This window comes from Cnephaeus nilssonii (assembly GCF_951640355.1).
Source record: "Cnephaeus nilssonii genome assembly, chromosome: 19".
In the NCBI taxonomy this organism is placed as follows: Eukaryota; Metazoa; Chordata; class Mammalia; order Chiroptera; family Vespertilionidae; genus Cnephaeus; species Cnephaeus nilssonii.
The window spans coordinates 10,996,356-11,067,251 of record NC_137090.1 but is presented as its reverse complement, the minus strand read 5'-3'; the positions used below and the strand labels follow the sequence as shown (position 1 = coordinate 11,067,251).

Here is a 70,896-nt window from a genome sequence, read left to right as displayed (position 1 = left end):
CCAGCCAAGCATTCGTTGATGAAGCTTTTATTAAGCAGCTACTACATGCAAGGCAGTCTGCTGGGAGCTGTGGGTGTAGACGCATAAGACATGGTCTCTGGACCTAACCGGTTTGGCTCAGTGGATAGAGCGTCGGCCTGCGGACTCAAGGGTCCCAGGTTCGATTCCGGTCAAGGGCATGTACCTTGGTTGCGGGCACATCCCCAGTAGGGAGTGTGCAAGAGGCAGCTGAATCGATGTTTCTAACTCTCTATCCCTCTCCTTTCCTCTCTGTAAAAAATCAATAAAATATATATATTTTTAAAAAGAAGACGAAGACATGGTCTCTGCCCTCAGGAGGCACTCTCTGGAGAAAAACAACCTTTCCTTTTTGGTTTCACCCTGGCCCCACACAGCATACCACCAGAACCACGAGGCATCTCTTCCTCCCTGGACATGTCCGGCCATGACTGGACTGGCCCCTGCTTCTGTTCCCGCCGCCAGCTCTCTGAATTCACCCAGAAGCAACACTCACTAGAATTCCTGCTGCTTTCTTGACATTCAGCCCCAAAAGTCATCTCTCAGGCTCACCACTGAGATTAGGTCACGCCAAGGCGCACTGGTCTTCGGTGACTCGGCCCGTTGGCCTTCTCTTACTGGTGACCCCGAGAACCTGCCAGGGCTCCCTGTTGCTTAGCAGATACCATTTGAGCTTTTGGCCTATTTTCCAGGGCCCTCCCGCCACGTTTCTAGCTCTGATTATTATGACTACCCCACAGTGTCCCTTCCCATCCCTAGGATACCGACATTTTTTTTTTTTTAATTTTTAAATATATATTTTATTGGTTTTTACAGAGAGGAAGGGAGAGGGAGAGAGAGCTAGAAACATCGATGAGAGAGAAACATCGATCAGCTGCCTCCAGCACACCCCCCACTGGGAATGTGTCCACAACCAAGGTACATGCCCTTGACCGGAATCAAACCTGGGACCCTTCCGTCCGCAGGCCGACGCGCTATCCACTGAGCCAAACCGGTCAGGGCTAGGATACCGACATTTATAATGTAACTGAACACCTGGCCAAGGGTAAGAGCCCTTTAAAGGGGAACACTTCCACATTTGTAGTTGATTTATTCCACCAACATTTCACGAACAGCTGCTGTGTGCCGGGCGCCGTGACAGGTGCTAAGGCAGCTCTGATGGTGACGAGAATAGACGTGCCGCCTGCCCTGGGGGAGCCCCTGAGCTAGCAGGCAGGACAGATACTAACAATGAAAACAGAATGGGGTGCGTGGTCAGACTGGATGGCCATCGGGGCTGCTGAAAGCCAGTGGACCTCTTTCACTTCCTGCCTGCGTGCTTCACCGGGCCAAGCGTGCCTCGCCGGGAGGAACAGAGAATGTTCCAACAGGATGTCCACCCAAAAGGCACCAGCCCCCGCTCTGTTCTCCCGGGGTGAGCCTCCCCCGCCCCCCATCCCACACTCAGCCTCCTAGGGAAGTGACACAGGGAGCCGGCACGGAATGGAGAGCCCCCGAATTCCACCCAGCCGGGCCGGCCTGGCCCAGCGGTGGAGCGTGGACCCAGGAGCCAGGAGGTCACGGTTTGGTTCCCGGGCAGGGCACACGCTCCCGTTGTGGGCTCCACCCCCAGTAGGGGGCGTGCAGGAGGCAGCCAAGGGATGCTTCTCTCTCATCAGTGTTTCTCTCTCTCTATCCTTCTCCATTCCTCTCTCTCTAAAATTTAAAAAAAAAAATTTTTTTTTAAGCGTATTTAAAGGAGCCTCAGAATTCCACATGCACACAAACCCTTTGGGCAATGACACGGAGAGCAGGCACGTCCCCGTGTCGCCGCGTTGGAAATGACAGGGCTCCAACCTCGCCAGCAGCAGCCGCCCTGCTGGGCGTGAAGTCCACTCCTCTGTTCTCTGACGACATCGCCCAGGGCAGGTCCCGTGGCCTCCCGTGTCTGTCTCCCTTGGAAACCTGTCCGTGGATGAAGGCTCCAACACCTCAGGCCGCCGCTGGGTGTTGAGTCAGCGTTTAACCACTGTAATTGGTAGAAACGTCTCCCAACTGTCTGACGAGGCGAGATGGGATCTGCACATCCCACCCTCCTGCCCGGCCGCCGCCCTCCGCGGGAAGCCACCAAGTATTCCCTGCCCCGAATGCTCCCGAAAGACTTCCCTAAAACGGAAAGGAAAAGGCCTTTGGCTCGGATGCCCCCTCATTCTCTCTAAATGTCGACATCCCGGAGGGAAGTATTTTAGAGAATGTGACACAAGGGCGAGGAAGAGAGCGCTCCAGCGGGCTGGAACGCAGCCTCCTGGGCCCTCTCCTGGGCGGGCTTCTCTCCCCACGGGGCCTCTGTCACCTGGGGTGGCATCCATAGTCCTGGGCCTGGAATGGGGGGCTGTGCTCCCGAAGTGCAGCGGGGAAATGTTCCTTCCTTCGTAGGTGCCTTTTTAGGTAAAAGTGAAAGTGGCTTGAGCTGTAAAATGAGAGCAGCATTAGAGAGGAAAAATTTTCAAAGGCTGCTGCCCTAAGTTTGCGGGAGTTTCCTAAATCAAGGGACAAATCATTACGTCACACAGAAAGAATTTCTCTCTCTCTTTTTCTTTCTCTCTGTCTCTCTCTCTTCCCCTCTCCAACCTCCTTTCTTCCTTTCCTTCCTTCCTCCCTCTCCACACACCCACCCCCCGCCCAGTCTCTCTCTCCAGAATCTAAACAGCAAGTCCCTACAGAAGGATGCCTTTGTCCCTGCCCTAAAGCCACCTCCTGAACACCGTTCTCTTCTCTTTTCCAGCCTCAGTTCTACCATCTTTTCCAAGCTGAGCTAACGTCTTAACGCCGTTCGTGCGGCCCTCCCCGTCTAGTCAATCCCTGAATTCCATTAAACTCCGGGGCTTGGTCCGATTACACAATGTCTCGTGCTCCCCAGCGGTTTCATGTGCATGCCTGTTGTCTCCTCAGCCAGGTTGTAAACTGTCAGAGGCCAAGGCCCGAGTCCCTCCGCACGCTGGACACAGAGCTGGGGACATGAGGCCTTTATGGAGACCTTCGTTGCCTTTCACTTCTCGTTAAACATCAGAGAATTCACACGGAAAAAAAAAATTCATAAGTGTAATAAACGTGAACAAGCCTCCCTTTGGGTGGAGTCACCATCTTATAGGACATCAGATAATTCCTACTGGAAAGAACCGTGTGCCGGTACCGGAGGAGTCCATGGGAGAGCCCTCGGGGTGAGTTGGAAGCTGGGAAGGTACACCTGACTCAGTACCATGGAACTCGATTACGTGAGTGCTGTGACTGTGGGGAAACCTCCCGTCCAGATGATCTCCACCTTGGGGTGCACAGGAGAGAGAACCCCCGAGTCTGAAGAATGTGGGAAAGCCTCCCCCAAGATCTTCATCAACACCACCAGAGAATTCATCCTGAAAAGCAGTGTAGACGGGGGGAGGTGGGGGGAGGTATAACAGGGTGTGAGGCGGACATGGCGCCTGCCTTTGTGGAGCACATGAAATGCATTCCCAGGTGAAGAACTGAGACTTGGAGAGGAAGCATGAAGTACCGTGGGTACAACTGGAACATTACCAAACTCTGACTGGCGCCTTTTCCTTTTTTTGGCCTTGAAACACTTCCATGTCGGATTTCCTTTGTCATCATCTCCCACTGGGGAAGGGAAGGGATGGCGTCCCCAATGCTGGTTACGAGTGGAGAACTGGGCTGGAGGGGGGGTGTCACTGGTCCAGGGCCCACTGGCAGTCGGGATAAGAGCTGTGGTCTCTGGGGACCGTTATTTGATGAGCCAGGCACCATGCTAGTGCTAAGGGAGACCCAAGGTCTAAAGAGAGGCTCCACGTCCTCAAATGGCGTATCGTCGGGGGGGGGGGGGGCGCTTATAATACGGAGCTGCTTTAACAGGAGTGCAGGTGAAGTGCAGCAGAGGAGCGGGAAAGAGCCTAAGTCCCTCGAGGGAAAAGCAAGGAAGACCTCACAGAGGAGGTATTATTTGAGCTGAGCCGCAGAAAGGATGAGGAATTTGCCAGACAAACAAGTGAGCAGAGGGTGTTCAGGTGGAAGAAACAGCACATGCAAACGCATGGGAATAAGAGAGGGCATGACCTGTCGAGGATCCTGGAGAAGTTCCGTGGGTAAAGCATGCGGGTGTGTGTGTGTGTGTGTGTGTGTGTGTGTGTGTGTGTGTGCAGTTAGGCAGATAACAGAAGGCCCTTGAATGCCTTGCAAAGCAGTTCAGATTTCCCTTTAGGCAACAGGGGATTTAGTTTCCTGATGCTGCTGTGACAAATTACCACTAATTTAGTGGCTTAAAACAACACAGGTTTCTTCCCTAGCCGTTCTGGAGGTCAGGCGTTTCCAATGAAGGCCAAATCAAGGTGTGGGCAGGTTGTGTTCTCCCTGGAGGCTCTGAAGCAACTCTTCAGCCTGACAGGGAGCCAGTTAAAGACGTGGTGGCCCACGCACCCAGGGTGGGGATGAGTGTGCCTACCAGAGTCGGTGGGCACCTGGGTCTGGGTCTCTTGCGTCCCTAGTACATCTTTGGCCATCTTCTCTGTCTCCAGTTCCCGGTACCAATGAACTCGAAGCAATCAAAGTATTTCTCTCCTTCCTATGGCATTGTTATCTAAAAAATTCCACAGGAGTTAGTGTGAATCTCCTCCTGGTGGTTTTACCTGCAAGTAGTGTTGCCAGATAAAATACAGGACATCCAGTTCAATTAGCATTTCAGATAAACCACGAATCACTTGAGTATGTCTCAAATGTTACGATATTTTTAGTACTACTTTGTTAACCAGATTACTCTTTGACGCAATCTGCAAGGCGGACTGGTATGCAAGCCCTGAACATTCCAGTACCTTCTTACAGGTAACTTCCTTGGTACAGTAGTAACACCGGGAAGGCAGGCAGGCTGTGGCTCTAGAGAGATGGCGGGGGTCAGAACAATGAGGCCTGGTCCCTCTTATTTCACTGTCATGAATGGTGATGGCTGGTCAGCCGTGACAGAGATCTTTCTGCTGCCCAACTCGAAGATTCAGACAAGCTCAGTTCCTGCTCTGGACCTCACCTGCCCCCCTCCCTCCCCCCCCCCAACCGTCCCCTTCATTAATGGGGAGCAGCATTCCTGCTACTCCATGACCTAAGGACCTCGAGGGTACCCCTCTGTTTTAAATCTTTTTTTGAAATCTTTTTTTTTAAGGTGCTATACAATGTTGTCTTTGATCTTGACTAGGACAATGATGAAGACTTTGATCATCTTTGAGATGCAAATGACAGTGTGCTTTTGAATTGAATGTGTAAAATGTGTAGTAACCACTGTTACAGGAAACCCAAAGGAAAGAACAGTTGAAATCTGCGAGGCTAGTCACTGTTGGCACTGGGGTTCGCTCAAGACTTTGGCTCCCAGGCTCCATCCCATGTGACTCCCATTCTAGAATGACCCTCCTCTTTTTACTTCCCTGAACCCCTCCTTCTAAATTTCCCTCCTTGGTGTGTGTGTGTGGAGGGGGGCGGGGGGTAGGGGGTAGGAGGATGGGGATGGATACCTGAGGTCCTTCAGTTTACCCTGTTTTCAGGCCAGGGCTCAATCCTTCCAGCTAGCGCTTTACGGAGATGGTCACTTCATGGTCATCTCCAGGCCACTCTCCGATGCAACACGTTGCTCCGTGTGTTGCTCTCAGGTAGGACTTGAGTTTTCACATCAAAGTTGTGGAGATACTTGTGGTGGCCGATTGCCGCATTTCTGAACTTATCCCTTTTAAGCACTATTTTCTAAATGCAAAAGATTGTACCAGTTTACGAAGCCCTAAAGAACCCCTGGGTTTTATGGCTCTCTGTAAGTGAACTCACCCGCCCAGCCAATGGCAGCCGCCCGAACTACACCAGGCCTGCCTGTATCCTCTCACACCTCCATGACTTCTAGAAAAAAGGTGGCCCTCAGGGGCCTGGGGAATTAATGACTTAATGCCTACAAAGCCCTAGAAACAACTTACTGCAGATAAGGTCTCATTATGGTTAATTGTTATTATTGTTGTTGTGATTGTTCTTAACCCAGCTCCTATGAAAGGCTGCCACAGCTCCGCTAAAGACCTCAGGTCCGGGGTTTAATTAATACCTGCACGGAATGCCAGAGGCCCCAGGCACCATGTTGCCGCCCCCACATCCACCTCCTATCTCCCCTGAGCTCCGCCCACAGGGTCCTTTCCACCCTGGAATCTTCCCAGGTTCTACCCAGTGGCTCCATCATTCTTTCCTCCTGCTAACAGCTCCCCCTCAACCCCCCCCCTCCCCCGCACCTTTCTCCTCCCTTGCTGCCCCTCGCCCACAATCTCACCTCCCTCCTTTGATTTTGCCTTCCCTTTTCTGCAGTCTCCTAGTGCGCCCCCCTCCCCGCAACACGTCTTATGGTGGTGCCCAAACAGCTCTCAAGAGCCAAAGCCTTCTGGGGGTCATGAAAACTCAGAGAGGGTTCCCTGAGCCCCACCTTTCTCCCTTTCGGTCCCCACTTCCTGCTCTGCATCCCAGGTCTCCCACTCCACCTACGTGAACTTGGGGATTGTTCCTCAGGTGGTGAGGCCGGTTGGGTGGGTTGGCTGGTTTAGGGTTACAAAGTCTGGCACTAACTCACAGCCCCGTGCAACTGCCTTCTTTAATTAATTAACACCAATTTTTACAAAACTATCTCTTCCATTGGACCTCAGTACATGCCTCTGGGGCATATGTCACCTCAATTACAGACAACAATTAAGTGTGCTGCTTTAAAGAATCGGTGAGCCTCTTGAAAGACTCAAACACAATTCGGGCCTGACTACCTTCGAGCAGGCAGTCTGCTGTAGACAGAGCCTGAGGCAGGACCTACCCCCGCTTCTACCCCCTCACACCGCCCCCCCTCCGCCCCCCAGGAGCTGGGCTGCAGGTACACTTAGAGAGGATGTTCTGCTAGGTCCCTGCCCTCAGCCGCCCACACCCTAACCCAGGGTTTCTCTGTGTCTTTGCTTAGATACCCAGAGAGCTAAGCTGTTGCAGGTGGGGTGGTGGCCTCACTTCACTAGTACCAAAGTCCCTCAGATTCCAAAGCCCACCTCCCCACTGTCCTAACTGGCCATCTTGTATGGATAAAGACGAATCCAGGCCCTGTAACAGTAAGACAGGGATTGAGCTGATCTTTCCTTCCATCAGTAAAGATAGTACATGCAGGGTTAACTGATGGTTTCACAGTGGTTTGGATTAGGAAAATGGTTGAAGATGCTTCTTTCTTTCTTTTCTTTTCTTTTTTAAATCCTCACCCAAGGATTTTTTTTCCCATTGATTTCTGGAGAGAGTAGAAGGGAGGGAGGAGGGGGAGAGAGAGATGGAAGACAGAGAGGAGTGAGGAGGGAGAAAAACATCAATGTGAGAGAGACACATCAACTGGTAGCCCTAGCCCTAACCCTAACCCTAACCCTGACCTGGGGTGGGGAACCTGCAACCTGGAGACCCAGGTTTTAGTTCTGGTCATGTGACCCTTCAAATCCAGACCTCATCTGTTGAAAAAAAAAATAGTGGGAACAACATTTTTCTGCCCTTCCTACTTCCTGTTGAGGGAAGGATTAAATGGGGGTAATGCAAAAGAAAGATTTGTAGAAATCCTATATAATAATTCTATATAATAAAGAGGTAATATGCAAATTGACCATCGCTCCAACACACAAGATGGCCACCCCCATGTGGTCAAAGATGGCCGCCACAAGATGGCCAGCAGGGGAGGGCAGTAGGGAGGGACCAGGCCTGCAGGGGAGGGCAGTTAGGGGTGACCAGGCTGGCAAGGGAGGGAAGTTAGGGGTGACCCAGGCCAGCAGGGGAGGGCAGTTGGGGGCAACCAGGCCTACAGGGGAGGACAGTTGTGGAGGACCAGGCCTGCAGGGGAGGGCAGTTAAGGGTGACCAGGCCTGCAAGGGAGGACAGTTAGGGGTGACCAGGCTGGCAGGGGAGGGCAGTTAGGAGGTGATCAGGCCGGCAGGCAGAAGTTGTTAGGGGCAATCAGGCAGGCAGGCAGGCGAGCGGTTGGGAGCCAGGAGTCCTGGATTGTGAGAGGGCAGTCGGACATCCCTCGAGGGGTCCCAGATTGGAGAGGGTGCAGGCTGGGCTGAGGGACACACACACACACACACACACACACACACACACACCCGTGCACAAATTTCATGCACCGGGCCTCTAGTTGTCACATAAATACGGTTTTTAAAAAATTATAAAATGCATTTTGAGGGACATTTGAGATCTTGTTCCCTAGCACATGTTGTCAGTTTGGCTCAAATAAACTCATAAAATTTTTCTCTTTTTTTTAAAAAAAAAGCATTTTGATGATAAGTACACCAGAGTAATCAAAACCCAAACTCGGAGATGCTTCCAACGAGAAGCTGATATAAAGAAACCCTAGCTGTGAACCACATGACAGCCCAGGCCAGGCACATTGCGGCTGAAACAAGCTTGAGGCCCAAGTGACACTGGCTGTCCCAATAGCCTCGCTCATATCTGTCCCCAAGGCGGAACAGCTGCGTCACACAGCGGCCTTTTAGTGCATCCTCTTTTTTTCTTCTAGGGCATTCTGGCATTTGTTTTAACTTTTCACTAGCATTCAAGTGGGGGTGGTGGGAGGTGAGAGGCACAGAGTGAGGTGAGAGGGACACATCAAATGATAGCCCTAACCCTAACCCTAACCCTGACCCCAGGTGGGGAACCTACAACCTGAAGACCCAGGTTGTATAGTTCTGGTCATGTGACCCTTCAAATCCAGACCTCATCTGTTCAAAACAAATAGTGGGAACAACACAGAGGCCCAGGGCCCATAGCCCTCTAATTTACATGCATATGCGTGCATGCGTGCATGTATGCATCCCAAACCCATGATAGAAAAGCCCAAAGCCCAGCTTGCTGAGCTGTCTCTAAACACTGTCCCTTAGAGCTCTGAGAAAAGGTGAATAAAGAGGCGGAGTCCAGGACAGCTTTATCCATTGTGTAAGAGGAGCAGTTCCCTGTAAGAAAGGCTTAGAGATGAGAACTGAGTAGTAATTCTTAGGAAAGGAATGGGATTACAAGGTATTAATGAACACGGTCAGCTTTCTAGGGTAGAACCCTAGGTATCCAATCTGGAAGACTCTAAGAACCATGCAATCCCCTCTTTTCACAAGCTTAAAAGTAAAGTGATTGAGCAAAGGTCACAACACTCAAGTATGAGAGCCGAGGAGACTGTGGCCAGGGCGCTGGTCCGGCTCCAAATCTGGTGCGGGGATGGGGCTCTGTCAGTTAATGCGTGGACAGGATCCACTCGGCCCCTCTGTAATTACAGGGGTTAAGAACTATAACTGACAAGGGGAACATCCTGGAAACTTGGGGAGCAAAGAAATACAGTGAACAGGGGCTTGTACCAAGCCATCCAGTTCATGTTACAGAAGCCAGATAGCTCTGTTGCTCTTTATTTTATGTTTAAATATATTTTTATTGATTTCAGAGAGGAAGGGAGAGAGAGAGAGAGATAGAAACATCAACGACGAGACAGAATCATTGATCGGCTGCCTCCTGCACACTCCACACTGTGGATCGAGCCCGAAACCTGGGCATGTGCCCTGACCGGGAATAGAACTGTGACCTCCTGGTTCGTAGGTCGACGCTCAACTACTGAGCCACACTGGCCAGGCAGCTCTGTTGTGCTTTAAATGAAATCTTCGAAGGTTTTCAGAACTGTCGAAGTGTACAGAACTTTTTCCTAAAAACTTTTTAATTAAAAACATAAAGGGGCGGAGGGTTCTGCTGGTTTCTGACCACTGCCTTAATGAGAATGTCAGTGAAGAATTCTACCCATGGCCAGGAAACCAGGTGACAGAAGTTTGATCTTCCCACAATGCCAGGTGTGGGTGCTAAATGTTGTCTGCCTTGACTGCTGAGCGGCAGTGCCAGCAGCCGAAGAAGGGAGACACTGAAATTAGTAGTCTGACTAAGAGCCAATGCCCTCTTCTTGTGACACGTCAAGTGGTGACACAGGTTGGCAGCCCCCTTCTTCTGGTAGGTGTGTGAAGGAGAGGAGTTAAGAGAGGGCAGAGGAAATAGAATCTCCTTGCTAGCCCTGAGGTCCAAGGCCTTCCAAAGCACCAATCACCAAGGTTTCAGATACACAGAGGCAAGTCCCAGGGTCCTAGAGAGAGAAAGAAGGGCGGGGGGCGGTGGGCAGGGGGCACTGAATAAGGGAGATATGGATGTAGAACGGAATATTAGGATTACTCTCCATCAGATGCCAAGGCTGCCTGTTTTTACTCCACAGGAATACGTAGCTGTTTTTCAGAACGGGCCTGTCAAGCCCTCTGAAAGAACAACCCCCTGAAAGTGATGAACCTGGGTCTTGTTCTGGCTCCATTGTTTACTGGGCTGGGTGGCTTTGGCTGAGCTATTAAACATTCCTTGGCTTGAATTTCCTTCATTGGGAACAATACCTGTCCTGCCTGCCTCACAGGGTTTCTGGAAGATCTGATGAGATAATGAACCCAACCTCAAAAAAAAACAAAAAAAACAAAAAAACAAAAAACACCATAAAGCACTCCTCAAACAGAAGGTAAGAATATTACTGTTCTAATTACTAGGAGCCCTTCAGAGCGTTGGCCTGTGGGTGGAGAGTTAGAGAGAATGGAAGGTCACCTTGTCTCTTTAGCCGTCACTCTGCACCCCATCTCTTGCAAGCAGGATAGCCCTGACAGGGAGAGGGTGGGGAAGGGATCAAGTGTCCCAGAAGGCAAAGCTAGACACCTCAGTCAGATGTTCTGGGCTCACCAGCCCCCACAAATGCCAAGTTCTTTCTTGGATCTACGTCTTTCCTTTTACTATTCATGCTTATTTCTTCCTGATCTACCTACAGATTTCTCTACCTGCTGGAACATGACATCATCTTTAGTGTTTATCCACTATTGAAGAACATGACCCAAAGTTGCCAAATTACCATTCCTGGGGTCTGGAGTCAAAGTGTAGTAAAAACCAAGCATCTGCTTTTGGAAGGGCCCTTGAGGAACCCCTTTATTTATAAAGTTTCAACGTCTTCCCTAACCTTATCCCAGACTCAGGTCATTTTACATCCTACAATAATTTTTTTTTTGGGGGGGTGGTGGTAGGAAATGCTATTTTGGGAAGAAGTGGCTGCATCTGTATTAAAACTGTGTGGAGAGGTCAGCCTTAGTGCAAGAAAATTTATTAAGTGTTCTTTTAATAACAGGAGGCCCCGCCAGAGCGGCTTAGTTGGTTGAGCGTTGTCCTGTGCACCGAAAGGTTGCCGGTTCAATTCCCGGTCAGGGCACATGCCTGGGTTGCAGGTTCCATCCCTGGTTGAGGCACATATGGAAGGCCCTCACCCTTCTCCCTCCAAAATGAAAAAAATATATATATATTTAAAATAATAGGAGAATAATGTAATTAGGATAAGATTTGAACAACATCAAGCCCCAGCCGGTTTGGCTCAGTGGATAGAGGGTTGGCCTGAGGACTGAAGGGTCCCGGGTTCAATTCCAGTCAAGGGCACATGCCCGGGTTGCAGGCTGGATCCCCAGTAGGGGGTGTGCAGGAGGCAGCCGATCAATGATTCTCTCTCATCATTGATGATGTTTCTATCTCTCTCTCCCTCTTCCTTCTTCTCTGAAATCAATAAAAATAAATAAAAAGTATTTTAAAAAGAAAAAAATTAAAATATCAAGGAAGTTTGGATTATAGTGAGTAAAGGTCAAGATCTTTCGAGTTGCTGTCTTAGGTCTTCTCTACCCTTGCCTCCTTCATTTCCCCTCTCTGTACGCCAAGCACCTTCAATTATGGATACCCTCTCCTGGCTCTGAACTTGGATAAATGCTAACTTGTTAGCTAATAGTAGCATTAATTATATTAATGATTAATAGCTAATTAGTCATAATGCTGTAATGCTTACCATGGAGGCTTCCTTTCTTGCAGCAGCTCTATGTCTCAAGCCCACACACATCTCCTTCCCTGTTTCTGGCCACGGAACAAGCGCAGTTCTCAAACTGTTTTCCACACCATTCTGGAAATCTCTCGATTTCTCCACTTTTTATTAGTTTTTCTCCTTCACCTGGCCAGTGATCACACTGCTGATGAGCTTGCCTCCTTCATTTCTGTCCTCTGTCACCCACACTGCCCTTCCTGTAACAAGGAGGCCACAGGCAAGATTTTTTTTCTTTTTTTTTTACTTTATTTCATCAGCCAAAGGCTCTTTTGCTTCTAAATCGCATTTGGGCCCACTCTTCAACTTGGGCCCCCCTATCTCTTCACTTTGCCTTGGCCTGATCCTCACGCGCCCCCTCTCTCGGGCAGTCCCACACCCCGAGCCCAGAGCTCCCTCCCACTCCACGCCGGGGCTTCCTTTCGGCAACCACGCCCCCAGACCCCGGGAGGGCGGTGCGCACGCGCAGTCCACGCCTTTACCTGGGCGCTCGGGAGTGGGCGGGCTGGGGGAGGGCGGGGGTGGAGCGGGAGCCGGCGGTTCTCTGGGCGGCGGAGCGCTCACGCTGTGGCAGGAGGGAGAAAAGGTGCACTCGGGCCAGCCCCAGGGCTGCGCATGCGCATGCGCGCCGCCGCGCCCAGCGGCCGGGATGCCAGGGGACGGGCGGAGGGAGGTGTCGGGATCCCTGTTGGGCGGGGGGTGGGGGGGGGCCGGCGAGGGAAGGGGCCGCGGGCGCGCGCGCGCTCTCGCCGCCGCTCTCCCTCCCTCCCTCCCTCCCCGCCCCCCGCTCCGCACACACATCCACACGCGCACACCCCCTCCCCTGCCTCCCTCCCCGCGCGCCGCCCGCCCCGCCGGCCCCGCTCGCCCTCGCGCGCTCGGAAGGGAGTCGCGAGACGTCGGAGCGGCGGCCACGTAGCGCTGCGGCGACGGCGGCGGCGGCGGCGGCGGCGGCCGAGGCCGGGTTTGCGGAGCGGCCCTGAGGACGGACGTTGGGCAGGGGGGAGGGGCCGGCCCGGCCGGCGGTTGTTACTCGAGCACCGCGGCGACAGGGCCCCCGCCGCAGGATGGACCGCCGAGGCGGCGGTCGGGGCGGCGGAGGCGGAGGCGGCCGGCCCGGGTGAGTAGGGGCCCCAGCCCCCCCCCCCCCCCCACACACACACACGCACACGCCACAGATGCGGCTGCGCCCCTTGCAGCCGTCCGCCCGGCCGGCCGGGGCTCTGGGCGCCGGGCTAACCCTTCACCGAGGCAGCTGCGTGCACTAGGCCGGAGCAGCCCCCATCCGGCTGGGAGGCCCCGGGCGCTGTGCTCTCCTGGCCCCGCGCTCGGGCCGGGGGCGCCCGCTTCAGCTCCCGGATCCGGGCTGGGCTTCAGGTTTGCAGAGTCTGCCGGCCCCGAGGCTGAGGGGGCCGGGTCTGCACGGGGTCGCGGGCCGAGGGGAGGTTTGCATCCGTCCTCCGACAAACGCTCTCCTGCCCTGCAGCTGGTGGCTGGCACCCACTGCCTCCCCCGCCCAGCGGTTGCGCCCAAACCTCCAACCCCCGGAGTATTGTGCCGCCTGAGATCAGATGCACCCAGGGCACAGCCTCCCAGCATTCGCCCCAGGGGGTAATGCCGACCTTTCCCCGCCTCCCCTCTTCCTCCCCTCCAGGCAAGCTCTACTCAGGATTCTTAGGTGGGAGACCCTGGAGGTGGTGACACCCCTGTTACATGGGCACATAACATGTGCATTGTCGAAGGATGTCTCCTGTAGGAAAAGATAAATGCCCCTGCCTCACCCTCCAAGTCTTCCTTCACAATTTAAGATCCCATATGCTCCTCTTTGAAGAGGGCCAATCTTTGATCACATCGAGTTCCTCCCTCCCCCACAAAACACACACACACACACTTCCTGATTGCTGAGCAGCCACTGTCATCGCGATCCATTGTCAGGAATGGCTTGTACCAATCAAAGGAATGTGCTTTTGCCTTTGGAGAAGGGTGCTTTCCGTCACCACCTTCTCAGGATGTTCCTCCGTGAGTCTGTCTTTGATGGTCCCCAGGCCCACGCACCGTTATTCCGGTGTTTCCCTCCTGTGCATCTCCAGCGGACCCTCAGCGATCCCTGAGGGATGCTTTTGCCCGGTTATTAGGACACCTATGGTGTAGGGGAAATGTCTTCTGATTTTGTTGTCATGTTTACCATCTGTCCTCAAGGCATAGTAAATAAATAAGGCAACATTTATTTAAGGGAAGATGGTGTGTGTGTTTTCCCCCCCAAGAGATGGTCAGGCCGGTATTGTTCTGGAAATGGCCACAAGCACACACATGCTTTGTTGACAACATGTGTATGCTGAGGGAATGAAGAGCTGCTGAGGCTGGCGTGTGTGTGCGCACAGCATGCAGGTGATGTTCCCGTGGAAAGCTGAGTTGAGAGCGGTGAGCTGCACTGTGTGATTCCTGGAGCCAGCAGGCCAAGCTTGGTTGTTGGTATCAGGACTGTGCACATGTGTTGAGATAGATGCTGCCGTTGGTATAATTTTGTTTAAAATGTTCCCTGCTGAGTTCCCGTGGATCTGGAAATGCCTACTTCAGAGGTTCTTCGCCTTTCTCTGAGGTCCCTGAACCCTTTTGGGTCCTCTGAGTGAAATCGACACAGGATTTTGCGTGTCATTACAGTCATCTTGAAGCTGGTCCTGGGACCTCAGGAAAAGATCTAGATGATGAAAAAGTGAAAGGAACTTGCCGGGGGTTGGGGGGGTGGGGTGCAAGGGGGGAATGGATTTGTTTTTCTTAAGGATTGACATTACTTTGCTCCTGAGCAATAAGCAACAAAGCAGATTGTGTATGTATTCTTCCTTGTGTTTTGTTGTTTTATTACCGTGAGTTAGATATTTGTAAGGTATCATTTCCCTGCCTTCCTGTAAAAAGGATGTGTGTGAGAGTTTCACAAAGTTGAAACTGGAGTCAAAATACTTTGTCCAAATTTGACCCGTTGGTAATGTACGTTCCTTGCGCTGTATTCTAATTCCAGCAGCAAAGTCAGTGGTCTGTTTTATGATGCCTATCCAGGACCTTTGTATGTTGGTTGAGGTTGGCCTGATCTCTTATAAGACTTGATCGTTCCCAGAGGAGAACACCTGCTCCATGAGGAAGGTTTTTTCAACTTTATTAAATATGGCTGCATATCTTTATTCTGGGTGACACATTGCCATCAGAAGCATCCATGTTTAAATTTTGTTATAATGGAAGGATTTTCATTGTAGTTAGGGAGTTTAATCTCCGTGTTTTAAAATCTAGAAGTAGGGATGAACATTGCACCAGTCTATCGATAAGCAGGGGACGGCCGTCAGCTAGTCTTGTTTAAATCACTCTGCATTTCGATCATATTTCAATCAAAAAACATTCATTCCAGCTTCGTGAAAGTGTCGTGATGGGCAGTGACATTAAAGAGGCACAGTCTCCAGCTCTCCGGGAGCTTACAGTTCTGACAATATTTTGCCCTTAAAGAATCCTTTGAGACCTTTTGCATTTGGGGGGTTTGAGAGGCTAAGGAATTCATTGTATTAACAGCTTTGGGGGAGGCCCGGGAGCTTTGGAATCTTGCATAGAACCTGTTCCACATACCTGAAGAGTAGCATTTATTCTAATAAATTATGCAGTGTACCCTAAGAAGTTTGGGAGAATGCTGAGATTGCACATATCACATTTTTTATTGTCTAATAAACATGCTTGAAGTGGTTTATATTACAGGTTATGTTTTTGGTTCGTGTCATGCCTGAAATTTTACTGTCGGAAATTATTTGCCTGTCCTGAACCCAAACCATTTCAAAGTTGCAAATCTGTCACTTTTCTTTGTCAGCATAGTATAGTGACAGATGATTAAAATCTTGGGACAGGGTGCTTCCTTGGTTTTTAATATTGCAGAACCTCTTCTAGCCAGTCACTTACCTAGTTAAACACCCACATGCCACAGAGCAGCTGATCATATAACACACATGGCTGTGAGAACAGCACGCTCTCTGCCAGATTCAGAGCTTGGAAGCTGGGAAACAATTGCAGAGCAGTGAACCACCAGGAGCAGTGGTGCCAGCAGCTCCCTCGGTAATACAGACGGCTCGCTGTAGTTTCTTCAACACCCTTCTTCAGACACCCTGCCCGTAGGAGGTTTCAGATCAGCAGCTCCTACTCAAGGGAGACGGCACCTACTTTCTGCAACTGTGGCCTCAAGATCTGAATCGTGACACCCCGAGCTGTTTTCATTTCTGCTCTAAGTATGGGAAGTAACCTTGCAGTGTGGTAAGAAAATACTTTTCAAGTCTGCAGAGAAAAAGTTGATGCGTAATGCTCCTGTTGTGATTTTGTCCTTGCATGTCTGAAGCCTAGTGAAGTAAACTGTAAAAGTGAACTGTTAAAAAAAAGCCCTTTTCTAAAGGGTTTTAGATAATTTGACCAAAAATACTCTCGAGTTTCATTTCCCTTGTTCCAAAAAGTCAGTTGAGAGACAGCCAACAGCACCATTTAAAAGGCCTGTGGATTCTCTTGCATTTTGAACCGCAGCCTTTGGAACTAGTGATCCTCAAGGAGGCGGCTGCATTTCCTTGCTGGGAACTCTCGGGTCTTGTGCTTTCGGTTGTAGGGGTGATGTTTTTCTCCGCTGTTTGTCCTCGTTTCCCACAGTTGGCACGTGAATTTACTTCGATAGAGGCGCACCGGTTTTGCAGTGAGTGACTCCAGCTGGAGGAGGAGCAGGGAGGTGCTTCTTTGGAGCCAGGCAGTACTGGGTTTGAGTCCCAGCCCCACCACTTATGGCTTCATGGCCTTGGGCAAGTCACCCTGACCTCTCTGGTCTCAGTTTCCTCATCAGCAGAATGGAATTTGCTATGAGGATTAGAGGTAATACATACAAACCTCTAGCACAGTTCCTAGCACTTGTGTTGAGGGAGTATTAAGGACTCAATAAATGGTAAGACACTATTGATGTGGAGTGTAACTACAGATTGTTTTGGCTCCCAAGATGTAGAAGTCTGGTGCTGCAATCTGCATACTTTCATTTGTGCAGATTTGGGATGAAAAAATTGCAAATATTTGTCTTGGAGCATACCTAAGTCTTGCAGGTGCAGTGTGCTTATTGGAACTTGGATATGTTGCTGTGTGGCTGGCTGAACTTGGTGGAGACAATAAAACTTGGCTCCAAGTTCTGGTGTTCCCCACAGGCTGTGCTTGTTTTAAGCCTATTCAGAGCTTCTATGGTAAAAGGGGTGTTTTAAGACATTAATGGATCTCAGTGAGTTCTGTGTCCACAGCTGAATCATGTGCAAAGCCTTGTGTAAATTTTCATGGTTAATGAAAGCCACAGAGTGCTTGCTAGAATCAGTGACGGCATCAGATGCTTATTTTAGTTAATCTGTTTATTTACATAGCAGGTATCTTTGATTTTTACAAACATTTATGAACATTTTCTCTTACAGATTCCTCTTGCTCTTCCGAGGTTCAGTTGTAAACTGTTATTAGAGCTAGCTAGAGGTTGGAGTGCCTTCGGCATTTTGGCTTTGGTGGGAGAAGGGAACAAAAGCACGTCCTTTTACCTATCAGATTTGACCAGCACTCCACTTCAGGCCTGCTCCTACAGGTTGCGTGTAGTTCCAGCCTTGTTTTTAACCAAAAAGGCAGTTTTATGGTAAACCATGACTTTTTTTTTAACAGTTTAAGAGATTGATTACTTTGAAAAGTAGATTCAAGGGCTTGATTCGAGTTTTATTCAATGCAGAGAGCTTTTAAAATAGGATTTCTTAGTCTGTCACTTTTGCAGGATATTATTGTGATAAGTCTGTGAGCCCACGAGTTACCTAGAGACTTTTCACATAAGATAAACACATCAGGATTACCTCAAGGGAATCTGCTCATCTTTATTTTCATTTATTTTTGAGCCAGCTCTAGGGGCTTGCCCATCAGTGGAATCAGTCACTAGTATTGGATGGCTGATAAAGACGGATTGGCAAACAATGATCTTAGCCTCTCCCACCTTTGATTGTGCAGAACACTTGAAAAAACTTAATCTTGGCCAGAATGTTTAATAATAGCACTTACGCTATGTGAATCCAGACTGACTAAACAAATACAATTTAGATGATTGAGTTATGTATTTTTTTCTCAATTATAATACTTTTTTTTGTTGTTAATTCTTACCTGAAGATATTTTTCCATTGATTTTTAGAGAGACTAGAAGTGAGGGGGAGCGGCACAAAGAACTGTCGATGTGAGAGAGACACATCAATTGGTGTCTTCCTCACACACCTGACCAGAGCCTGGGATCGATCGAGCCTGCAACAGGGGTGCATGCCCTTGACTGGAATCGAACCCCAGACCTTTCAGTCCGTGGGTGGAGGCTCTATCCACTGAGCCAAACCAGCTAGGGCTATACTATATTTTTTAAGTATATTTTCTTGGGAAGGAGGGGTGCTATTTTTTTAACTATTATTTTTTCCGGTTTGCCTAGAGTAAAATGGCCTAGTAGATAACTGGATGTTTCTGTCAGTTTCTAGGTAAACCAGTCAGTGTGTGGTGAGAAGGGATTGTTGGAAGAAGACAAATAGGAATGATGCAAAGAATGACACTGTAGCTGAATGTTTTGGTCTTTACTATGCATGTGGCATCAGAGGGTTATGACTCTTACCTGGATTTCACAGAGGTACCAGCATTGGATAGCTCCGTTTGTCTTTGATGCTAGGGAAGAAGAATATATTTATATTCTTTATTATATTTCTATTTTTCAGCTTTGAATTTTTTATTCCATTTGGGGGATTCAGTGGGACATAACTTCTGAATTACACTCGGTGACTTACAAAATGAGATTTATAACTAGACCCTTATGAATTGTTTTCACCCTTTTGAATGTGTCATTTTCATATATCTAGAGTAATATCAGTGGCCCGTGAACATTGAAACACATTGTAAAGTGCGTTTGTTTGTTTGAGGAGGTGGCAAGTAGAGTGTTGGTGACCTCAGTTATATGGATAAATCTTTATTCTTTTCAGTTCCTCATAAGACTGTAACCCAGATGCCCAGGGACTTTCCTGTGTTAATGTACTATTAGAAAGCCGTACAGTTTTCTCTTCCTTCCTTCTTTCCTTCCTTTTCTCCTTCCTTCCTTTCTTCCTTTTTTTCTTTTCTTCCTTCCTTTGTTCCTTCCTTCCTTTGCATATAAAGTCAGTTAAATTAACTCAGCAAAAGTTTAGAAAAAACTAAATGCCCATCAGTGTAGAACTGGTTAAATAAATTAAGGTATATTCATGAAATAGAACAGGTTTTGTATAGCTGCAAAAAGAATGAAGAAACTATATATATTGCTGTGGAAATCTCTAAACTGTATTGTTAATGAAAACAAGGCATATAACAGTGCATAGAATGTGTTACTGTTTGTAAAAAAGTTGGGTGGGGATTTTCCTACATATTACAAAATAACTCTAAGAAATGAATAATCTGTTTTATCAGAAACTTGTATTGGTTGTCAGTTGGGGGAGTGAACTGGATGACGAGGCAACTGGGTTGGAGGGAGATGCTTCGCTGTATTTTTTTAAAGTAAAATTTTAATTAAAGTAGACAGTAACATAGAAAAGGAGGGAATTCAGAGGTTTACACAGAAGAATCCCAGAGTCGTCTGTGTGATCAGCAGATTGCATAGATTATTTCAGGAACCAGACATAGATTAGCATCCCAGAAGCTGCCTCTCCTGTCCCTCCAAGTCACTGCTCTCCCAAAGGTTGCCCCTATTCTGAGTTCTATCATCATAGATTAGTTTTGCTTGTTTTTGTTGTTTTTAAGCTTCTTATAAATGGAATACAATATGTACTCAGTTGTACTGTGTACTGAAGGAAGGAAATGAGAATAACCTTCCTTAGCTCAAAATTATGTTTATAAAATCTACCTATATTGCATATAACAATAGTTTATTCTCATGTAATACTCCATTATATGCTATCTATAATAATAAAAGTGCAGTATGCTAATTAGACTGGACGTCCTTCGGGACGACCTTCCGGACGAAGCCACGATGGCGGGAGCCGAGCCCCTTGCACGAATTCGTGCATTGGGCCTCTAGTATATTATAATGTATTTGTTCATACTATCACTGATGAACATTCGGATTGTTTCTGGCATGAGTAATGATGCTCAATTTACTACATGTTCTTCTGTTCTTAAGACTTTTGATTCATGTGAATGTATACCTATTAAATATATATGTATATATTTTTAATCCTCACCCAAGGATATTTTTTCCATTGATTTTTTGAGAGAGTGGAAGGGAGGGGGAGAGACAGAGAGAGAAACATCGATGTGAAAGAGATACATTGATTGGTTGCCTCCTACATGCCCCCCGTATGTGCCCTTGACCAGAATCGAACCCAGGACCCTTCAGCCCGCAGGCCAATGCTCTAGCCACTGAGCCAAACCAGCTAGGGCTTTTTTTTTTTTTTAAGTGTCCCCTCCCTAGCCAGGTAGCTCAGTTGGTTGGAGCATCATCCCCTACACCAAAAGGTTGCCTGTTTATTCCTGGTCAGGACACATACTTAGGTTGTGGTTTAGTCCCTGTCCAGGCACGTGTGGGAGGCAGCCAATCAGTGTTTCTCTCTCACATCTATGTTTTTCTCTCTCTCACTCTCTAAACATTAGTTAACATGTCCTCAGATGAAGATTTAAAAAAAATAAAAGTGTCCCCTAATTGATCCATAGGAAAATTGTAATGTCCTATTTAAAATTAAATATTAAGATACTTAGTGGGGCCGAAACCGGTTTGGCTCAGTGGATAGAGCGTCGGTCTGCAGACTGAAAGGTCCCAGGTTCGATTCCGGTCAAAGGCATGTACATTGGTTGCGGGCACATCCCCGGTAGGGGGTGTGCAGGAGGCAGCTGGTCGATGTTTCTCTCTCATCGATGTTTCTAGCTCTCTATCCCTCTCCCTTCCTCTGTGTAAAAAATCAATAAAATATTAAAAAAAAAAAGATACTTAGTGGGGCAAAATAATTTCAAGCCATTTCTTTTTACGTTCTCAAAGACCTGGCTTGTATTTCCACAATATTAAGAGAGTTCCCAAGCCTACCTAAGAGAAAACTCTGTATTCTTTTACCCTTAAATAAAGAGGAGTTAAGTATGATGGAAAAATGTCTTTAAAATAATTACAGCTCTTGCAGGATTTGTTTTTGTAACTGCTAAATATTTATTTTACTATCTCATTTCATAATATTGAAGTCACAATCCTTTGTGAATTGCTAATTATTAAAAATATTTTTACTTAATGTATTTTACTTAAAGTAATTTTTATAACTGCCAAATATTTAAACTCTTTGGAAACCCAGGGTTTTAAACAAATAACAACATGAAAAACTTAATTATAGGTAACCTTGTTTTGAATATTAAGAAATTAGGTAGACCTATCAATGAGTCGGTTGGTGGCATATAATTATATGTACCCTGCACTTTAATAACTGCTGAGGCCTCATCATTTCTATTAAAGACTGCATTTGATCAGATTTTTTGCTTTAATTGCAGTAATGCCGTTTCCCCTTCTTTTTGCCCAAACCTGGGAATAATGATTAAAGGATAAACATGTAAAGCAGCGGTTCTCATCCCAGGGCAGTTTTGCCTCCAGGGGACGTTTGGCAATGTTTGGACACATCTTTGATGGTCACGAGTGGGGCCAGGCGTGTGCTATTGGCATCTGGTGGGCAGAGGCCAGGTGTGTTGATAAATATTCTATAGTGCACAGGACAGCCCCCCACAGCAAAGAAGTCTCTGGTCTAAAATGTCAACTGTGCTGAGGTTGAGAAACCCTTCTGTGAAGCAACTAATTAAACTGATGCTATTAGGCAGGTAGGATTTTGGCACTTCGTTAGACTTAGCATATGAAACTCATATTTAGTTTATCTAGTCTAGACAAGAAAATAAGCCAGATAATTTTCTAAATGATAATAGAGTTTTAAATATGAAGACTGATCTTAGTATAAGTTTTAGTGGAGAAGTCACCTTTTTCTTAATAGGCTATTTATAGTCTCTTACTGGGTAAAGCCAGATTATCTTGGAATATAGCTGTTATCTAAAAGGTTATTCACAAAGAGAAAAACAAAAATCTTTATGTATACTAGTACTACACAGCAAAAACTTTTAGGGGTATAATTTTTTTCAAAGCAGATACATTTTTACTTTTATAGCTGTTTGACATCAAATATTTTTAAAGTTCACATAATATGGTAACCTTAAAAACACTTAATATTGCTAAGTGAGGAAATGTTTAACTTAAATTTGGAAAATACATACATTGTAGAAAAAGATCTAATTTCAAGTGGCAATTTCTTCCTGTTTCGTTGTGATAAAGAACATATGTACACTTCTGCATCTATTCTAACTTGTCCGGTATTATCACAAAATCCAAATGATAGTCTGTCCTGCCTTCCAGTCTCTCCTCAACCTTTTCGTCACCTCAAATTGAAAGTTAGGTTTTTCCTTTTCTTTAAAGATGATTTATGTCTTTTGGGCCAGGTGGTACACTGAGCGCTAAAAGACATGTCCACAACACCATGTTGCAGGCTTGGACAGTTCCAATTCTAGAACTGTTTCATAATTATATATCGAATCCATATGAAATAACTTTATTTATAGCTACCGTTTGTCCTTTGGAACTAAATATAATAATACGGTGATGGTCTGTATCTTAAGTTAAAATTACATAGGTAATATTGTAGTTAACAATCTATAGTCTGACTATAGCTATATCTTAGCTTTCTAGGATTATAGTTTACAGTAAACTCTACTTAAATAAGCTTGACTATCTGCTCATAGATTATTTTTAGTCATAGGTATGTACCATACATAATGTGTCTGGATCTCTGTATTTACTTAAACAGAGTTACCTTTGACATTAATATCTTTGAAAGTTATCTTCTGACGTTCACAGACAGTTCTGCCCAAGGCCATGTGAGGGCAGGCAGCATGGAAAACCTGCAGAAACGTGATTTATAACAGGATGAGTGCAGCCCGGCACTGTAGTGCCCTTTTCCGTGCAGCGACAAGTCCCTGTCGCCAGGAGCACGTAGGAAAGAGCCACCTTTCGTTTACCAGGAAATTAACTCGTCTGTTAATTGAAAGTAATAGTCAGGAGTATACTTTGCCAGATGGTTTCTCTGTCTGTAATGTCTTGCTCTGAAAGAGTGTAAGTATTAAGTGATTCTTGAAGAAGAAAAAGGTGCTGGCCTTGAAGCAAAATTCCATTATAGGTAGGGTAGTACTTGGGTGTCTTTCACTCCACATTTGCTAATGCAAAGATTTCCTTCTGAAACCTTGATGTCCAAACTCACTGTATTAATTTGAACCATTCCTTGAAACAGTTTAGGAAGAGGAGGAGGAAATTGGCAACACCAAGTAGATACGAGTTTTTAAAAATCACTTTCCTCCTAGCTTAAATGGAACTCTTGAGTGTTCCTTCCATTAGCATACCACATTTTTCTTTTAAAGAAAAAAATTCTCTTAAGCATTCTAGGAAAAGAAAAATAGTGGTCAAGAAAAGCTTCAAGGAGATGCATTTGAGCTAGATCTTGAAAGATGGCTAGGATTCTATCATGGGTGGTGCGGTGTTCTAGGTAGAAGGAAAGAATGGCATAATCAAAGGGTCAGTGGTGGGGAAAGTCAAGGTGCCTTTGAGAAATAGCATGAGGACGTTGGTGGGAGAGGGGGACGTTGGGAGCAAGGACTGAAAAGCCAGTTGGGCTCAGATGGTGCGGGGTTTGTAATGCTTTGCTAAGCAGTTTGTACTTTATTCCAAGGCTGTAGAAGCCAATAAAGAGTTTGTCGCTAGGGAGTTACATGATCCAAATTCTTTAGGAAAATGTAGTTTAACAGCGGTCGCCAGCCGGTGGTCTGCGGACCACTGGTGGTCCGTGAGGTCCGAAAGGTTGGCGACTGCTGGGTTAGAAGATCTCACACATAATAGATGCTCAATAAATGTGTTGAGCCCTGGCCAGTGTGCTCATTGGTTAGAGCATCTGCCCTCAGCCGCAAACCAAAGGATGGCGGGTTCGAATCCCGGTCAAGGGCACATACCTGGCTTGCAGGTTTGATCCCCAGCCCTGGTCAGGGTGCAATCAGTCGGTGTCCCTCTCTCTCTTTCTCAATACCTCTCTCTCAAAATAAATAAATAAATGTGTCAACATTTACTAAAAGTCTAATGATACTTTGAGGTTTAGTGTACATTTTAAGTGTTTTCATGCTTGGTTACATTATGTTTGTACTTTTTAAAAATTGTCTTTCATCCACACTTGCATCCAAATAATCGTCAACGTGAATTTGAATGGGTTTGATGAGTTCATTTATTTTTTCAAGTTTAGGATTAGTTGTTTTGTTTATTACAAAAATAATAGATGTTCATTGTAAGCACATTAGAAAATCTAGATAACCCTCCTTATCCCCACCCCTCAAAGTCATCTATTCTCTGGTTGGATTTTATTTTAAGGAAGAAAAGATAATTGTGATTATATACTCATCTAGCTTTTGCTGTGACTCACTTTTTAGTCAGTGGGCCTTAATTTCCTCCCATTATGAAAGACACTAATACTTATTTGATAGGAACTTTGTGATTCTTAGATAAATGTAGTATTTTGTTTTGCAGTGGAGTAAACATAATCTATTCAATAAGTGGTATTGGGAAAATGGGACAGACATATGCCAAAAAAAAATGAAATTAGACCACTTTCTTACACCACGCACAAGAATAAACTCAAAATGGATTACAGACTTAAATGTAAAACTCAGAACTATAAAAATCATAAAAAAAACATAGTCAGTAAAATCTCAGATATTTCTTATAGCAATCTTTTTTCTGATATGTCTTCTCAGGCAAGGGAAATACAAATGGGACTACATCAAACTAAAAAGTTTTTGCACAACAACAAAAAAAACCCACCAAAATGAAAACCCACTGAATGGGAGAACATATTCGCCAATGATACATCTGAAAAGGAGTTAATATCTAAAATTTATAAAGAACTTATACAACTCAACACCTAAAAAACAACCCAATTAAAAAATGGGTAAAGGGCCTGAAAAGACACTTTTCCATAGAGGACATACAGATGGCCAATACACATATGAAAAGATGCTCTACTTCACTAATCCGAGAAATACAAATTACAGCCACGAGATACCACCTCACACCTGCCGGAACGGCTGTCGGCAAGAAGTCAGCAAACAAGTGTTGTCAAGGGTGCGTAGCAGAGGGAACCCTCGTGCACTGTTGGTGGGACTACAGATTGGCGCAGCCACTTTGGAAAACAGTGTGGAGTGCCTCAAAAAATTAAAACTGGAACTGCCTTATGACCCAGCAATTCCACTTCGGGAAATATATCTGAAGAAACCCGAGACACTGATTCGAAGGAATATATGTACCCCTATGTTCAGTGCAGCATTATTTATAATAGCCAAGACTCTAAGGCAGCCCAGATGCCCATACAGGTGATGTGTTATAGAATTGTACATCTAAAATCTATATAATTTTATTAACCAGTGTCACCCCAATAAATTCAATAAACTTTTTAAAAAGAATTACATAGGACTTCCACCTCGACTCCCTTCTCCCCCGCAACCCCCCTCTCTCCCACCTTCCTGGCCCCCCTCCCAGCCACCCACCCCTCTCCCTCTTTCCCATCCCTTTCCCAGCATTAAAAAAGAAAAAAAAAGCATTATATAAAATTTATCTCCCCAAGTAAATGTTTTCTCCACCTACTCATTTGTCTGCAAACCAGGAGTCTGTTCACTTCCTCTTGGGCTCGATGCCTTTGCTGCTCATAGGCTCATTTAGACATTCCAGTGCAGGTAAAAAAATGTCTAAAGTGTGTATTGTTGCCCTAAAAGTAACTTCTCTGGAGTTTAGGAGGAGATAGTGTTTTGCAGCAGGTTGTTCATTCAGAAATATGGTGGTTTGGTATTTTTGTCTTAACTGAAATAAGCACTGTCATTCACAGTTCAGTATAGAGAACCATAATTTGGAAAAGGGTAATTAAGAATTCTGTGTGGAAAAAAATGGTCTATTTGAACATCAGCTTCACCCGCTCAGGTTATTACTGACCAGTGGTTATGCCAGGGAACAAATAGCCAAGAATGATTTTATATGATACTGAGGGGTTTTTCTCTCCTCGCAAGCAGTGTTAAATTTCCACATGTTCTTCAGCTTTTTTTTTTCTTTTTCTTTTTAAAATGTTTTTATTGATTTTAGAAAGAGAGGGAGAGCGATAGAAACATCGATGAGAGAAAAACATTGATTGGCTGCCTCCTGCATGCCTTTAGTTTAGCTCTGAGCTAATATTTTAGTGTGAGGTCACAGTAACTAACAGATGCTTGTCCATATGATACATGTATTTGTGTGTGTGTGTGTGTGTGTGTGCGCACGCGCGCGCACGCGCATACGGACTGTACTTTTCTTTCGTTAAACTGAAGAGATGAGGTGTGTTGTAGCTTGAAGATGTATTGATTTTTTCCCCTTTGCTTTACCTGTCATCTGGCATTTAATGAAAAAATCTTGCTCGAAAGTTGCAGATCCCTTGAGGGCAACAAACACAATACTCAAAATGAAACTAGGTTTCTGAAACATGCCCGTTTGTATCAGAAGCCGTTTTGGTCTTGACTTTGAAATTATCCCCTTTTCTTTGAAGTGGTCATATTTTGGAGTGGTTTTAAATTTTAGAATTTCCTGAAGTGAACATGAACATATTTTAATATTTTCTTATGTGGTGGTTATGCACAAGTTTATAGAAAGCTTTGTCTCCCAGACAAAACCTATTTCTTCAGGAAGACCAAGGGAAACAATACTTGAGGTTTGAGAACGTGTGGGTGACGGAAAGTGTTTTAGGAAGGCATTCCAAATGGTTCTAGGTAGCTATATTATAGGTTTCCTTGTCTTTTGAAGTATCTGGGCTTTTGTGGGTTAGTACTTTGAGTTTGTGTTTTTATATTAGAATCACCATTACAGTATAACCAAGAGAAAATTAGGCATTTTTCATTTACTGTTGCTATCTTTCGTTATGTATCTTTTTTCTTGTGGTTGATATGTTCTGAAATGTGGAGCTTAAGCTTGTGGCTTTATCAAACAGGAATGGGAATTTAAATTGTCTAAATCATCTTTGATCGTTTTCTTTCTTTATCCTTTACATCTAATGAGCAAATGTTGTTGCCCTCCCCCCCCTTTCTGGCTCTCTGCCACCTTCGGTAATGCCTGTGCTCCTCGGCCCTCTGTTTTCTGTGCCTGCTCTTACAGTATAACTTAATCCCCTGTAAGATGCCTTGGGCTAGGCTGCATCGTCATCACCCCTGAATATATTGTACTTACTCATGGGGACAGCTGTACTCACGTAGCCTCCTCAGCCTGTCTTTTCATTTCCTCTCTGCCTTTTCAGACCCTTCCCATCCCTCAGCACCTAGGTCAGATCTCATGCTCTGCACAGGACCTTCCACAGCCTATCCATTATACCTCTTCCTTGTCCTTTTAAATAATTATATGGCCCCTTTAAAAAAAATACTATTTCTTACCTGGGCTAAGTGGTTAGAGTGTCGGCCTGCATACTGAAGGGTTGCAGGTTCGATCCCCAGCCCTGGTCCGGATGAGTGCAGGAGGCAACCAATTGATGTCTCTCTCACATCGATGTTTCTATCTATCTATCTCTCTCTCTCTCTCTCTCTCTCTCTCTCTCTCTCTCAAGAAACATCAATCACGCCCCCTACTGGGGATCAAGCGTGCAACCCACACATGTACCCTGACCGGGAATCAAACCGGCAACCTTTCTGTGCATGGGATGACACCCAGCCAACTGAGTCACACTGGCCAGGGCCTTAAATGCTCTCTGATGAAGGCATGGGATTGAATAGAATCACCCCAGGAACAGAGTTAAATGTGGTGGTGTCTCTCCACCCTGAGGAGTGTGGTGGGCCAGTGCTGTCCTTGGGGAAACTTACTTACACCATGTTTGGGTTGTGGTTCAATCCCAGTTACTGTCATCCCTACTTCAAGACCGTGATAATACAGCCCCTTAACCCCGGCACCCCAACCTGAGATCCATAAGCTCATTTTTATGTCTGAAAGTCAAATGGAAACTACGGCAAAACTAGATAGTGTGGTCAAAAGTTATGATAGGCGACTTTTGTATTTGGTTAGTAAGAAATAAAGAAGTGTGACCTGAATGCAGTCTTACCATTTTTTAAAACAATGTTCCCTGGGAACATGGCAGTGGGGTGGGAGGGTGGATAAGGGAGTACACGGTAGCCCTCAATGTTGAAAAGGGTGGGAAGCACTGTGTGGCTGTAGGCAACCAGGTGAATTAGGCAGGAAAATGGCAACAAATCAGCAGCGCACACAGTAAACGTCAGCGGTGGGAGGGACTCCCTGCAGTGGACAGTGGAGAAAACGGCTCCAAAGGTGAAGTCACCTGCCCAGGGGCGTGGCCGAGCCCAATGGAGCCGCCCCGCCCCTCTGACTCAGCACGCGGAGGTTCCGATTTCCCACCCAGGCCCCCTGCATCACGGCTGTGAGAGCCCGTTTGTAGTTTATGGCCTATCCAGTAAGTCAGTAACGGCGTTTTAGATAAAATATCATCATTTTCAGATAATCTTATTGTCTTTGGGCTGTTAGCATCCAGCTAGCCTCTTTCATTTTATTTATTTATTATTTTTAATTGAGGTATAATTCATTTACCATATAATTTACCATTTTAAAGTGTTCAATCCAGTGGTTTTTAGTATTTTCAGAAGGCTATGCAACCATTTGGAAATATCTATTTCCAAAATATTTTCATCATCCCAAGAAGAAACCTGGAACCTTCCTACCCCTAACTCTTATCAATCACTAATTTACTTTCTGTGTCCATAGATTTGCTATTCTGATTATCCTATATAATAAGAGAAGAATATGCTAATTATCCATTACACCCTGAGGTGTAATGACCGACCACGTAATGACTGGATCACAGATCTGCAGGAGGGTGGGGCAGCGAACTACAAGCGGGCAGCGGAGAGCTACAGGACAGGGCAGGGCAGCAAGCAAGCGGGAGGCAGAGCTACAGGACGGGGCAGGGCAGCAAGCTATGAGGGGAGGCAGAGAGCTACAGGACGGGGCAGGGCAGCAAGCAAGCGGGAGGCAGAGAGCTACAGGACGGGGCAGGGCAGCAAGCTATGAGGGGAGGCAGAGAGCTACAGGACGGGGCAGGGCAGCAAGCAAGCGGGAGGCAGAGCTACAGGACGGGGCAGGGCAGCAAGCAAGCGGGCAGCGGAGAGGTACAGGACAGGGCAGGGCAGCAAGCTATGAGGGGAGGCGGGGAGCTACAGGAGGGCAGCAGGACCTACTGGCACACAGATTCGTGTGCAGGGCTACCAGTTCCATATAAATGGAATCATACAATGTATAGCCTTTTGTGTGTGGCTTCTTTCACTTAGCACAATGTTTCAGGATTCATCTATCAGTGCTTCATTCCTTTTTATGACTAGTAATATTCCACTGTGTGGATATATATTTTATTTATGGGTTCATCATTTGGTGTATATTTGGATTGTTTCCACTTTTTAGTTGTTATGAATAATGCTGCTGTGAACATTTATACACAAGTTTTTGTTTGAATGTATATTTTCAGTTCTCTTGAGTATGTACCTAGGAGTGGAATTGCTGGGTCATATGGTAACTCTGTGTTAAACGTTTTGAGGAACTGCCAAACTGTTTTCAAAAGTGGCTGTGCCTGTTTATGTTCCATCAGCAATGTGTGAGGCTTCCAGTTTCCCCACATCCCAGCCAACACTGCTCTTTCCCAGGTTTTTCTTATTACCGTCCTACTAGGTATAAAGTAGTATCTTATTGTCGTTTTGATTTGCATTTTTCTAATGGCAAAAGATTATGAGCATTATTTTCCTGTACATATTGGCCATTTGTATGGCCAATATTCAAATGCTTTGCCCATTTTTAAACTGGGCTTTTGTATTCTTATTGTTGAATTGTAGGAGTTTTTTTCCTATATTCTGGATGCTAGACCCTTATCAGATCTAGTTTTACAAATATTTTTTCCCATTCTCTGGGTTGTCTGGTTACTATTTTTTTGTTGTTGTTATTAATCCTCACATGAGGATATTTTTTCCATTGCTTTTCAGAAGGAGGGGGAGGGGAGGGGGAGCGGGGAGGAACATTGATGTGAGAGAGACACACCAATAGATTGCCTCCCACAAGCAAACCCCAACCCAGGTCTGTGCCCTTGACCAGGAACTGCACCAGGACCCTTCAGCGTGCAGACCGGTGCTCTGAGCACTGAACACACTGCCGGGCATCTCTTTCCTTTCTTGATAGTGTCCTTTGATGCACAAAAGTTTTTAATTGTATAAACTTCAGTTTTATTCGTTCTTTGCTTGTAGTCTGTTTCATTTTTTAAACTTAATTTCTCTTCACAATCTTTTCCTTTCTCTCATCTTCACTACCTCATGTTCACTATGGAAAAATGCATGTACCCAATTCTAAAATTACATAAATCTCTGCTCTGCCATCTATAATCTACAACTTCTTTAAGAAAGACCTTCTCGCCCAACCCGTGTAGCTCAGAGGTTGAGCATCAACCCATGAACCAAGAGGAGGCTACATGCCCAGGTTGTGGGCTCGATCTCCAGGAGGGGGTGTGCAGGAGGCAGCTGATCAATGATTCTCATCATTGATGTTTCTCTCTCTCCCTTCCTCTCTCTGAAATCAACAAAATTATATTTTAAAAAAGAAAGAAATATCTTCTCAAATAGAAATGAGAAACGAGCCAGTACTGAAATCCACGGGTACTGGGAACTTTGCCTGTGTCATCAGATTAAATAGGTGTGGGTATTGTTATTCTAGCTTTACAAGGAACACATTGAGATTGAGTAAGATTAATTGGCTTGTCCAAGGTGATATATCTGGTGAAGTGGCATATTGGGGTTCATACTAAGATCTCTTATTTCTACATTTTAAGATTTTTTTCATTTAATTCATTAATGACTATAGATATGCTGGAGAGATTAGAAGAAAAAGGGGTAGGGAGAAGAGCAAAGGAGGTAAAGAAGAATTTAATTTACAAACATAATCTAAATGTACATTTCAAATATGAAAAAGTTAAATCTGCTCTTTAACAGGAGTTCTTAGATTGGGGGTTTGGACCCCTAGGAGATCCATGGATGGGGTTCTAGAAATGGGCAAACTCCTTGATATTGCATGCAAAATTTTGTATGTTCATTTTTATGGAAGAGAAGATTTGTATTTTTTCTAAAGATTCTCCAAAGTTTAAGAGTGCTGCTAAGGAGAGGAATATACAGACTATGGGAAGGAAAAAGCAGGTGATATATTAGCAGTTTGTCTTTTTCCATTGGCCATGTTTTGGGTATGTCATGGTTTGGGTTAAACCTTCCCATCTGGTTTCACATATTTTTGTCTTAGACTATTTGTATATACCCCTTGGTTTAAGATTAGTTCATTTAAGCTTCTTTTCCAAGTGTTAATTTTTGAAGTGTCAAAAAAATTTTGTTAATGAAAAAACAATAACATTCCTTTTGGTAGGTCAAGTATATACATTAAATTCCATAATTTTCTGATGATGTTCATGCATCTAAAATATTTGTGATTTTAATTTTTGTAAAATATAAGAATGTAATAAGGGCATTTCACTTATTTTCTTTTTCTTTTCTTTTTTTAAAAAATATATTTTATTGATTTTTTTACAGAGAGGAAGGGAAAGATATAGAGAGTTAGAAACATCAATGAGAGAGAAACATCGATCAGCTGCCTCCTGCACACCCCCTGCTGGGGATGTGCCCGCAACCAAGGTACATGCCCTTGACCGGAATCGAACCTGAGACGCTTCAGTCCGCAGGCTGACGCTCTATCCACTGAGCCAAACAGGTCAGGGCTTTCTTTTTCTTAATGAGTTTTTAATTCAAGTTCACAACGATCTAGTCAAATTGACACGTACATAGGCCTCTCATAATGGCTTACATTATAGGTAGCCATAGTGTGAACATCCTGCTAAATATATCTCCGTTCTGTCCTAAGGTGTTACTTGTAGGGGTTTAAGAAAAGGAAGATTCACAAGGCCTTTTAAGTCTCTTACCTTTCTTAATAAAGCTAAGAGGCAGGATTTCAATTAATAATTATCAAGATACTCACCTTGATAGCATTTTGAAAATGGACTAGTGCATTAAAATAATTGCGTTCCATAGAACAACATTTGGTCAGGCTAAACTGAGACCTTCCAAGATGATGTATATTGTGGATATGTTCTCCTGGTTGTTTTTAGGGCACTGGATTTTATTTGTGCATTCATGTAGCCAGGACCTGGTCAGATTTTAATGGAAAAGCTAACAGTAATATAAAACTCTTACCCTTTTAAAAATTATTCCTTTGTTGCCTTGGCCTGTGTGGCTTAGTTGGTTGAGCGCATGCACCAGAGGTCTGTGGTTTGATTCCTGTCAGGGCACATGCCCTGGTTGTGGGTTCAATCCCCAGTAAGGGGAGTGCAGGAGGCAGACAACTGATGTTTCTCCCTCTGCCTTCCTCTCTCTCTGAAATCAATAAAAACATATTTTTAAAAAGTAAAAATAAAAAAACCCTTTGGTGAAATTATATTCTCCTGTTGATAGTGTTTGTGAATGGAATTGAATAATGGAAGATGTTTTAAATACACATTGTGATCATCAGGTCCTGACGTGTAGCTTCCTTAGTATTTGATTTCTTGTTTGGCCCTAGGGGGTTATTGGTAGCTTCCGCAACTGTGTGATGAGTAATGCACATTGGTTTTTATTGTCTTACTAGAGGCCCGGTGCACAAAATTTGTGCACGGGGGGGGGGGGGGGGGAGGGGGTCCCCTCAGCCCAGCCGCACCCAATCCGAGACCCTTCAGGGGATATCCGACTGTCAGTTTAGGCCCGATCCCACAGGGATCCCTGTGGGATATGGCCTAAACCTGCAGTGGGACATCCCTCTCGCAATCCGGGACTGTTGGCTCCTAATCGCTCGCCTGCCTGCCTGATCACCTCTGACCCCTCTGCCTGCCTGCCTCATTGCCCCTAACCACTCGCCTGCCTGCCTCATCGCCCCTAACTGCTCACCTGCCTGCCTGATCACCCCTAACTGCCCCTGCCTGCCTGCCTCATCACCCCTAACTGCTTGCCTGCCTGATCGCCCCTAACCACTCTACCTGCCTGCCTAATCACCCTTAACCGCCTCTGGCTTGCCGCTGCTATGACTTTGCCTGGAAGGACGTCTGGAATGACATCCGGAAGGTCATTTGGCTGTCCGGTCTAATTAGCATATTACGCTTTTATTATAGATATGGAAATGTGAATTTACCCTTTGCTGGTTGTATCTCAAATATAACCAACAGTAACCAGCACTCTCTCTTAATAGTCCAGTAGTCCATTTCCCCACGAGAGCTTTCAGCTCTGAGGCATGTTATCTATCTCGTGAGGTAATTAGGTGAGTTTCACCGGTAACTCAGCACTGCATCATGAGTGCTTTCCTTTTAGCCTCCAGGAGCAGTTCCCTTGCCTCCTGCTACCAGCTCCCGACCCTTTGGATGTGCTTTGGGTGCTGTGATGAAGCAGCGCCCTCTGCCAGCTTCCACCTGTGTAAGCTGGGGTGGAGCCGGCTGTGCTGTTGGCATAAACACAAAATCCCAACGGCCTTAAAGACACACTCTGTGTAAGAGTAAATTAAAAAATCCACTGCACTGTGCATCTTCCTGTAAGTCCTTCTAGTCCCTCAGGGACCCCGGTTGATAGCAGAGATGGCAGTCATCACCTTGAAGACTGCTGGTCCCTGTGGCAGAGGGAACGAGGTCTGAAGGTCTCGCCTTGGTTAGAAAATGCCCTGGCCTTCTGTGTGCCCCATCCACTCCTGAGGCCTACAGGGGAGGCGGGGTTGGAAGGTGCCGCCCTGCCACGTGCCCAGAAATATTTGGGAAGAAAGTATTAATGGTCTACCACAGAGGCCTTTCCTTCCTCCCTCCCTCCCTCCCTCCCTCCCTCCCTCCCTCTCTCCCTCCCTCCTTCCCTCCCTCCCTCCCTCCCTCTCTCCCTCCCTCCCTCCTTCCCTCTCTCCTTCCCGCCTTCCTTCCCTCCCTCCTTCCCTCCTTCCTTCCCTCCTCCCCTCCCTCCCTCCTTCCTTCCCTCCCTCCCTCCCTCCCTCCCTCCTTCCCTCCCTCCCTCCCTCCCTCCCTCCCTCCTTCCTTCCCTCCTTCCCTCCTCCCCTCCTTCCCTCCTCCCCTCCCTCCCTCCCTCCCTCCCTCCCTCCCTCCCTCCTTCCTTCCTTCCTTCCTTCCTTCCTTCCTTCCTTCCTTCCTTCCTTCCTTCCTTCCTTCCTTTATTTTTTGTCTTCCTGACTTTTATTTAACTCTTAGCTTTTGCTGGTTAGATGAATTTTATTGTTTATCCTCCCTTGTTTAATTTGAGATCATTAATGTAAGTTTATATAACAGTACTTGTAGTAGTTTACATTATTTCTATGGGTCAGAAGTTTTGGTACATGTAAAATAAAGCTACTGGGATTTTCCTACTTAAATATGAAGTGTGAAACTGTTTGTTGCAAAAAGATATGTAATTACAGGAATAATTTAAAGTTATTTTTTGGAGTGTCACTTGTCATAGTAGAGATAGACCATGAACTCTGGAGTCAGGCAGGCCTAGGATCAAACACTGCTTTTGTCATTGAATAGATATGTGATCTTAGACAAATTAGTTAGCCTCTCAAAGGCATAATTTTCTCAATAAATACAAAAAAAGTAAATATATCTATGCAGATGTCAACTAAAATATAGTAGCATTTATCACCACTCCTTTCTGAAATTCCACTAAAATGAAAGTAAAATAATTTTTAAAGAACAAATCCATACAGAGAAAGAAAATGGAAGAGAAGAATAATGTAAAAATGAACCCCAAAGTTTTGCGGTGGTTATTAAATAGAAGTAATAGATAATGAGCACCCTCACTGTGCCTGTGCACGTAGCAGGCATTCAGTAAAGACTAGTTTTCTTCTTTTTTCAACTAGACAGGGTATGTGTTTGCAGTAATTCCATATGACTCAGAGGGTAGGTGGGTGGCTAAACAGCAATGTGAGGTATGTCACAAAGCAAATTATGTGCCTCTCTGATCTTTTTTTTTTTTAAGTGATGGTTTTATTTTTCTTGGAACCGTATCAACTTGATGGTTACTGTTTCTTAGAATTTAGATTTCTGCAACTGGCACGTGAAGAATCACCCAGTTACTGAGTGGATGTAGTGAGCTATGCGTAGAACAAATTTAAAAATACTTGGTCACTTTGAAATTATTCTGTTAAACCTGAAAACAATAGTACCTATAGTAATAGTCTATATCTAGATTTTCATTGTTTAAAGCCAGGGACACTTTCTCTCTTTTCAGGAGTTAATGTCAAGTAGCGGGTTTATTTCCTGGTCTGCAGTGCCTAGCCCACTACCCCTTTTGTCCGTGAGCCCTCGTGGTGGTGGACAGCGGTGTCTGGTATTGAAAAGAAAGCCAGCAGCGGGATGCTCTTGTGTGTTCCACGTACGACACAGTTATATAGCCAGGCTGCACTGTAGACAGATGTATTTTGCCGTATCAGTATGCCTCATAGCATCTAGGATAATGAGTGCTATGCAGTAGTAGCTATTCATTTAGTCTTCAAATGTATACTGAACACCTACTGAGTGCTAGGCATTGTGCTAAGCTCTAAAGATATCCCAGTGAAGGGACAGTGACTCCTACTACCTTAGAGTTTACTTAGAATCTACTTCTAACAAAATGTTTGTTGAATTCATGTAACCCAGTAAAATAATGGCCCGCACTGAACCATTTAAAAGCAGAAGAAAGAATTGTATATATAGAGAGAGATCATTTTAGGCTGTCTTTGCTGTGGTGTACCAGTCAGTGCATGTTATGCGAAGGAAATGGTGGTATCTGACTTTTTTCTTCTTGCTTTTCTTTGTAGATAAGATGCTCCAAGTCACTTGCAGCTGATCTTCAAAAGAAAAATCACTAGCCCTGCTCTTGCCATAATACCAAACCTCTGACTTGTGCTTTGGTGCTGCATCACTGGAAGAATTGCTCACAGGTTCCAGGAATACCTTTTTTTCTTTTCTTTTCTTTCTTTTTTTTTTCATTTGAGTGCTTCTCTGTGGATGGAAAAAGATTTGAGTCTTGATAATTACGCTGTTTTAAAGCTATTTCTTTATAGTCTGAACTGCTTCATAAATTGGGGCACTTACCAATGAGCCACACAGCCGGCTCCTGTCCGGAGCTGGTTGAAAGCTGTGCTGCACATGTAGCAGGGATGGCACAAGAAGACAGCCGGCGTGCTCAAGTGCCATCTACCTTTTATCATGGTGCCAACCAAGAACTTGACCTGTCCACCAAAGTGTACAAGAGGGAGTCAGGAAGTCCTTACTCCGTGTTAGTGGACACCAAGCTGAGCAAGCCGCATCTCCATGAAACAGAGGAACAGCCATATTTCAGGGAGACAAGAGCCGGGTCTGACGTGCATGCGGTTAAAGAAGACCGGGAGAATTCTGATGACATGGAGGAGGAGGAGGAGGTCTCTTACAAAAGGGAGCAGATCATAGTGGAGGTAAACCTTAATAACCAAACATTAAATGTGTCTAAAGGGGAAAAGGGTGTCTCTTCTCAGTCCAAAGAGACTCCTGTTCTTAAGACAAGCAGCGAGGAGGACGACGCGAGTGAGGAAGAGGCCACCGATAACAGCAGTGACTATGGAGAGAACACGAGGCAGAAGAAAAAGGAGAAGATGGCGGAGGAAGTCGGCGTTGCACAAAGGAGAACGAGGAGAGCTGCCTCCGTTGCCGCAGCTACCGCTTCCCCTACTCCCAGAACCACACGAGGTCGTAGGAAGAGCGTAGAGCCGCCTAAGCGTAAGAAGCGGGCCGCAAAGGAGCCCAGAGCATCAGCCCAGAAAGCTAAGTGTGAAGAGAAAGAGACTCTGACCTGTGAGAAGTGCCCCAGGGTGTTTAACACGCGCTGGTACCTGGAGAAGCACATGAACGTTACTCACAGGCGCATGCAGATTTGTGATAAGTGTGGCAAGAAGTTTGTCCTGGAAAGTGAGCTGTCCCTTCACCAGCAAACAGACTGTGAGAAAAACATCCAGGTAGGTCTCATCACCGAGAGGGCACTTAGCAGCATAGAACCTGGCTGTTCAGACTCGCCTGGTATCTGCCCAAGAGAATAAGTACAATAGAGGCCGAAGGGACAGATTTCACCAGTTAGCTCTTTAAACGCTCCTGCTCTGGTCTTTTCCGAGCCCAGGCTTAACATTTTATTTCAAAAGCGTTAAATTTAACTGGCGCTGCACTAGTGGGAACCCAGGTACATTGGAAGGGGGATCTGTTGCAGGTGATTGCCCCGTAGGTAAGGTCAACGCCGACTTTGCACTGAGATTCAGAGCTGTGGGACGTGTTCTAATTCATTCTGGCATCTTCTCTGTCGAGGTGGGAATTACTGGGCAAAGTGCGGGAATAGAGAGCGGTCCCTTTCTAGGCTTGAAAGGATGCCCGATTCTAGTGCAGCCGATGGGGACAAAAACCATAATGACTCAGACCCGTGGAAATGGAAGATCTCCGGGAGTGAGTTTGCGTTCACCAGTGGAGAGATGGCAACACTAAATTTGTCAAGAGGCTGAGCCCATGGGAATATGCAGACTTTAAACAGGCTGAGCGGGTTGCAAATGTTGCCCGCCTGGCAGTAGGGCTGTGTAATGCTGCTGTACCGTATGGTTAAGGTAACAAAACATGGTACTCACACAGGCTGGTGCCTTGAGAGGGTAAAAGGTGTGCTAATTACGTTTTGTCGAGTGAATTATATTACTGTGCTGAGCTATATTGGTTAACTCATGCGAATGCATATCAATGAATACTTATGAAGGTAAGTCTATTAATGCCTACATAAAATATGTAAAATAGACCTATTTTGTACCATATTTAAGCTAAATTTCTTTTAAAAGATGCAATTGTTTTGTTTTGGTTTGTTTCCTGGAGTGCTCCTTATTTTTCACATTTCCTCTTGCTTTTAATCAACAACTGAGATCATTGCTTTACTTTAAAGAGAGTTTTAAATATATAAAGTGTAGCCCGGCCAGTGTGGCTCAGTGGTTGAGTGTTGACCCATGAACCAGGAGGTGAGGGTTAGATTCCTGGTCAGGGCACTTGCCAGGGTTGCTGGCATTATCCCCAGTGGGGGGCATGTAGGAAGCAGCCAATCAGTGATTCGCTCTCATCATTGATGTTTCTATCCCTCTCTCTTCCTCTCTCTGAAATTAATTTTTTTAAAAATTAAAAATATATACATATATATATATATATATATAATATTTGCTAAAATATAATTTAACTGCTTTTTGATTCATCAGTTGTGATTTAATCTCCCAAATGCTGGGTAAATAAAAGAAAACTGAGTCATGGCTTGGGGATGAATTGCTGCCCAGGTTCAGGCCACAGGGAGTGAAGTGGTGCTGCACCCTAGGGGTCTAACTAGGTCTGTGTGGTTCGTTGCTGAAAAGGTGTATCTTGAACTTGAAGACCTTCATACAGTTTTTTTAACTTAAATTTACTTTATTAAGTTACAGAAAAGAAAACATTTGATGAATATTTTTTGTGACTTTCCTCACTATTTCTCACCATAATATGTGTAAGCACGTGTGTAGGTTTTTGGGTGCTGCTAAATGAACGCTTTACATTCCTCAGGAGCACTGCTTTGTTCTTAAGTATGGATCCTAGTAACCATGACGACCTAGTAACAAGTAAAAATTAAAACCTGTCCCACAAAATGGTTTACAGGAGTTGTCCTTTTCTCAAGCCGTATTCGTCAGTGGCTTATCTTTTTTTTAAAAAATGTTTTATTGATTTTTTTACAGAGAGGAAGGGAGAGGGATAGAGAGCTAGAAACATCGATGAGAGAGAAACATCGATCAGCTGCCTCCTGCACACACCTTCCTGGGGATGTGCCCGCAACCAAGGTACTTGCCCTTGACCGGAATCGAACCTGGGACCCTTCATTCCACAGGCCAATGCTCTATCCACTGAGCCAAACCGGTTAGGGCAGTGGCTTATCTTTTTAACCCTTCTCAGGGTCTTTGTTTCCTGAAGTGACAGTGATGTTAAGAGATCTTTATTTTCAGTAAATTCCATGTTGTTTCCTTAAGCATCTCAGAGTCTGATTGTTACCTAAACTTTCTAGTATTGTTTTGATTTAACCAGAAGCACTTTATTTTCATACACTTTATGCCTGATCGTCTACCATTAATGATTCATAACACAAGGAGCTAAGCAGTGTTGCATGTGTTTCCTATAGGCCAGCGATTTTCAACCTTTTTCATCTCATGGCACACATAAACTAATTACTAAAATTCTGCGGCACACCAAAAAAATACATTTTTTGCCAATCTAACAAAAATATAGGCATAATTGTTATTCATTCACTCCAGATGGCTATTGTGTTGGCTGTTGTAATTTTTTATTTGACAATCTAAGGGGCCAGTGCCCCTAACTAAATAGTCCGGTGTTGCATGCTTTAAAAACTCTTGTGGCACACCCATTGAAAATCGCTGCTGTAGGTGCTTGTATGAGACATCTGGAGCTGGGCTGTAGGGGAAAAGGGAGAATGATACTAACCAGTTAGAGCTTATGTTAAATTCTGCCAGAGGAACATGTTTAATAGAGCAAATTAGATTTGGAAAAATATAACAAAATCTCAGTCATTTGTGTTAATGAAAGTTCCAAATACATTCTCTAAGGTACAAAAACATTGTTATACTTCTGCAGGTCTATAACCATTAACATGTATTTTGTTTTTTCTTCTTCTATTTACATTAATTTTAAATTAGTTTGTATTTTCTGGTAAACACCTATTAGTGACCCATGTGTAGGAGGCAGCCACTTTGGGTAATGCATATATTTTCTAGAAGCTTGCAGGTTCTTTTTATAGGTACAACACAAACTTGATAAAAGCAGTCAATTCTTTGATATTAGTGGAACTTTCCATTTCTTCTTATTTTTTGCCATTGTTTTCATACTCCCAAAGTGTCTCTAAAAGATGCAGCTTGGAAAATAGAACACACAGACATTGGTGTTGGACCTGGACTGCATGGAAGAACAGCATGTGTTTGGATTCTGGCCTTGTGCCAGGACCAGCACCCCCCTGTCATCTGCCAGCAGGCAGGTCTGGCTTTCTGCAAGCCCCTCCCTATAAGTAAGGTTATTTCTGTTTGTCCTGCTCAGTGTGTTTCCTGTAACAAATCATTCAAGAAACTCTGGTCCCTTCATGAACATATCAAGATCGTCCATGGATATGCAGAAAAGAAATTCTCCTGTGAAATTTGTGAGAAGAAATTCTATACCATGGCTCATGTGAGGAAACACATGGTTGGTAAGTTTTGTCAGCTTCTTTTCTCTCACACCTATAATTTTCCCTTGTTCTTTGGTGTGTTTTATGCTCTGTATTGGGCAGGATCCGAGGCACTGCCTTCCTTTAGTCACTTTTGACTTGTCGAAACTAAATGCAGCATGTCGTCGGTAAGCATCACCAAATTGAACGGTCCAGTCTTCCACACCCAGGTTTCTTTTCAGCGTTGCTATTTATTTCCTCTTCAGGGCATTGCTATTAGAGCCCCACATATTAGCGTGTGGGGACTTAAGATGGGGTGATGGCCTTACAGTAGGACACCTACCTTTTTCAATTTGAGCTTTTGGGTGAACGTATTTTGAGTGTAAGTGCATTCTGTGTTGCAGCGCACACGAAAGACATGCCTTTTACATGTGAAACCTGTGGGAAATCGTTCAAACGCAGTATGTCACTCAAGGTGCACTCCTTGCAGCATTCTGGAGAGAAGCCCTTCAGATGTGAGGTAAGGAGGGTGCCACCACCAGGCGCAGGCCTAGGGGCGGGAGTAGCTGCCGTCAGTGTGGTGCAGCAGCGAGAGGCGGGTGCCGAAGTGCGGGCATCGGGCTGCGACGCCACAGAGCCTCCAGTCATGTGCTCTGAGCATCGTGTTATCTCGCTGCTAGGTAGAGAAATGTCCTTTTTTGTGTTTTTGTTAATCCTTACCCAAGAATACTTTTTTCCATTGCTTTTTAGAGAGTGTAGAAGGGAGGGATAGAGGGGGAGCAAGAGAAAGAGAGAAACATCAATGTGAGAGAGAGAGAGAGAGAGACATGGATTGGCTGCCTCCCACGCACGCCCCAATCAAGGGCGAGGATCGAACCTGCAAACGAGGTACGTGCCCTTGACCCGGAATCAAACACAAGACCCTTCGGTGCACTGTGGCTGCTCTAACCACTTCGCCACACCAGCCAGGATGAGAAATGTCTTTTTTTTAACACATTGTTAAATTTTGGACTGACACATGAGTTATTTTTCTTTTAGTAAATCAGTAATCATTATATGAGAAATTTCCCTTTTATTAATAACTCAGCTGCAGAATTACAGCAGAGCCAACTAGTTGACAAAAGCGGGTTCCGTGCTGAGGAGGAACAGTGAGCCTCTCGGCGCGTTAGGGTGGGCTCAGGCGAGGAGAGCTGCTGTGCTCGGCATCCAGAAGTCTCCGTGTCCCTTACAGAACTGCGACGAGAGGTTCCAGTACAAGTACCAGCTGCGCTCCCACATGAGCATCCACATCGGCCACAAGCAGTTCATGTGCCAGTGGTGTGGCAAGGACTTCAACATGAAGCAGTACTTCGATGAGCACATGAAGACACACACTGGTACGGCTTTCCTGGGGGGGGAGCAGCTCATTCTCAAGTTGTTGTTGATGATGGCCTGTGAGTCTGTTTATTTCAAAACATAAACCACCAGTTCCATGCCCAGTGGACATTTCACTTTAAATAAAAACACAGATTTATAATACTGAGTGATTAGGCTTTCATAACTCTGTTTTTAAAAGGATTACCTGTTAGTGCCTTTTAACTTCAGGTTCCTTCAGGAAAACGGGTTCTTTACTTGGGGCATGAGGTCTCCTGAAATAGTACAAAACTTGTTTTGTGTGTATTTCTTCTAAGGAAAGGTTCTGGACCTTTAAAAGCTGGAAGACACCGACTGCTTTAAATAGAATACCCTCTCAGTACTCTTAAAAGTTTGATTGGGTTTGCTTTACCAAAACTCACTCCTTTTCAGCTAGACATCCACCCTCTCCACTCTGCACATACCCATGGGCATTCGGAAATGGTGGGGACTTTTTTATTATAAAATCTCGGGGGCGCTTAGCAGGCCGGCACCAGGAATGCTGCGTGCCCTCCAGATGTGCCGGAGTCCCGCGTGATGAAGGACCGTCTGCAGAAGTGCCAGTAGCTCCCGGGGAGAAACACCGCAGCGTGAGATTCACGTGGAAGGCTGCGCGTGACGCACGAGCGGCCACCAAGGACTCGCTCCACGGGACATTTTCCGCAAAGTCTCCCTTGTGGCTGGAATGCCAGATGCTGCCTACAGACCAGCTTGCCTGGATCAGAGGCGGAGACTGGTCTGGTGTTGGTTCCTGGAGCCCAGGGCATTGTGTGAGCAGTCCTCCCCGGAGGACGGAGGACGCGAATGACCGCTGCTGTTGGTGCCTCATTTGTAGACCACGCCCAGCTGTAGGCTGTATGGACTTTTACTCGCACCTGCTCTTACTGATAAGTCCCCACTTTGGGAGACTCAGGTTTCACTATTAGAATATAATAGGCCGTAAGGGAAGGAGTGGGAATCTCCTTTCTTAATCTGAGGAATAGCGAGCACATAATTACCGCCGAGTAGCTAATCATTTTCTTGTGTCTCTTAATCTCAGGAGAGAAACCCTTTATCTGTGAAATCTGTGGCAAAAGCTTCACCAGCCGCCCCAACATGAAGAGGCACCGCAGAACTCACACCGGCGAGAAGCCCTATCCGTGCGACGTGTGTGGCCAGCGGTTCCGCTTCTCCAACATGCTGAAGGCCCACAAGGAGAAGTGCTTCCGGGTGACCAGCCCCGTGAACGTGCCGCCTGCTGTCCAGATCCCACTGACCACTTCCCCGGCCGCCCCCGCTCCTTCCGCGGGGAACACGCCCACAACCCCAGCCCCTCCGATCAACATGAGCCCTGTCAACACTCTTCCCCCGCGGCCCATCCCCCACCCGTTCTCACACCTTCACATCCACCCCCACCCGCACCACCCGCACCACCTTCCCATCCCTCCCGTCCCTCACCTCCCCCCACCTCCAGCTCTCTTCAAGAGCGAGCCTTTAAACCACAGAGGCCAGGGCGAGGACAACTTCCTGCGGCACCTGGCAGAGAAGAACAGCTCGGCACAGCATCACTAACGTCCATCTCCCAGGGTGTTCTCCACGCCGCGTGCCCACACGGAGCTGGGGAGCTGGGCAGCGGGTCCGCAGCTGTCCGCTCCTCAGCCCCCGCCAGGAGCTCGGCGCTGTCCTGGTGAATCCACACGTCGAGGGGACGAACACGGACACCTTGAGTCCTGGAGGGACCCGTCATCCAAACCAGGGGAACCACCAAACTGAAGCCCAACGTGCTTGCATTTTCTGGTGACTTTTATAAATTTCAAACACTCAGACTGTGGAATTTTATAATTTCATATCAGCTGATGAGGTATGCTTGCTTTTATATCCCGGACTTCTCCTCAAAGAGGGGACAGGCCTGGTTTCCTGTGTACTGATCGGGAAGACTGTGAGGTTGATCCAGAGCATTAATTGTATCACTGTGCATCGTAATGAATTCTTTCAGCTTTTGGTGCTGGCTGCAGAGGTGAGCTAGCCACGTTTCACAGTATATCAAGCATTATAGAGAAAGATGGAAATTCTCTTCTTTGTGTAGCTCTCCTAACACACTCTTTATTTTACTACAGAAATTATTTTAGAGTTTTTGTATAGACTTCTTTAGTAGTCGGTTTCTAAAATGAAATGTATTTCAATAAGCGGTGTAATTTTTTCAGTGTCGCTGGACCTATGTTGTAAAATAGAAAAAAAATTTATAATCATCAAAATGTGATTCTTAAAGATGCATATAACTTCTATAGTTCAAAGTTACTATTCTTACATCCGTACAACTCAAAGGTGCTTCGGAGACTAGATGTGTCTGAGAGGGTCTCCAGACCACGTCACTGCAGAAATGAGGTTTTGCTTTCAGAACGTGGGGTCCGTCCTGGGTAGTTTTAGCCTCTGCTTCACACTCAGTGTCTTCGGCTCACTGCCCTGCTCCTGTCCTCACGCTTCCCTTGGTTCCGTTGGTGCATTAATGGCCGGTTTGCAGAGCGGGGGGCCTTTCCCGGGAGTCACCGGCAGTGGCCTGTTCTGAAAACCGGGGAAAGCTGCTCGCTGTCCAGAGGAGGAAGTAGTGGGGATGGTCTCATCCCAGTCACGCCTGTTTCTCACTTCCCTTGGAACCGTTGTTGTTCAGCCTCCGGGGATGACAGCGTGAGGCTCGTAGCACACTTCTCCTTTTGAGGTTGTTCATTTCTCTGGAGTCGTTGGGAGGAGATAGGACAGCACCCCAACATCACAGGCATGGCGGGGCATGGGGCCGAGGAATGTGGGTGGGAACACAGTGCTTGCGTTTGCCCTGTCTCTGTGTCACTGCACAGATCACCGCCGGCGCCTGTTCCCGCAGGCCAGTTGCGGCGAGGGAGAGAGAGCTGCCCGCGGCCCGGGGCTCCGCAGGCCTGTGATGGCCACGTGCGGGTGATGCGAGGGCGGCACCTCGGAGACCGAGGCAGGTGACTTTTTTAAGTTTGGAGAACTTTGAAAGAGCACAACCAACCAGCAGCTTCCTGTAGGCAAGGCTGCACCGAAGGGCTAACTATCAGTGTACTGAACAGATCACATTTATCCAGATTGAATACAGCTGAAACTTTGTCCTCTTTCATCTCAGAGAACAGAGTTCCAAAGCTGGGTCTCCTTACTTTCTCTCTCTCCCTCTTTTGATTTTTAAAAATGTGTTTGTTTGTTTAAAAACATACAGAACGCTTCGTGAGTTTGTGTGTCGTCCGTGCGCAGAGGCAGCGAATCCTCTCGGGACCCGTCCAGGTGCTGCCGAAGGGAGCTCTCCTGATTTTGTTAATTTTGAAATGCCTTCGTTTTTCTTTTCCTCTGGCTGGTAAATCATTGCCTGAGTCAGAACCCCGGCTTTTATTTATTTTTAATAGTAAACCAGCAGACATACTTCAAGCACCTTTCTGGCTGATTAGCTCTGATGGGGGAAAAGTTGTACTTTTTCCATTGAGGTTAAGTCCCTATTTTAAAAATATTGCATTCTCTATTCGCTTTTTGGTTTCATATGTCTATTTTCCCCCCATTGTGATTGTTGCCTTTGTCTTCTATAATGAGCATAGACAAATTTTGAAACGAGGCAGAAAAGTATCTCAAAACACACTTTTCTTCCTGGTTTTGGATCTAATTTCTAAAGAATGCTACTTTAAATATTTGTATACATTCTGTGAACACCCAGGTACCCAACCGGAAAAGGACAGTTAATTCCCTGTTTGACTGTTACATCTTCGGTGGCCACCTCCTGTCACTCCCACGGTCTCCGGGGAATTCTGTGGAAGCTTTGGGTCTGCACCTTTCTGTAGACGTCATTCTCTCACGGCCAAGCCTGTGATGCTCAAATCACTCTTTACTAAAGATGTCAACTGCAGCTTAGTCCATTGGCTATGCCGCTATACCTTATTTTGTTCCAAATAAACGTATGGCAAAGGGCAGCAACTCTGAATTCTATACTTGAGACCATTGAAGCAACCGTTCTATGAGGTGTACTATAATTATACACTGGAAAATTCAGGTAGTCGTCTTTGATTTCTTTATTCGGGTGAATATAGCCATAAGAAAGTATCTGCTACATAGGAAAGCCGGTGTTAAGCAAATAATCACCACCACCCTTAACAGAAGCAAATTTTTTAAATCAGCATTGTCACACAACACAGTTCTGAGTGAGAGGTATTGTGGAACAATCTGAAAACTTCCCATGTCCCCCCACTGTGTAAGCATTCCTTTCCTGACAGGATTTGTGGTCTTCAGGAAAATAGCCCAAAATGTAACGGCCCTTCATCAGTGGCATATTACATGAGTAATGAAACGCATTAAGAATAGTCACAACTTGAATGCTTCTGAATATGAGAACTGCAGGATTAAGCCTTAAACATATATGCACATCAGGTTGAACACGCTTGAGACTCAGACTCAGGGTTGGAACTTGATTGGGTCCTTTACAAGATCAAAGTTGCAGTACGTGGTGTGTTCTCTCCCACATGCAGTACAGCACCCGAGATTTTTAAAAAACTTATTCCTACTTGCTCTCTGTTTATGGAAAAAAGGACTGTGGAGGAGTTTGAGTTCTCAGCCATTATCTGTACTTAAATCCATTTTTTAAAGGTAACAGCGGCCACGTCTCAGCATTACACAGATACCAAATTGAGGCTGTTTTTCAGTACTTAATTTTATTGTCTTTAAAGCCTTGTACCAAACTAGGGTCAAGACTTCCTTGAGGAAAAGTCCCAAGGACTTAAGTTGATACTGCTTTTTTTTTCTTTCCCATTTTCTATTCTTTTCTCATAGATTTATCATTCAAATATAAACTCTTCCTTCGCCTTACTGAAAGGCTGCTTGCTGCTTTCTCGTATTAAGTCAGGTCTGCTCATACCAAGTTACATTTTTTAATTTGAATGGAGGATATAAGATGAACAGTTGAAAGGTATGTGGCTTCATTTCCGCATGCATTTGTGATTTGATTTTTATTTTTAGCAGGGAGGTCACCACATAAAACTTTATGGTTACATATGCTTTCCCAGTCTACCACTTCCATGAACTGCTCTCTATTGATGACTGAGCATGGGCATTACCATCTTCTTAAAAGCTACATGGTTGGAACCACCTCTTCATTGTGGTCAGACATTCCTTATAATTTGATTGTCCTTAGTGTACTCACTGGAGGCAAAAGACTCTGAAGAGATGCTTGTGAACTTTGAATGTTCTACTTGTTGAACATTTTTCAGTTTTTATGTTCATTGAGTGAGTATATGTGGTTAGTTTTAACTTTTATTTCACTGGAAGTTTTAAATTTTGAAATCAAGCAGAAATAGAAATCCATTGCAGATGTATATACGGTTACCCCATCTTGCTGATTTCCGTGAGTGAAACGCAGATGGTGGTGGGATTTTATTGTAAGAAAAAAGAAAGAAAACTAAAGTTAGAGAAACCTTTCTGTTTGAGCTACTGTATAGAAGAGACAGCTTCTATTACATTGTTGATCCACCTGATGAACATTTCGATGCTGTTCTAGATTGTATGGGAAGTATTTAATGAAAAAGGGTTAGGTTACATTGAAGAATTTTATCAGCTATGTACCATTACAAAAATAAACTCCCTTGGAACTCTTTAGACTGTAAAATTGAGCAAGTAAATATTGGGTTTTCATTTTCCTTTGCCTAAACCAAGATAAGAAATTTCCCAAAAGGTCATTTTTTTCAGGAATGAGAGGTCATTGGCCATTAGAGATAGTGGCATTATTATGCAATAACAGCACCTACCTAACCTGCTTCTGTCAACGGTAGCATTCATAATAGGTACCGATGACCTTCCAACCCTGGACACTACCTCGTTCAAGCAAACCAGAGATCCTCTCTACACTTTCTATGGAAGCCATAAGAGTCGCCATCAGTATCTCCACTTTCCTACTTCTATACTTTTATACACTCGAGACTTTTTATAGACTTTATGATGAGATCTTTTTGTCTTAGAGGATAGGTTTTGCAAGATTCAAAAGAAAATCAAACTCCTTGGTTGTCCCAACTTTGAAGCTTGAGGTTCAGTACATTTGAATAAAAGAACCAGATAATGTACCGTTTGTCAAATTCTTCGTTTAAGTCAAAACTACTTTGCAGAGTTGCCTATTCAGAAAGCAAACTTTTCTTTCTTATTCCCTAAGTAGCCGCTCTACTATTATAAGGAACTACTTACAAAGTGGATTTCTACCTTGTTACTCTGTGTATTACTCGGCGATACATGTATTGTCGCAGCATTTCTGGAATTTTTCTTTCCGTACGGCAGGTACATGCATATACACGTCTCTCTTATCTGATGCTCTCACTGTTCCCGAGTGCCTTCAAAAAGCCAGCATCCTGGAACATTCTTTCCTGGTTTAAATCCTACCTCTGACGATTTCATTCTCCAGGAGTATTGAAATTCACCCTATTCCCGTTGGTTTGGCTCTACTAATGCCCAGCTAAAACCGTGGGCGAGAATTTTGAACGTATTTGTTCTGTTCCCCCATGTCATGTTTAGATTGCATTTTTAACTTTTATTTGTATCTTATTTCTTCACATATCACATCTCTAATGATGAAACGTTTTATTCTTGTCTCTCTCATTCTTTCCTTTCACCAGAAACCAGATGTTCTTTTAAAATGAAAGGTCACTGAGTATCTCTCTTGGACATCCTCTCCTTGTCCCAGTCTTCCTGACTGCCTCCTGTGGCTAAGGGATCCTGAACGCTGCTGTTGTGATGCCCTATTCCTGTGTGCCCTCCCTCTTCCAGAAATACTTCCCAAGGTTGTACCCATCCTTGTATTTTAATCGCATCAGTTAAAGGTGCTCTCTGGGTTTATCATAAGTCCTTGATTGATTTTTTCCCTGCCTCTCATCCTCCTCAAAAACTTCGTTACTTTCTCTTCCGTCTGTTCTCATCTAATTAATTTTTTAAATATGGTTGATAGATAATATATGAAGGATATAATAAAGGGGTTGCAGTGTGTTCTCCGTGTGATATGAGCACCTTATTAATAAAACATGTGAGCCGAAACCGGTTTGGCTCAGTGGATAGAGCGTCAGCCTGCGGACTGAAAGGTCCCAGGTTCGATTCCGGTCAAGGGCATGTACCTTGGTTGCGGGCACATCCCCGGTAGGGGGTGTGCAGGAGGCAGCTGGTCGGTGTTTCTCTCTCATCGATGTTTCTAACTCTCTATCCCTCTCCCTTCCTCTCTGTAAAAAATCAATAAAATATAATAAATAAATAAATAAATAAAACATGTGAGCAATTGGCCACTCTTTCCGTCAGAACTGAAGTCTGTGCTGCCCACAGGACCCTTACTCCCTCTCAGTTCTCCCCAAAACTGAGAACTCCTTAAAATGAGGAAATGGCAGTGAGGGGTTTTTTTAAGTGAATGAAAGCTAGTTAAGTTGAGTAGTTGGGCCTTAGTCAAGATCTTTCCTTTGGACTTAAAGTGTCATGCCTCTTTCCTGCAAATTAATGGTACTGATGCTCAGGCCCTCAAGACGGATAACCACATGACGTGGGACTCGAAGGCAGCGGTTAGTAAACTGAGTCCTTTTCGCCCGGCGACGGTATGTGTTGGTGGGACGGTGCGCAGTGGTGAGAACTGGTTTGTGTTTGATAATGAGTAAGTTCAAGACGCTGGAAGTCTTCACTGGCTGCTTGGAACGGGATGGCTAGCTTACAGAGTGCAAGAGGTCACTTTCTACAGAAATAGGTGACAAGGGTTCCTCGTTGTTTTAAATTCTTTTCGCTTTCATTTGCCTTGACAGCCCCGTTATTGGCCTAGAAGTTGGCCTCTTCGGTCGCAGCTGGCTACCTAACGTAACCACTTTGAAACGTGTGGCTTTTCTCTCCCGAGTCACGGGCAGGACCAGCGGAGGGAGAGCCCTGGTGGGTTCGCACGTGCAGGGGCCGCGCCCCAGAGACCGTGTTGGCTCGTTTCCCGTCGTCTGTGAGGGGGCCCTGGGCCCCGAGACACGTCCCCTCCGCTTCCTAGTTCCCAGTCCCTTGTACACAGTTGAGCTTTCTCTGGTGAGACTGGGGGTTTGCAGATTGCTTTAAAACCATTTGGGGGCATGTAGGGAATGGGAGGGGGCCAGAAGGGGTAGGAGCTGAGTTTTGCTTCACGGCAGGAGGAGAGCTGATGCTTGCATTGTTGGTTTTGATCAAAGAGCCTGTCTCTGTACCGGATGTGCCAAAGAATCACGCTAGTATCCAGCTCCCCTGAAGGAGCCCGGCCTCCTCCCTACCTGTCTTACAGGTGAAGGGGACCACGTGACCAGAAGGACAGAGATGCCCACTCACGTCCTGCAGAGGGCAAAGGCTCTGTTTAATTGCATTTGCAAGTTGGTGGGAAATACTCTTAGAATCTCTAACCCTCCCAGAAATATCTGTGCTTAATTATTCAACTCGTTAAGTTTTTCAAAAGTAAAAAAAAAACTATGAGGCATAATTTTGCTGTTTACTTATGAAGTTGCATCCCCAAGGATAAATATATATATATATGGCCTCTGAAAGCCAGGTGAGTCCTTCAAATGTGTATTTATTTCTTGACATGAACTGTAGGATTCTTTCATCAGCAGTACTGGCTTTGTCCACAAGGGGGCAGCAAAGTACTTTAGCTTATTTATTCTAAGCCTTCTAAAGAAACGGCCTGCCTTCAACTCTCCTAGGAACATCCTCTCTTGACTCGATGCTTATTTATAGACCTTGGTTCTTAAGACATTGTCCCTTATTCCTGCGTCCAGTAGTTGCTCCGCCCTCATGATGCAAACAAAGGTTGAGGTGTGGGTCAGAGGTCCTTGGGGGCCAGGCATCTTAATTAGCCTTTTAAAGTAACGGTGCCCAAGATTGAAAGCCAGGGAGACGTGCTCGGGGCTAAAGCAGGAAGGCGACCCTCCTCCTTCCAAATCCCACCACCTGTGCAGGACCAACCCCTCTCAGAGAAGGACAAGAGCGGCGGAGGTAACTCTGGAGTACGAACGAGGAAATGCTTCCCACCTGTTCTGCTCCAAATGCATGTCTGTTACACCCGGGAGCAAGGGCCAGGGAGGTCCCCTGCAGCAGCCACTCCTCCAGTTAGGATGCAGTGTGTGTTCCCTCCCCGCCACTTGTCTTAGGGCTCCGAACCCTCATCAGCTCCTTGCAGCAGCCTCTGCACTGTAGGCAGGTCGGTAGCCAGCTCAGGGGGGACACGGGGCCGTGACGATTTTCCCTGTAGGGCCAGGAGACATTTGCACCTGGTGTGGCCTTCCTCACGCATAGCTGTCTCCTCCCCCCCCCCCTTCCTTCCTCCCCCCCACTCCCTCCAATAGAGGTGTCCACTTGTAACTCCAACACTTGACAAAAAAGAAACTGAAGCTGTGATGGGTTTAGCTAACAGGTGGCCAGGTGTAACTTGTTTGTTTTATTTGTGTTTTCCCTGACAGTACTGAAATCACTTGCACTTTTCCTCACTTCTTAGAGAAAAGGAAATCCAGTTTGCTTGCCAGAAATTGTTTAGTGTTAGGTTTACAAAGCTTGTTGTTGAATGTTGAACATTTGTCCAAAGGAGTCTGACAAAACAGAAGCTGCTTGGTCCCTGTTCTGCCTGCGAGGTCCTGAGGATGAAGGCCACGTGGCAGGGGTACTTGTGTCAAGTCCAGAAGGGGGCAGTGTCCCCCTCCTACCTCTGCCAGGATGCCATGGAAGGTCAAGCTGACTCGTGTAGGGCAGGTACTTCTCATGCTGCAAAGAGGTTTAGGAGCGTCTTTGGGTTGGGGATGTGACAGGGAGGCAGACGGGATCTCTGAAGACGGGAAAGACACTGGGGAGAGGAGAGCTGGCCGGCCCCAGGGGGCCGCAGGGAGGTGGGACAGAACTCTCCTCCTGAGTCTCCAAACTAGCTTAGCTTCCCGGAGCCACCTTTTCCCAGCATCCTGTCAGATCCCTCAATGTACTGATCCCCCCCTCCCCCTTGTGTTAACTATACCAATATTATTTTTTTTAGCAATTGAAATGCACTTTTTTATTTCAACTCAATCATGATTTTAAGTATATAAAGTTTATAGACTGTTAAAACTACGTTTTGTGTATGTTAACCACTTGATGTAGCATTGTCTGTTTTATTCGTGAGACTCTGGTGCAAGCTGTGCCACTTCATATTCCGAGACGCTGGGCCTTTGGATGTGTACGGTAACCAACCTAATGCTAATGTTCAAAGTAAAAAAACACAAAAACGTAGCCATGTCCTTTGTGTGTCTTTCTTTGCTTAATTCTTCCTCATCCTCCGTTGACAACATTTTTAAATATATTTTATTGATTTTTTTACAGAGAGGAAGGGAGAGGAATAGAGAGTTAGAAACATCGATGAGAGAAACATCGACCAGCTGCCTCCTGCACACCTCCCACTGGGGATGTGCCTGCAACCCAGGTACATGCCCTTGACCGGAATTGAACCTGGGACCTTTCAGTCCACAGACCGACGGTCTATCCACTGAGCCAAACCGGTTAGGGCCATTGACAACATTTTGAGGTCGCCTTGCTCAATGAATTGTTTTTTTGGTGTGGGTTTTTTTTTGTGGGTTGTTTTTTTTTTTTTTTTTTTTTTTTCGGTAAAATGAACAATCCTTATCTGTTACTATCAGTTGTCTCTAGTCCCTTTTGAAAGATAATGTGTCTCCAAGGCTGCCAGCCAGAGTGAGAGTGATTCGTCCGCTTCCCTCCGTGCTGCCTGGCTCCATGCTGATTGGTCTCAGTAACACTCTTCTGACCAGCCGAGCAGTAATCTGAACACATCCTAGGAAACAGTATTTGGGCCCTGGCTAGTGTGGCTCAGATGGCTGGGTGTCGTTCCAGGCACCAACAGGTTGCCAGTTTGATTCCCAGTCAGGGCACATGCCCGGGTAGCGGGATCCATCCCCAGTGTGGGGAGTGCAGGAGGCAGCGGTCCATGTATCACTCTCACATCAATGTTTCTCTCCCTCTCCCTTCCTCACTCTCTAAAAATTAACGTTTATAAAAACCTTTAAAAAAAAGAAAGAAAAGAAAAACCAGTATTGGGGGGGGCGGGGGGAGATCATAATTGGGTTCTGAACCGGTTTGAAGAAAAATAAGCACAGATGGAGACAGCTTTTAAAGTACACGCAGTGAAAAGCAGTGACTGAAATATGGCTGTTCGGAGAAGGCGGCTCTTCCTCCCCCTCCCCATCCCACAAATGTTTATTGAGCGCCTAACGTGCAGGGCCCTGACCCAGCCACCGGGGACTCGGCAGCGAGCCGGACAGAGTCCTGCCCTCAGGGAGCACATGTTCCAGCCGCAGAAACTGACAGTAAACAAGTAATTGTGGATCCAGTGTCAGGTGGTGAGATCAGGGCTGTACCTGGAGCCAGCTGGAAGACCCACTGCTTTCTGTCCCCAGGCTTTCCCGGTCGGGATCCGCCCTGTTTGGTTCCGTCTAAGGCCTCCAACGAGGGCACTGAGCGACTCAAAGGAAGTCACATTGTTCAAGGTGCCCTTTGTTTCAGGCCTCTCAGAACGGAAGGAAACTGCCCAAGTCACGGCTTGACCGAGCTTCTCCTCGATGCTCTTGTAACTCGGACTAGATACAGAGGTTAACACATGCTTCTTCGTGGGTATCAAGTAGGTCCTCCCACCCCAACATAGACGCAATCAGCGGCTTTCAGACCGGGACCGGGACCCGTAGGGAGACAGAGTTCTTCCGATACGCACACTGATGAGCCTACTTCTGGAAGTGAATTAAAAATTCAAGAAAATAGCCGAAACCAGTTTGGCTCAGTGGATAGAGCGTGGGCCTGCGGACTCAAGGGTCCCAGGTTTGATTCCGGTCAAGGGCATGTACCTTGGTTGCGGGCACATCCCCAGTAGGGGGTGTGCAAGAGGCAGCTGATCGATGTTTCTCTCTCATCGATGTTTCTAACTCTCAATCCCTCTCTCTTCCTCTCTGTAAAAAGTCAATAAAAAAATAAAAATAAATAAATAAATAAATAAATAAATAAAAATTCAAGAAAATAACCTTCGTGCTACACGCTGATACGTTCCATTTCTTGAAAACGCTGGCCATGAACGACTAAAGTGACTTTACAAGCCATGAAGAAGTCCCGCCTGCAGCTGGGAGGAGCCTGCCTGAAGCAGGACACACGTGTGTTGCACTCCAACAGCGGCCTGAACCCAGTTCTGTGTGGAATCGGGTGATGTGAAGTGCATCTCCCGACAGCTGAAGTCTCAGGTGTTCCCTCGCCTGCACCTCGGGCCGGCGGAGGGGACACTTCCAACCGCAGGCCCACGGCAGCCCTTTCTCGTGGGCCTGCACCCCACGGCCGGTGCCGAGGTAACCAGAGCTGCTTGCTTGCAATTGAAGCATAAACTCCCTTTTCTCGACCTCCCCAGTAACTGATAGTAAGGATGATCCCCAGTGACTCATACCTCCGTGCGTCCACACCCAGGCCTCTCCTCCGTGAAGTTCCCAATAAGAGGTGTGGCCATTCTCCACTCCCTAGCATCTGGGCTGGTCTTGTGATTTCTCTGACCAGAGAAGGTGGCAGAAATCATGTTTAAGTTCCACCCAGCCGGTGTGGCTTAGTGGTTGAGCATTGACTCAGAAACCATGCCCAGGTTGCAGGGGGCGTGTGGGAGGCAGCCGAGCCACGGTTCTCTCTCATTATTGATGTTTCTATCTCTCCCTCTCCCTTCCCCTCTCTCTCAAAATCAATAAAAAAACATTTTTTTAAAATAGTTTTAAAAAATAATGTCAAGTTCTGGAGCCTAGGCCTCAAGATGTCTTGCCGCGTCTGCCTTCATTCTCTTGGCACGTGACGGCCACGTGGAGAAGCTCAGGCGCCCACTGAGTGATGAGGGACCACTCCATGCTCTGCCGAGGATCCTCAGCATGTGGGTGAGGGCATCTCAGGTCCTTCAGCTCAGCTGACCCTCCAACTAAATGCAGAGTAACTGCCCAGCCAACCCAAAGAATTACTAACAATAAATTATTGCTCGAAGCCACTGAGATTTGGGTGGTTTGTTGCACAGCGATAGATAACTCGGATTTCGGTCTAATAGTTACTAAGAGCTTATACCTTGGCTCAGTCCTTTATGCAAGAAGCTTAGCGTTTTGACCACACCTTAGTCATAGTTATAGATCATTTGTTTCTAGATTTCCAATCCAGACTTAGCAACTATGAGCTGGAAAGGAGGATTTCATGATTTCACCAATAACACAGCCATTTCAGAATTCCTCTCCACCCAGCCTTCTGGCCTGCTCACTCTTCTGTGTGTCTCTTCATTCCTGAACTTCCTGAGCTGGGAAATGCCTGGTTTTAGAGCCTCCGGCTGGTCCCTCAGGCCCCGCACCTAAAGCACGGTAGAGCCCTGGTTAGCTTTGCTATTCTGCAACCACTGTGAGCCTCCCCAAGATGTTGTGGAGGGAGACAGTACAATGAAGGGGTTAGAAGCACACAGGTTGTTCACAGATAAACCAGGGCTCAGTCTTCTCTCTCCTACACAGTAATTAGTGAGGCTGTGAGCAAGTTATTTAACCACACTGAGCCTGTTTCTACATCTGCAAAAGAGGGTATTAATAGCAACTCCCTGAAGGTCCTGGTGACGGTTAAATAAAGCAACGCAGGTAAAGTGCTCAGCTCAGTGTTGGTCAGTCTTTGGGACAGGCAGCTCCAAGATGGCCCGCCGACCTTCACCTCCTGGTAGTCACCCCCTTGTGCGTCCTCTCCCCTTTCTTTAGGCCGGACACAGTGACTTGCTTCCGAGGAATAGAATATGACAGGGCCCTAACCGGTTTGGCTCAGTGGATAGAGCGTCGGCCTGCGGACTGAAGGGTCCCAGGTTCGATTCCGGTCAAGGGCATGTACCTTGGTTGCAGGCACATCCCCAGTAGGGGGTGTGCAGGAGGCAGTTGATCAATGTTTCTCTCTCATCGATGTTTCTAACTCTCTCCCTCTCCCTTCCTCTCTGTAAAAAATCAATAAAATATATATTTTTTTAAAAAGAGAATATGACAGGAGTGATGCGATGTCACTTCCAAGATTGGTTGGGCCTGGTCTCTCGCTCTCCAACCCACCAGCTGCCAGGTCACCAAAACACTGAGGCAGCCCAAGGCGAACATGACCAGGAACGGGAGCCAACAGCCACGTAAGTGAACTTGAAAGTGGATCTGGGGCTGGCCCACAGCCTCATGGATGAGCTTGCAAGTGGGCTCTCCAGCCCAGGAGAGTCTTGAGGTGTCTGTAGCCCCAGCCAGTAGCTTGTGACAACCTCATGAGAGACCCTGAGCCAGAGACACTGTCTAAGCTGAGCTCAGATTCACAACCAACAGAAATTATCTACACTAATAAAAGAGTAAGATGCAAGTTGACTGTACCTTTGCGACACCCACCAGCCAAACAGGAGTGTGTATGCAAATTAACCCAACCAAGATGGTGGGTTAATTTGCATATGCAGGGCCAAGCGGCCGGGGGCGGGACGCAGGCGTTCCACACTGCTCCAGCCGCTCCAGGCCTCTGGGCAGCGTGGGAAGGCGGAAAGGCGGCTCGGGCCGGAGCGAAGGCGGTGCCGGCAGCCAGGGGAAGGAAGGCCCATTCTTGCATGAATCTTCGTGCATCGGGCCTCAAGTGGGATAATAAATGTTTGTTATTTTAAGCTACTAAGTTTGGGGGTAATTTATCCTGCAGCAATAGACAGTTCATACAAAGTACAAATATACACTCGTAGGAGATACAGAAAACAGTCACTGAGTGGCTGCTGTGGTGTGCCACCCAGATTCTCCCCCTTCAGAGTTGAGGCACTCATTCCCCCAGCTGCTCCGGAGTGCTTGTGCCAACAACTCTCATGTGAGTGCCTCTCCAGGAACTGCTCTCAGCTGGAGAGCCCCCTCCCCAAAGTCTCACCTCCTGCCCTCCCCAGGGGCAGCCCACATCCAGACTGGTTGGCGCAGAGATATAAAAACCAAGGTGGGCCCAGCCAGGGTGGCTCAGTGGTTGAGGTCACAGCTCGATTCCTGGTCAGGGTACATATCTGGGTTGTGGGCTTTATCCCCAGTAGGGGGCGTGCAGGAGGCAGCCAATCAACAATTCTCTCTCATCATTGATGTTTCTATCTCTCTGAAATCAATGAAAATATATTAAAATATATATATATTTAATTGATTTTAGAGAGAGAGGAAAGTAAAGGGAGAGAGAGATGGAAACATTGATGAGAGAGAAACATTGGCTGGCTCCTGCTAGGGATCAAGCCCACAACCCGGGCATGTGACCTGACCGGGAACCAAACTGGTGACCTCTTGGTTCATGGGTTTGACACTCAACCACTGAGCCACACCGGCCACAACTAGCCATTTAAAGAAAAGTCGATGACATTAGAACCCTTCCACTCCGGCAACAATCCCTCTTGACTGGAATCAACACATATTTGGGGGATGGGTTCGCTTTTCCTGCTGCAAGGCCTTCGATGATTCATTCTATGTGTCAGCTTGGCCAGGCAATAGGACCCTTATTCAAGCAAACACAGATATAGGTGTTGCTGTGATGGTATTTAACATCGATAGTCAGTTGCCTTTAAGGAGAGTATCCTGGATGATGTGGGTGGGCCTCATCTAATCAGTTGAAAATCCGCAGGGTCAGCACTGAGAAAGAAGAAATTCCGCTGTGGACCACAGCGGCAGCTCTTACCTGAGGGTCCCAGCCTGCCACCTGCCTCATAGATTTTGGACTCATCTAGCCAGCCCCCCACAATTATGTAGTTCCTTGTAATAACTCAATAATATCTAGCGACATCTAAAACTGACCTATATATTAAAAAGTATATATAAAACTCACACGCATCACCTACTGATTCTGTTTCTCTGGGGGAGTGCTGACTGACATAGGGCCTGTGCCAGCATCACTATCTGAGGGCTTACTTTCAAAAAAGGGGAGTGCTGCCGAAACCGGTTTGGCTCAGTGGATAGAGCGTCGGTCTGTGGACTCAAGGGTCCAGGGTTCGATTCCAGTCAGGGGCATGTACATTGGTTGCGGGCACATCCCCGGTAGGGGGTGTGCAGGAGGCAGCTGGTCGATGTTTCTCTCTCATCGATGTTTCTAGCTCTCTATCCCTCTCCCTTCCTCTCTGTAAAAAAATCAATAAAAATATAAAAAAACAAAACAAAAAAAAAAGGGGGTGGAGTGGGAATAGACAAGTCTTCCACTCGCAAATCATCCGTTTCCAGGGGACCCGATTTAAGGCCATGCCTTGTCCTAGGCACCTTGTGGTGTGGCATTCATCAACCTGGCACTGATGTTAACGACAATCCCAGGAAATAAGAAAGCTATTCAGGACCGCAGCTCTCGGGGCTGGTATTCTGTGCTGCCCACTGACGTGTGAATAACCACAGATGGTGGTAAATCACACTGTGTAATGTTGTCAATGGGTGAGAGGAATGGCAGCTACCGAGTGTGGCCAGCCTGAGTGGGCGGGTACAGACGGATCCAAAGAAGACATTTGCTGAGAAGTCTCCCCAAACGTTAATGTGGGGTGGGGTTTGGGGGGTCCTTGTAGGTTAGATGCAGAAGCACAGTCCCCTGCCAGTCCCTCAAGTGTGAGGTGGCCAGGCCAAGCCCAGAAGGGGGTCAGAAGCAGAGGATGGATAGATGGGCCAGCCGGAGCGATGAGGGATGCCTCCCTGGAGTCAGGAATATTGAACTGAAAAATGAGAACAGTCGGTACTCAGCAGGCGGAGACGGCTTTTCTTGCTTTCTGGTTGTGACTTTGCAAAAATCAGTTTAGGACGCCACGGCGCTGCTTTGACTGCTGCATTGATTTCGCAGCTGGGTTTTTATTTGGTCCCACGCTGGGCCCAGGTGAGAGGACAGTCATTACTGAGCCGGCTCGGTGGGTTGGAATCCAGCCCACTCATTGGGAAAGCAGTTTTAAAGAAGAGGAATGTAGGCAGGCTGAGGTGAAGGATGGTGGCTTGGGTTAGCAAATAATACCCCAGACCATCTGAGACCACAAATGAGTGCTCACCCTGGAAAGCTACAAAATTAGAACTTCAAACAGGAGCTAGCTACAAATTAAGACTCTTTTATTTACCTTCCTTGCCCCCGGGGAGCCACATCTTTCTGCCCAGGTTGCTACCGCAAGGAGAATAAATAGGATTAGGTATTAGGCCATGTTTGGGTTGGGTCTATTGAGACTCACACCCACTGTCTCAAATGAAAGAACAGGGCCCTTTTCAAAGGGTTTGTTTTTTTCCACATCTTTATGATCCAAGTTTCCAGACCCTGGGAAGGGGTCAAGGAGACGGCTGGGGACTTCAGCTTAGGAGACCAATGGTGGTGTGTCTGCAACCTCCATCCAACTCAGGGACCACTCCAGTGAATCCTGAGGGCGGTCCCCCTGCCCCAAATTAAACCACAGGGTGGGGGAATGGAGAGCTGGAGAGCTCGTTTTCCTCCAGACCAGCCCTCTCACCACCACACGGCCCCCCTCCTGTCCCTGAGCCCATCCTCCTGCATGCTCACCCAGGCCTAAGCCCTGGGCATATGCTTCTCCTCCATCCTGGCTATGTTCCTTCCCTCAACTGATGTGCAAGATGATCACCAGGAGATCCTGGTTTCCACCTCACCTGGGGCAGGGATAGTCATGGTCTGGGTTATTCGGTTCAAGAGTCAAAAGTCTCAGCGTGAAAACTCCATGTGCCCGCGTTATACAGGTGAGGAAACTGACTCCAGGAGAGAGGGGACCACGGGAGGCACACGGCAAGGCCACGGCAGAGCTGAGGCCACATCCCTCAAGCCACCCCAGGACCTCCCGGGAGCACTCCTTTCTCAGCCTTCCGCTTGCATGTTCGTATTTCTCTTCTTTCAGTCACCCAAACGGATATAAAAATGCTGACTCAGCCCTGACCGGTTTGGCTCAGTGGATAGAGCGTCGGCCTGCGGACTCAAGGGTCCCAGGTTCGATTCCGGTCAAGGGCATGTACCTTGGTTGCGGGCACATCCCCAGTAGGAGGTGTGCAGGAGGCAGCTGATCCATGTTTCTCTCTCATCGATGTTTCTAACTCTCTATCCCTCTCCCTTCCTCTCTGTAAAAAATCAATAAAATATATATTTTTAAAAATGCTGATGCATTCATATTTTAAAGGAGGGATTATCAATGTAGAGAGTAATAAAAAAAAGAGATTAATAAAAAAAAGAGCAATAGGTTTCAGCTTCACTTACTGTTTCCAACTTCATTTTTACTGGATAGTCACTCTACAATTAACTGCATGCTTCATTCTGAGTTGGGTTTGTCTTGTGCTCAGACAATTGCATCCTCTGAGCATCCAAGGGACCAGGCCGTGTGCCCAGGATAAATGGAACAGCTAGACCCTGTCGTCCCTCCAGGCCAACCGAAGATTTTGAAGGATTTGCATCTTCATTGCTGTCTGCCTGGAAGGCCGTCTCTCAGTTCCTCCCTCGACTGCCCAGGCAGATCTGGTCTTGCTGACGGATGCTGGGTCAAGGCATGCTGCTCTGAGTGCCGCCCCTCAGGCAGCTGGGAATTCAGGTCTCCAGCCTCCTCAGGAAGTCATCTCCAGGTGATAGAAATAGTGACCCTGTGTGGAAAGAGCACCAGCCTAGAAATGGGGGTTTCAGTCCTAATCCAGCCTCTCTCCTAACCCACCTTTCTTCACAACTCAGCTCAGCCATCGCCTGCTCTGTGTATTTGATTCTTCCCCACACAGGGCTGGTCCCTCCTGCACTCTGTCCCTGACGGCCACAGTTCTCATCACATTGCTTCTAATTATCGGCTGACCTGCTTGTCCCTTGGTCCTATTTCTGGCCCTCGAGGGAAGAGAATGGTCTTGAACCATTTCATCTTTCTAGCTCTAGCACGTGGCGGGTACTCCACATACAAATAAGTACTTATGGAATCACACCAAAGGGAGAGGGTCAGGCTGGCTGATCTTGAAGGTGGCTTCCTTACTGAAGAGTCTGTGATAACCTCAATCTCACTTCCAGCATCTGGCCCTAATGCCTGAGAGGCACCGAGAAGTGACCGTCCCAAGATTCCTAAACCCTCAAACCAAGCGTGTCCCAACCTAGTGGTCCCTGGAGATGGTGTTTCTCCAACAGCTGAGAAGATGGTGTGGCTCTCCCAGGGAATGGGGACGGGGGCAGAGAATATCCAGAGGGGTTTGGGTGGCTGAGGAGGCAAGGACCAACACTCCTGTTTTTCCTCGTCAATAAATCTGATTACAGCACACACAGGTTGACGGCGATCCGTCTTCTCCGCTGGCCTCGGTTCCGCCTCTGGGTTCCCCTGAGCGCAGAGAGCCGTGGCCGGCCGAAGGTCTGCCATCTACCACCGGAGCCGCAGCTGGCCGCGTCCCCTCTGAACTGTTGGGGGGCAGGGCAGGCATCTAGGCAAAGCTGCGTGTGATGTGGGACTTTGAAGCAGAGGGTCCTCCTTGGTGTGGTTTCAAACATTGTCATTGTGTGTTTGGCTAATGTCTAAATTAGCCCTCCACGAAGCCTGGGAATGAAGGGATGTCTAACTATAACTGTGGGACACCGTTTGAGAACCGCCTGTGGGCAGCAGGGAAGAAGCTCATCTAGAGGTATCAGACAGGAGGAAAATCAAATCCCCCACCCCTCCCCCTGTCCCAGCCCCGAGCACTATTTACAGGTAGAGAAGGGGGGGGAAACCCACAGCGGTGGAGGTCAAACCAGGCTCTGGACATGTCTGCCTCTTCCAGGTGCCAGAGAAGAAAACCCCAAAGGATGGGGGTGGGAGGGCGGGGGGCGGGGGAGGCAGGCCTGGAGCCGCGGGGCTGCAAATGTTGAGGAGGCTGTGCAGGTGGTTGGTGGAGCCAGTGGGTGAGCGCCTTTTAACACGCAGGGCCGGTGGAGACAGCTTTTATTAGAAACCTTCCATTTTTCTGGCATTTCCCTGCCTCAGCCAAACCACTGCTGGCAAAAAGTCTGGCTGTCCTTAGCCCCAGGGTGGCTGTGACTTCATTCCAGGCGGGGTATGGGAGTGTGCACAAAGGGCATTGGGCTATTGGGCTGGGCGGACAAAAACCTGGGCTCCAGGCCCGGCGGTGCAGTAACTTACAGTGGGACCTTGACCTTGACCAAGTCAGCCGCCCCCCACCCCACCCCCCACCCCAGGAAAACGCACAGGTTGCCTCCCAGGTGCCCTGCACCCTCCTCCCGCATAGGCTGTGCTCCCGTAGCTCCTCCATTGGCTCCGTGGGGGCCGCGGAGCGCTAGCCCAGCGCAGGGGACGCGCTCTCAGACCCGATCCGAGGCGGCGGCGGAACCCGGGCGGTTCTTTGGGCCTCTCCCCTGGTTCTGGCCCCGGGTGGTCCACTCTCAGTTGAGCAAGTGTCCGGAGCTGGGAAAGGAGGTCAGTGGAGGCCTTGCACCCCCGACGGCGAGCCGAGGCCCCAGGCTCCGCCAAGCGCCACGTCTGGCGGAGACGAGCGCGGGCGCGGGTCCCGGCCTCTGGGTCAGGGGCGTGGCAGGACGCAGAGCTCCGAGTCCCGGGCGCGGCGGGACGCGGGCGCGGCGGGCGCGGCAGGGACGTGGGCTCCGGTCCCAGGCGCGGGGCTCCCCTTCCCCGCCCCGCCGCGCCCCGGCGCAGCCCCGCAGGGTGTCGCTCCGGCGAGCGCGCGGGTCCCGGACGTGGCGCCTGCAGGGGCGGGGCGGGCGGGGCGGGCGGGGCGGGGCCGCGTGCCCCTCGTCCTTCCTGGACGTGCCCGGCTCCGCGCTCAGACCGGGACGCCGGGGACGCCGCGGCCGCGAGAGGCCGGGGTTCCGCGCGGGCTGCGAGCGCGGGGCGGGGCGGCCCTGGCAGCCGGCGTGGGCCCCGAGGGGACGCGCGTGAGACGCTCCTCCCTCCACATCTCGCCGCTGGCCCCGCTCCCGCCCCCACCGGCTCAATGGCCGTCTGTCTCGGCGGACACCCGCGTCGGCGGCGGATTGTTTAACGCCCAGACTGGCCGGCTCTGTTGACTTTCCAGATGCCTCTTTGGGACGGGTCCTGGGGGAGGAGGGAGAAATCTGTTTGTAGGAAAAGCCAGGCACAAATAACCTTGCCTCTGCGCTCTCTCTCTCTTTTTTAAATATATTTTATTGATTTTTTTTTTTTTTTTTTTTTTTTTTTTTTTTTTTTTTTTTTTTTTTTTTTTACAGAGAGGAAGGGAGAGGGATAGAGAGTTAGAAACATCCATCGGCTGCCTCCTGCACACCTCCTACTGGGGATGTGCCCCCAACCAAGGTACATGCCCTTGACCGGAATCGAACCTGGGACCCTTCAGTCATAGGCGATGCTCTATCCACTGAGCCAAACCGGTTAGGTCTGCTCTCTTTTCTTGTAGCCTTTAATTCTGCCCGGGCCTGCGATGTGGCAGGGACAGTGGCCCCATTTTACAGGTGGCAAAACTGAGGGGTGTAGTCAGTTGGCCAAAAGCACATGGAGAGATGTAACTAACAAAAATAAGAGAATTCTGTGCTCGCTTTGGTAGCACATATACTAAAAAAATAAAATAAAATAAAATAATAGCCCTTGCTGGTTTGGCTCAGTGGATAGAGTGTCAGCCTGCGGACTGAAGGTTCCCAGGTTTGATTCCGATCAAGGGCACATGCCCAAGTTGTGGGCTCGATCCCCAGTAGGGGGCGTGCAGGAAGCAGCCAATCAGTGATTCTCTCATCATTGATGTTTCTATCTCTCTCCTTCTCCCTTCCTCTCTGAAATCAATAAAAATATATTAAATAAACAACCAAAAAAGGTTATTAAGTATGAAGATACGCCTTTGCCTGACCCCTTTCTCCTAGCACCGTGGTTGGCAAACTGCGGCTCAAGAGCCACATGCGGCTCTTTGGCCCCTTGAGTGTGGCTCTTCCACAAAATACCACGGCCTGGGCGAGTCTATTTTGAAGAAGTGGCGTTAGAAGAAGTTTAAGTTTAAAAAATTTGGCTCTCAAAAGAAATTTCCATCGTTGTGCTGTTGATATTTGGCTCTGTTGACTAACGAGTTTGCCGACCACTGTCCTAGCACATTCCTAATGATTCCTAAAGCGAGAAGAGAAGAGTAAGTGGGCTTACCCACCCCTCCCAAGGCCCTCTGCACCGCCTGGCACCATGAGGAGCCGCCTCCGAGGCTGGTGGGCAGCAGAAAGACTCCGTTCAGAAGCTGGGTTTGAATTTGATCTCCGCCCCTCCCGTGCCGCCTCTGGCCAGTCACCTTTGTGAACCTTGTCATTCTGAGTGTTCTCTGGCCCGTGGCTATATCAGCGACAACGGCTCCCATTTCACCGGTGACGAATACCAACGAGGTGAAGTGGCTTGGCCAAGAGCACACCACAGAACACGAGGCGGTACATGCAAGACCGTTCCCTCGTGGGTTCATTGAAAATAATAGCCCTTGCCAGTTTGGCTCAGTGGATAGAGCGTCGGCCTGCGGACTGGAGGGTGGTCCTAGGTTCGATTCCGGTCAAGGGCACATGCCCGGGTTGTGGGCTCAATCCCCGGTGGGGGATGTGCTGGAGGCAGCCAATCAATGGTTCTCTCTCATCATTGATGTTTCTCTCTCTCTCTCTCTCTCTCTCTCTCTCTCTCTCTCTCTCTCTCCCTCTCCCTCCCTCTCTCTGAAGTCATTAAAAATATATATATTTAAAAAGCTTACATCTTTCCAAAAGAAAAGAAGAGAATAGCCATGCCTGTTTTACAGGATGTGGGCGCTCCGCTGGAACAGAAGGGAGGACGGTTTGGGGGCTGTAGCCTGATGTGGCGGTAGCAGTGGCGCCGATGCCGGGCGCGGGGCTGGGAGAATGTTCTTTCCTTGGGCCTTTGCGTCTGGCTCCTAAGCAGGGCTGGGCATAGGCACTAGACACACGAGACGAATGAGATGCGGCCTTTGCTTGGAGGAGCCGACACTGGAGGCAGGGAGCGCCGAGTGCTCAGATCGCCACACACCTCCCGTTGGTGTCCATCGAGTCTGCAGCCCGGGCGCTCCCTCCCCGCCCCGCGCATTGGGCTTGTTGATTTGTCTCGCTTTGCTTGGTTTTAACATCTCTGGCATCCTCGGGCATCTCCCTTAAGGGAAACCTTCACAGCTCAGGACCTGCCACCCTTCACCCAGCTTGGGTGACACACCTAAGGGAGAGGTTTATTGGTGACGCTCTGTCCCCTTCTCCTGGGGGTCCCTGGGTCACCCTATGTGACTCTCCCCGAAGAGAAACCAGGAAGTGGTCCTAGGTGGGGCGTCTGGTGTTCGACCTTATACCTGAATAATGCTCTAAATGTTTAAAATCTATTTTCTCAACTAAATGTACATTCATTATGTAGATCAGTGGTTCTCAACCTTTCTAATGCCGCGACCCTTTAATACAGTTCCTCATGTTTGTGGTGACCCCCAACCATAACATTATTTTCGTTGCAACTTCATAACTGCAATTTTGCTACTGTTATGAATCGTAATGTAAATATCTGTGTTTTCCGATGGTCTTAGGCTCTACAGCAGCGGTTCTCAACCTGTGGGTCGCCTAAGACCATCGGAAAACACAGATATTTACATTATGATTCATAACAGTAGCAAAATTACAGTTATGAAGTAGCAACAAAAATAATGTTATGGTTGGGGGTCACCACAACATGAGGAACTGTATTAAAGGGTCGCGGCATTAGGAAGGTTGAGAACCACTGATGTAGATGGTTAACTGGTACATACAAACATGTACATGTTAACCACCTACACGTACACGTACACGCATGGGGTACAAAATCCAAAAGGTGTCAAAGAGAACACAGTGACAGGCAAGCCTTCTGCCCTCGTGTGCCCTCAACCCTCCTGCCTCCCTTCCCAGAAGTAACCACTCTCACCGGCTTGTCACATACCCTTTCGGACATCAAGTCTTCTTTTGTAGGAATTTTTTAAAAGCTGTGTTTGTCCAGTCGTGGTCTGCAGACCGCCCGGGTCAGAATCACCAGTGTCTGCTCCCCAGGTGGCCGCATGGAGGCTGGAGAGCGCTGCTTTGAAGGATTGGACGGCGCGCGCCCTGTGGTCGGCAAGCTATTTCCATTCGTTCCTATTTCTAGATGAGGAGACCGAGGCCAGGCCCGGCCAAATAACAACGCCAGGTCTAGAAACAGGCTTTTCAGCACGCCCCGCGGCACCCGTTTTTGGCAGACCGTGTGTGTGTCCTTAGGAACAAATCCATTTGTGAAGTGAAATCACACCCGTGAACACATGAGAAATGAGAGCTGAGCCCCTCCTCCTGTTGAAGTGGGGGGTGGAGGCGGGGGGAGGGGGGGACTCAGGGAGCCAACTTGGGGTTGAAAGACCGGAGTCTCATCTTAGGTGACATCCTGGAGGGAACAGGAGCCTAGTGTTCAAATGGCCAAATCCGAGGTGGGAGAAGGGAACCAGAAGTTCCTGCTCAGCTCTCTGGATGTGAGCCCTGGGTCACCCTCCCCCCACCCCCCCCCACCCCCGCCTCACCCCGTGCCTCGAAAACGCCAGGTCTCCTCCAACCCCGCGGAGGGCTGTTGTACAGAGAAGGCTGCTTGGAGCCCACGTGCCCCCAGGAAGAGAGGGGCCTCCTTTGAGCATCCACATCCTAGTCAATCCACGCGCAGTTATGGAGACTCTGAGTAGTCACCGCCCAGCGCAATGAATTCCAAGCAGATTTAAACTAGTCCCTTCCTCCCATGGCGCTCATTATAGCCGGAGAGAGAAGATATAAAAAGAACAGACAGGCCCTAGCCAGTTTGTCTCAATGGATAGAGCGTTGGCCTGCGGACTGGAGGGTCCCAGGTTCGATTCCAACCAATATATTTTTTAAAAAAATAATAATAACAGATGGGACATTAGGCAGGTAAAGGCAGGTGGGGAGGCAGGTAGCCATCTCCGGGTGCCTGGGGCAGAAGGCCTGGGGTGGAGAGGCCAGGGACGGCAGAAAGGCTGTCTTCCAGGCACGCTGGGCCACTGTCCCTGGAGGTGCGGTTCAGAAAGTGGGGGCTGAGCCCTACCCCCAGCTTAATCCCACTGACGGGCTTGAGGGACTTGAGTTAGCGTTTAGGCAGATCTCCGCAGCCAAAACTTCCATCTCCTCTCCATCAATCTTTTGTTGTTTAAATATATTTTTTGTTAACTTCAGAGAGGAAGGGAGAAGCAGAGATAGAAACATCAACGATGAGAGGGGATCATTGATCGGCTGCCTCCTGCACGCCTCACACTGGGGATCGAGCCTGCAACCCCAGCGTGTGCCCTGACCAGGAATCGAACTGTGACCTCCTGGCTCATAGGTCGACACTCAACCACTGAGCCACGCCAGCTGGGTGAGTGATTCCCTCTTAACAGACTCCCGCTCCACCGATTCCTCCCTAGGATGGAGAGGGGCACTCAGGGGGGCCAGCAGCTTCGCTTGTGTGGACAGCGGCGGGAGCCAGCACCTGGTGCGATTTCACCGCGCCACGAGCAGTCATCATAGCGTCATTATAAACCTCACCGGACGGTACTGGTGCCCAGCTGAGCCCGCTCCTACGGGGAGAGGGGCAGACGGGCCTTGGAAAGGGACCAACATAGAGCTTGGGAGGAGCAGGTGGCAGGTGTGGCTCTCTGCTCCCTGCAGGTGCTTGGTCACCACCGACACGGAACCAGGGGCCAGGCAGGGAGGAGGCAGTCATGCATTTTGGGATTTCAGACCTCAGTGCCCCAACCTCGGCGCCCTTAACCTGCCCTTGGCTCCTCAGATGAGTCAGCGAGTTCCAGCCTCTGGGGCTCATTGCAACACTTCCCCTGGGCCAGACGAGAGGATCTTGCACGACATGAAGAAACACACACAGGAGGGCAGGAGGCTCCGAAAGCCTGCAGCCTGGGGCAAGGGTCAAACACAGCTCGGTCTCTGTGTCGAGAGCCCCAGCCTGCGAAACAGCTGGTGCCGGGAACTGGGGGGGCGGGGGGGGGGTGTCCCCAACCTGAGCTGAAAATCAGCACCTCGGTACAAGCAGGTGAAGAAAAAACAGTTTCAAGGCAGCAGATCCTCAGAGAAAATTAATTCAGGTGTGACTTGCTTTAAGTCACTGCTTATAAGAAAACCAAATATTTACCGAGGATAAAAAAAAGCGGGGGGGGGGGCGTCATTCCTCATTTTAAAGATATTTTTTGTTGATGTTTTTAGAGAGAGAGGAAGGGAGAGGGAGAAACATAAATGTGAGCGGGATCAGCTGCCTCCTCCTGGGGATCAGGCCCACAACCCGGGCATGTGCCCTGTGCCCTGACCGAGAATCAAACCAGCAACCTTTCGGTGCACAGGACGATGCCCAGCCAACGGAACTACCCCAGCCAGGGCGGTGATTCCTGGTTTTGGAGAAGGCTGCTCCTTGGGGACGCTGTGCATACGTGAGCGCCCCAAGTCAACCGCAAGTCACAGCCTTTATAAATGTCCGCGTCCACATGATTATCATTTGACGTGCGGCACCTCCGATTCTCGGAGGACACTACGAGGTGCCTGTAATGACCCCCATCCTGCAGGTGAGAAAGCAGAGGCCTGGGGTGGGCGAGTCGCACCGCTCAGCCAGGCCTCGGGTTTGAAGCTTTTCCCTGCGCATCACGCTGTCCCCAGGTGGTCCCCACAAACCGCTCTGGGAGGCTGGTCCTGAGCAAGAGACTGACCGGGGCTGTAGAGGAGAAAACTGGCGCCGCGGAGGCCCCAAACAGGTTCCCTGACTCGGGAACCCAGGTTTGGGAGTCGTCCTGGGCTTACCACGCATGGGCTCTGCTTGGCATGTCCTGGACCTCTGTGGGCCTCAGTTTCCTCACCTGTAAAGTGGGCATAATAACGGGGAGCTGGGAGGGGGCACTGAAGTGATGTTGTGTAGAGCAGTGCCTGTCATTCTTGTTATTTTTACGGTATCTCACGCACCTTACGCGATATAGCCACAGAGCCATGTGATGGAGCGTCTCCTCTGGGGTCAGGCAAGACGGCCCCTCCCTTAGCCCAGCCTTCCCCCCCCCTCACCACCCTCACCCCTGCCAGGTCACACTGGGCTGGTTCTCTCTCCCAACCCTCCCTGCCACCACCTGACCCCACCGCGCAGCTGCCAGCTGCCTTGGCCGAGGATGAATGGCATCCCCACGGCCCCGTTGGCATGTGGTCACCCGCCTCTGCCCGTGGCAGCGACTGGAGCCGGGACGTGCCTGGCCGGCTGCCAGTGCTTCCTTGGTAGGGCGCCCCGCCACGCCTCTAGCCCCTCTATTCCGGGAGCTGTAATTAGGCAGCCTTCCCCGCCCCGGCTGCTATCTGTGGCAGCAGTCATGGGTCCGAGGGCCCTGCCCACCGCTGCCTGGCTGCCTTCTCATAAACAGCTCCCAGGCTGCCCTGTTATCTTGGGCGCCGTGGCTCTGGGGAGGAGGCCCTGCCACCCTGGAGATACAAATGACTCTTCAATCCTGGGGCAAGCTGGCCCCATGTGGGCAGCCGCGGGTGAAACCCGCACCCATGAGCCCATTATAGCAGCCCTCAGCGCCTGACCCTGAAGCCTGCTGGGGTGGGCTGGGCTGCAGGACAGAGGGGAGCCTGTCATTACCCCCGCAGCGCCCTGGGGACTGGGTCAGGCTGGGTCACCGTCTCCCCAAAGGCCTCTACCTCAGCGAGGCGTGCTCAGCCGCCGGGCCATGAAAAGCACGAGAGAGGCATCCATAGCGGCCGAAAGGGATGTTTCTAAGATGCAAATGCGACTGTGTCACTCTCCAGCTCCAAACTTCCCGTGGTTCCCCAGGGCCCTCAGGGATGAAGCTCACAGGACCCTCCTCCGCTGCCCTTCCGACACGTCTCTCACCCCAGGACCTTGGCACAAGCTTTCCCTGTGCCTGGACACAGCGCTCCTCTTCGTCTAACTCCTCCTCATCCTGCAGGTCTTGGCCTAGAAGTCACTTTTCTCAGAGCCTTCCCCTGACATCGCCATGCGTACACCTTTTCCCTGGTCCTCCCCTGGCCGGGGATGAGTGTCCCTCCCAGGGTCCCCGGGGGCACCAGGCCCTTGCCTGTGCACCTGTCTGTCTCTCTGGCTGACTGCGAACGTTCCAGGACGGGAACTCTGCTCCCGTTGTTTCTCCAGCTCCCAGCCCAGTCCTGACCTACGGTTGGCGTTCGAGAGAGATTTGTTGGAAGAGCTCATGAAGGAATAAATGAATGAGTCCTCGGCCCCTTCGGGATGAGGGGGTCTCTTGCGGGGGACAGGGGGGGGGGGGGGCGTTGCTACGTTGTGCCCTGCATTTCCCCAGAAGGCCTTGGCTTCAGTGTCCCGTCCCTTTGTCCTCTGAGCACAACATCAGGTTTGTCGCACTGTCTGTCCATCTGACCTGGGAAATAGGGTTGCCGTGGCCCTGAGCCTGCTGGGGGGAGCCCCAGGAGCTCTGAGGATGCGCTGTGAACAGCAGGGCGTCTCTGCGTTGAGAGGGAGGAGCGCCCAGGGGAAGGGAGTCCTCGGGCCATGAGTCACTTATAAGCCACCCATCTGTTACCCAGAGGCAGGGCGGGGTGACGCCCAATGGGCCGGGCAGGTTGTTTTGGCACTTGCTGCGGTGACACCCAGGCACACTATGTATTTTGCTTGCTCCAGAGAGGAGACTGCGAAGAATAACCTGCAACTACAGCAACGAGGCTGGAGTTAGGGCGCTCTGCCTGTCGTCCCTGTAAATATCAGCGGACTTCTGAAACGTTCAGTCTTTCTGCATCCGACGTGCACGTCCTCGATCATTTCTGTCATCCCGCAGTTTCACTTAAATGTATCCCAGATCACCTGGAGGCTGGGGAAATTATGGCCACTGCATCTGTTTCCACCGCCTGAGAACATGAGACCCACCCCCAGGAATACAGCCGTGAAGCCAAGGTCTGGGGCCCAGACCTTTTCGGGAGGGAACAAGAGGGCAGTGGGGCTCAGCACCCTGCCTCCACGCTCCTGCAGGTCCCATCCTGAGGTGGCCAGAGCCAGGTCTGGTGAGGACAATCAATCTAGTGGCAGATGCATACAAAGTGCACGCTCGGGATGGGTCACATGATCCAGACAAACGTTCACCTCAAGGCCTTTGCACGTGCTGTTCCTCTGCCTGGATGCTGTTCCCCTCGGATTTCTATCAGGTTCACTCCCTCAGGTCTTC

The 70,896-nt window shown here is 47.8% G+C and overlaps 1 protein-coding gene across 1 annotated transcript; it reads left to right on the top strand.

Annotated features, from left to right (window-relative positions):
* The first annotated feature begins 12,669 nt into the window (after nt 1-12,669).
* On the top strand, nt 12,670-51,112 carry ZNF652 (zinc finger protein 652). Its single transcript, XM_079798388.1, has 6 exons — nt 12,670-13,079; nt 35,949-37,121; nt 40,246-40,393; nt 40,756-40,871; nt 41,583-41,727; nt 42,783-51,112. The coding sequence occupies exons 2-6, from the start codon at nt 36,228-36,230 to the stop codon at nt 43,292-43,294; spliced, it is 1,815 nt and encodes a 604-aa protein (XP_079654514.1). The 5' UTR covers nt 12,670-13,079; nt 35,949-36,227; the 3' UTR covers nt 43,295-51,112.
* Nucleotides 51,113-70,896: the final 19,784 nt, after the last annotated feature.

What these genes read in the sequence shown, in the direction of transcription:
- ZNF652 (XM_079798388.1), top strand. Translation starts at nt 36,228, where the DNA reads ATGAGCCACACAGCCGGCTCCTGTCCGGAGCTGGTTGAAAGCTGTGCT. An exon ending in TGTGAGGAAACACATGGTTG is followed by an intron (nt 40,394 to 40,755) that starts GTAAGTTTTGTC and finishes TCTGTGTTGCAG; the next exon opens with CGCACACGAAAGACATGCCT. An exon ending in GCACATGAAGACACACACTG is followed by an intron (nt 41,728 to 42,782) that starts GTACGGCTTTCC and finishes TCTTAATCTCAG; the next exon opens with GAGAGAAACCCTTTATCTGT.